Here is a 72,089-nt window from a genome sequence, read left to right as displayed (position 1 = left end):
AGGGAGGCCGGGATGGAGGCTGGTGCAGGGATGAGGCTGGTGACCCCCCCCCCCCCCCGACTCACCCAGCGTGTTGAAGATCCCCGGTGAACTCTCACCTCCGATGACAATGTGTGTGGCCAGTGTCTGTCTCTGAAAGCCCGGGTCGGGCGATTCACCCAGCGTGGCAAAGCAGAAAACGAGACAGACAACATCAATCACCCAGAGGAAAATTTCAGGACACTGGACAAGGGGATTAAGGAAAAGGATAATCCCGAACAAACCTGCCTGCTGGTTATCTCAGGCCATCAGGGATGCAAACGAGGTCGGCCTGGCAGGGAGGCAAGTGGCACAAGAAGACGTGTCTTCAGCCCTACCCCTCTGCTTTGGGGGAATGGTTCCCACTGCCTTGCGCCATGCCGAAGCACAAGGGCTTTTTGGTTTTGGGGTCCTTCTAAAATATTCCTTGGGCTGTGGGGACAGGAGCCGCCCTCCCTAACTGCCCTCTTGTCCCGTTTCTCCCCCGTCACCTGTGCTTACATGTATTCCCTGGGCACACGAAGGTGGATGCTGGGGAGGCGACATCTGCCCCTCCCCCCTGTGCTCCGTCGTCTTCCCCATCCCAGGCCTTTCCGGCCCCACATGGGAAGAGCACAGAAGACTTGTCTTACGACTGTCTTGAGTTTTGTGCAAGCGGAGGAGAAAGTGCTAATTGGATGGATAGGTCAGAACCCGACATTCTTCATGAGACAATGTTTTCCTATTGTCTGTTTCAACTGACTCCCTTAAAATGGGTCCTACTGCAATTAGGATAAAGACTCAGCTCCTTTAATGACCTTCAAGGCCTTGCAGAATTTGGTCCCCAACTCCCTGTCTGCCTTCAGCACCCACCACTCTCTCCTGTTCTCACTACGTTCCAGCCACCTGCCAGCTCTTGTTTCAGTCTTTCATACTCTTTCTGACCTCAGGGCCTTTGCACGTGATTCTCTTTCTTTCTGGCAGGCCCTTCTCCCTGCCGTTCACATGATTGGCTCTATTTCCCTTGAGTCTCAGCTCCATGCCCACACTTTGGATCTTTGGATGGCCTTCTCCTTGTCATCTGCCATCTCTGCTTTTTGTGGTTGTTTTCATAAACTTGACACGATCCGACAGCATTTCACTTGCCTGCTTCCTCATGTAAAGTGTTTTCCTTTCTGGAAGGCAAGCACCAGGAGGATGAGAGCGACTTCTGCCTTGTTCACTGCTGTGCCCTCAGCACCTGGAAACGGTGCCTGGGGTGTATTAGGAGCTCAGTGCACATTTGCGGAGGGAATATGTGATTCCTCAATTCATCGGGGAATGGGGGGGGGGTCTCTTTGCACTTGGCTCCGTCTCTAAGAGCCTCTGTGTTTGCAAATCTTTGATTACTGAGGCGGTGGTGACCTGTCCGGAACCGAGAAACGCGGGAGTGTAAATCTTTCCATTTGGATGGAGAGGCCTCCGCACCAGGCTGGGGACGCCGACCTGGAGCGCGGGGGGGCCGCACGCCTCCCTCCCGGGCGCGTTCCGGAAAGCGGGTGCCGCGCCCTCCCTGCCCGCACGCTCCTCCGCCCCAGACGCAACCCCAGACCGCACTGGCCCGCGCCAGCTGGAGCCTCAGGAACGGCCCTAAATCGCGCAGCCGCCCCGGGTGGGAGCATCACCCGGCCGAGTCATAGATGAGCCGGCACGCGGCGGCCGTCGTCTATCACCTAACTCCACGAAGCCTGCGCGCCGCGCCTGGGGAAGCCCGCTTGGAGCGCTTGGCTGAACAGCGGCTGGGGAGTGATTGTCCTCGTGTGTATGTTTCCCTGTGCGTAGGAGGGCTGCCTTTCTCCTTTTTCCTTCTCTCTCTCTTGCTCTTCCTCACTCTTGTTTTTCTCTCCCTCCCTTCTTCCTTCTCTTCTTTTGTTTTCTAGGAGGGAGTGGTGCTACTGTTGTCCTTGTCTAGAAAAATGCAGCGTGATCAAGGTAGGTAAACTGAGGCAAGGGGTGGAGGACTCACAGGGAGGGGGGGTCACAGAGCACAGGGATGGCAAGCCCAGGAGAAAGCCCCACAGGGAAGGGAACCTGCAGGGAAACTCTGCGAGGCTGCTGCTCTGCGCCAGGTCCTCCCGGAGAGGCGGTGGGGGAAGGCAGTGTGGTCTTGGGCCCTGGTTCAAATCCCGGCCCCTCCTTTACTGACCAGGTGTAGTCGGGAACTTCACCGCATCTAGAAGCGAGGCTGGGCTCTGGAGACAGTCAGATATGCGTCCAGACACCTGCCCCAGTTTCTCGTGACCCGAGCACCCCTCTCCACCTCCCCTTTCTCTCGTCTGAGCGTGAGATAAGAGTAGCAGGTCCCGCAGGATGCCGCGGTGACCAGTGGAGCAAGCAACAAGCAAGGAGGCACTGGACAAACTGTAAAGTGCCCCGCAGACAGCCTATAGCCACGGTCACAGTCGCAACCCTGAAAACCCTTTCTCATGCCTACCAGCCCCTCCTAAGCATCACTGCCTAGAGACGGGCGGAGGCAGGACGTGCGGAGCCCAGCGCCCAGCCCGGCCGGCCGCCTCCTAACGCGTGGGTGAGCGAGCAGGGGAAGGAGCTTCGCCTTCTCCGGAGCCCGTGCCAGCCGTCCTTCTGCAGGGCCCGGGTATGAGACGCAGGAACCTTGGGGCAGGCGGGGAGTGGGTGTGGAGGGGGCGGCGTGGAAGTGCATCTCACCTCCTAAAGCTCTCCCAGCTCCCTCCCTGCCACCCACACCCACTTTCTCTGCCCTTTCTCCAGCCGTCTTCATTCCCTGGGCTTTGCCACATCTTTCCAGGGTCCCCGCCTCTGGACTGACTTGTGCGATCCATCCTGCCTGCGCCGTCAGCCTGAAATTACTGAAGCTCAGCTCTGGCCATGGAATGCCCCATCACAACCCTTCTGTGTCCACCTTTGGAACAGCGCCTGGGACCTTGACCTGGTGCTGCCTGGCGCCACCCTCTCTTGCTCCTCCTTGAGCCACCCTCTGCTGAAGTCAAGGGTTGCTCCCACGTGTACATGGTGCCTCTCTTCGTCTGAACCTCTGCCAGCTCTGCTCCCTCTCTCTGGAATGTCTGGCCCACGTCTCTGTAGGACTAGAGACTCCCTTCTGAGATCAAATCCCAAGAGGCCTCCTCGGTCTCGTGGAGGGAACTTTGTTTCCAACAGTGTCGAGCAGGGACCCTTCATCTCTACAGCGTCACCTGCCCACTGGGCTTAGTCTTCACTGTCCCCCTCACACGTCCTACTGGGCAGCTCCTCTCCTGACCTGGCTCATGAATGCACGGAGCCCCATGAATCTCAGCGTTGGAAGGGACCTACGGGCCAGTTATTCTGACCTGCCTGTGCGTGGTTGAAGCCTCTGGAGTAACTTCCTTCTGGATGAATACCATGTGTAATCAGGGGAGGGGAAAGAAAGGTTATAGGCCCTCGGCCATTTGCTATTTGCATGAGGAAGTGGGAGCTTGGGAAAGGAGGTCCCATGTGGCTTTGTGAATGGGCAGAAAAAAGTCCTTTGTTTTCTTTGGCTGCTGTTTGGTTGACCCAGGCGATGGCACAAGGCGCAGAATGGTTATGTGGGACATCTGCCCCACATTTTTCAGGGCCACCGGAGCAGCTGGACTGGCGGCTGGCCCAGCACACGTGACGGTGAGTGTGGGCTCTGGGCTCCCTTGGATCCGGGTGTCTGTTCGACCAGGGCAAGTTGTTCAAACTTTCCAGTACTCAGTTCTTGCACCAGGGAAACAGCATCTCTAATGTAGGCCTTGGCGGAGTCTGAAGGCCCCTGAGGGCTTCTGAGAGCTTCCTGGGAGGGAGGGGGGGAGGTGTTTCTATCACAAGACTTTCAAATGGCTTCATGTCATCCTCATCCTTAAAGTGCTCTTTCGCTGCTCCCCGTCCACTGGTCTTTGCACCCCTGCAGCCCTCTCAGCCACACCCCGTCTCGCTGTGTTCTTACACTAGACTCCTAGGGCTGCTGTGGCAGGTGTCACAACTGGGTGGCTTAAAACAGCCAAAATTTATTTTCCTATGGTTCTGGATGCTGGAAGCACAAAATCAAGGCATTGGCAGGGCCATGCTCCCTCCTGGGCTTCTGGGGGAGGAATCCCTCCTCAATGCTTTTGGCTTCTGGCAGCTCCAGGCGTCCCTCGGCTTGTGGCAGCCCCGCTCCAATGTCTATCTCCCTCTGTCTCCGTCTCCACATGCTCATTCCCTCCGGGCCTGCACGTCTCTGCCTCCATATGGCATTCTCCTCCCTGCGTCTCTGCTCTCTCCTCTTAGAAGGACACCAGTCACATTGGATCAGGACTTAACTAATTCTAATGTCATCTTATCTTGATGACATCAGCAAAGAACTTATTTCCAAATAAGGTCACATTCACAGATAGCAGAGGTTAGGACTTCAGTCGACCTTTTCTTTGGCAGGGGAGGAACAACTCAACTCACAGCAGTCTTCTGTCCTCTTATTTCATCTCTCTGCCTCCTCACCTGTCTCCTCCTGGAATGCCCCCCAAAGGCTCCACGCCCTTCTCGATTGTGCAGAGCTCTTTGTCTTTCCTGGGGACCTGCAGCCAAGGTCTATCCTCATCTAAAATCATCAAGATGGGCCACACCTTTCAACGTAGCAGAGCCCGCTCTTGCTAGGAGCTAGACCACAGCTCTATTCTCTTTCCTTATCATTACACTTAGTATACAAATGGGATCATGTTACACATACTGTTACATAGTTGCTTTTTAAAATACTTTGTGACAAATCATGAATATCTTTCCATTTCAACACATACACTTCTACAACATGCTTTTTAAGGGCCCTGTAGAACTTCATGACGTGTGCCTCTTGCATAGGTGGATTAACCGGTCCCCAGTCGTCAGGCAAATAGGCTGCTTCCACTTTTGCACCGCTGATGGAGTTGCCTTGATAGGCGTCCTCATTCTCGCACACATGCTCACAAGCCTGAGTTCTGGAATTCGGTGGTCTACCGGGTGGAGACCACCCTGCCATCCCCGTGCACATGCTCTGGGCGAACAGCAGGCACGCACTTTGCCAAGCCAGCAAAATAATTGCAGCCAGAGCTAAAGACGGGGGCAAGTTCCTGACGCAGCACCTTGTGCTGTCCATTAATAGGGCCGAATGATGCTCTTCGATGCCTTAAATCTGCAGGCCTGTCTAATTCTAGAAGGAAACGGATGGCGCCCATCCCGGAGTCAGTGTTTGGAAACATACAACAAAAGGGAAGCTTTATTAACACTGGAAATGTACTCTCAGCTCAGGCTGCCTTTTCAACACCCGTCTTGTTCATCTCACAGCTCAATGAACTGTTAATGTCACATATATCTTTTGTTTTCCAGCTGCGAATCCAGATACTCCAGGCTTTTGCTAACTGCAGACAGATGAGGTTTAGTTTTCCCAGAGAGCAGGAGAAAGAGAAAGAGATTAAATCTGTATAGATGGTCCTGGCAGGGCTGAGGTGGGCTGGGGGTGGTGCATATTGGTCCTTTGACCCAAGTGGCATCAGACGCTTTCATCTTCTCGTGATGTGATTATAAACTTCAGTTCTGCTTTCCTATGTTGATGAAGGTCTCCATTCAGACCATTTTTTTTGTGGCAAAAAGTGCTGAGTTGACCACAGCTGCTGCTTGTGCACTGAAGAAGCTGAGAGATTCGGGGATTGAAGTAGGGGCACGTTTCCGTACAGGGCCTTCCCAGAGGAGGGTCTGTCATTTAACCCTGACTTCCCTTTTAGCTAAGTCCATCCCTGATGACAAAGTGAGGGTATGACAAATGGCAAATGTAGAGACAAAAGCCGGAACACTTTCTCCTACTTGCCTGAGTTGTGTCTGACGCCTCCTTGAGCTGACCTTGAAGGCTCACTAGCTGATGTCAGTTCTCGCCTCTAATCCTTGCTCTTAAACCTCTCTGATTCCCTGTCAGACCCTTTTCTTGCCTGCCCGAATGCAGGGGTGTAGCGCGTTTGGAAGGGGGAGAAGCATGTCAGGGCTTTCACTGTAAATTTCAAGTTCAGAACCAAGGGCTCTCAGCTTCGGATGCCTTCTCTGAATTCGACACTGTCCTGAGGCTACATCACGGACCCGTGGGAATGGGGCTGGAATCCCTGCAGCCAAGTTCAGGCCCTGAAAGCAACCAGGGAGTTGGAGTCAGACACATGGGCTCAAACTCCTCTTGTACGTTCACTAGTGCCGTCTTTTTCTGTGAGGCCAGGGCCTCCCTCACCTGCAAAATGGGACCAATGAGAAATCTAACTCCTGTTCACCTTTTGGACTTTCGCCACTTGCAAGGGAAATGTGAATGAAATAGCACTTTGAAAACTGTCAGGTGCCTGACAACTGGGACTCGTTGATTTCTGGGAGACAATATGGAGTTGGAGTTCGGTGAATGTGGGTTTGAGCCCTGTTTCCACCTCTCTGAGTTGAATTTCCTCCTCCGTAATATTGATAATACCTAACACTCCAGGAGAGTCTACTCCGGGCCATGCCCAGTCCTGAATGTTTTATGTGGGCTAGCGTACCACTTTGCAATATGGCCCTCCTGGGGTAAGAACCAGTAATATTGTCATTTCAGAGAAGAGAAGCCTGCGGCACAGAGGGATGACGTGGTGGAGGTCACCAGGGAGTAGTGGCCATAGTTGGGGTTTCATGAACCAGGCAGAGTTCTAGCTCTCTCACTGGGTTGCTATGAGGATCAAGTGGTGTCTTCCAGATTTCTCAGCCCCAAAGTCATCATTTCTCTCTTTGTGATTGACCTTAGTGGTGAGATGTTGCAAGATTATGTTACTATCCTATTACTTATAAAAACCTCCGCCCACCAGCCTTAGCATCCATTGACAATTCCTGCCTAACCTCTGCAGTGACGGCTGCCAAATGGTGATTTTCTACTTCCATCATTCCTGCCACATTTATTAGTTGGCATTCCACTGCAAGGAACAATTTTCCCTTCTCCTCCATTCACTAATTAATTAATATCAGTTAAAAATTCTTATCTTAAATAAAATTACTATCTTATTGAATGGGTTGTAATCCATTGCTGTTAGTATTTACTTTGATGCCCAAATTGTCCCAGATTTTCCTAGTGGGAGCCCTTTGAGCTGGCTCCCGTGTGCTCTTAGCACATCTTTACCTTCTGGCACAAGATGCTGCATCTTGTACTTTACTGCCCTGCCCCAGCCCTGGATCAGCCATTTCTTCAAAGGTCCCTAGTTCCTGTTGGTGGTGGCTGGTATTTAGAAACCAAGATTTGGGTGCTCAGTGTGCTCATTTCTACTGGAGTGTCATTATTTCTGAGCCTTCTCAATGGGAAGAGCTAGAAAATATATTTATATATATGTACACACACATCTCTGTGCTTCTATGTCTTTATGTCTCTGTCTAAATCCTCAGTTTATATTGATATTTCTTACTGTCTATTCAAACTCCTTCTCTGACAGTGAACAACCTGGTTCTTATTATCCTCAACATATATACTTATGTGTTAATATCCCAGTATGTAACCAGTCTCTCAGTCAGATCATGCTGGCTGTCTTTTGTACCAGCTGTGCCCACTGTCCCCAACTCCCACTGCCTCCTGGACACCAGGCGTGCTGCTGCCTCCACAGCACTCAGGGAGGGGATTTCAGGGAGGACCTCTTGACGTGAAAGGAAGGCCCTCCATTTGGGCCACTGCAGGTGATAAAGGGACATGGTGACATTCTTGTCTCTATAGTGCATTTATTGACCTTTAACTCAGGGCCACTTACAGTGCCAGATGTTAGACCACACATGGAAATAAACCCTGCTCTGAGCCTCAAAACCTCACTATTTCATAAGGGAAATAGACATGCGAACTGATAGTGCTAATCATAGTGTCAACGATGTCAGCTACGTGGCTGACTCTGCTGGGGAAAAAGGGAAGGCCTGGCAGAGAAGGGCACTCACTGGGTGACTGAGAGTGGCCAGATGACGAAGAAGGGGGGAGGGGGGCTGGGGAAGGGCATTCCATGCAGAAGGAACAGCACGCCAGTGGTGCAGAAGCATGGAATTGTGTTGGTGTTGGTAGGACGACAGCTCGCATCACCGCATGGCACTCAGGAAATTGGTTGACTCTTGAAGGTCAGATGATTACTTATGGTAAGGGCCATGTGGGTCCACCTGGCAGGCTAGTAATTTAACATCCCATCAAGCTTATATTTCAGTATTTAAATCTCAATTTAATATTCATCTGAGAGGGACAGGGAAATGTTAGTTTTTAACTCATAAAAAAGATGTACCCTTTTATTTAGCTCAAAAAGAAAAGATTTATTATAAGATTTTCCAGATCATATAGCTCTCTGGGCAATACCCTACATAATCAGATGGCTGGTGCAGGGTTGGCAGTGTGGTGTGCAGTTGCATCGTGCTGTCTGGACAGATTTCAGCAGGTGACTGAAGGCACTTTCTATGACAAGGGAGTGGGACCTGTTGACTGTTTTCCATTGTGTAAGGGACTGCAGGTGGAAACCTGAGCTATCTTTCCCAGATGGACACAGAATTCCTGGAAGATTTCAGCACAACTTTGTTTAGCATGTCTTATAGACTGGGATCCTGAGCAGCTGCCGCACTGCCCATTTCTAATCCTAGTTTTCCCATAGTTCCGGAGTGAATCAGGGGCATGGCGCATTATTGTAGTTTATGGCGACATTCTTTCACTCTTATGCTTCTTATTTTACCCAACCAAAACTCAACACTTCTACTCATATCCAAACATTGACTCTGTCGAATATCACCTGACCCTCTCAGCTTGGACCAAGTGAAGGGTAGAAGGAAAAATAAAAAAGAAATAAATATTTCTTTTAAGGTGGAGCTCCCTCTAAAAACTCCCGAGATCCCACCTGCCACTGCTGAGACTGGAGGTGGCAATTATGGCTTTGTCGGGATTCTACCAGACCTGGGCCAAGTGCTTCTCTGTGCAGGCCATGGAAGAGAAAGTTGGAGAAGAAAACTGGTGTTGTAAACAAGCTCTCCAGGGTAAAGTTTTCTTGAGACAAGCTTCATGAGAGCATCATTTACATAAAACAATCGCTACGCTCATTACCCAAGCATTCTCATTTATTCATTAAAACAGGTACCTGCAGGACTTGGCAAACCTTTGTTCACTGGGTTTGGTGGATTCCTGTTCCTCCAAAGGGACGGTATTCACTTTTCAATCTGGTGATAGTATAATAGATGCCATTTACCAAGAGCCTATCGGGTTGGGGCTAGCCAATTTTGATACATTTTATTGTTTGGCCTTCACAACAACCAGGTGAGGAAGGTAATATCACCCCATTTGATATATGGAGAAAATGAGGCTCTCAGGTGTGTGGTGGCTGGCCAAAGACTTCCCAGCAGGTGAGCAGCGGGGCTGGGTTGGCTGCTTCTCTGGGACCAATTAATTGTATGGGACGGAGATTTTACTACCCAGAAAGAAGGGACAGACTACAGCCCAGGCAGGAAGCGTGCACACTTGTTTGTCTTGTCTCTGTGCACAGTCCCAGCCTTAAAAGAGTGCTAAGGGGGTACAGAATGTTTGCAGACAGAGGGATTTTGCTGTTGGAAAAATAGCACCTAACTGAGACTCAATTTGACCGCAGCCCTGACCTGAGTGGAGCTATCTGGGTCCAGCCCTGCCATTTTGGTCAAATCCCATCCGCTCCTTGCGTCCATCTCTGTTTTGTTTCCTATGGAAGGGAGACAAAATAACTAGTTTAATGAGTTCATGGATCTTGGTGGGATCCATTGGTAGGGTTCTTGGATAGAGACTCCATGAATTTCTTGAAATTAAGCACAAAATAACGTGCCTTTGTGCGTATTTCAGATTCTCAGAATGGTTGTGATCATGATAACAGTGACAATAATGAAGACCATTTATTAAGTGGCTATTAAATAATGACTGTCATGTTCTTTATGCTATCTTATTTCTTTCTCACAACCCCCTATGAGCAAAGTATTGATATTAATAATTTTTTTTTGTCATTTTAAAAGCAGGTAAAACCGAGACTCAGGGAGGTTGAATAACTTAGTTAAGATCTCAAAGCTGGGGAGTGGCAGCAGCGAGGGTGAGACCCCAGGGAGCCCTTGATCCGAGCTGCAGCAGTGCGTGATACCCTCGCTACTACAGGCTGCTTCCTCAGGCCTCCGAGACATAAGGAACGGCTGACTAGAACGAGAGCTTCCGGCAAACTGTGGTTTGGAAGAGGAGATTAATAGGGATTGGTGATTAGTACACCCCTTAAGCCCCTATGTAGAAGGAAAGTTGCCATTTTGTTTGACCACTTGATATAAGAAAGTGGACCCCGAAACTGGGGTCTGGTCTGAAGGCCAAGTGGGTTCTTGGCTTTGTGCGGGAAAGAATTCAAGAGTGAGCTGACAGGGTAAGACAAAAGCAAGTTTATTCAAGTAAGAAAAGAACAGAAACAAGGCTGCCCCATAGACAGGGCAGCGGCTGTCTCTCAGAGCAACAGAGAGTAGCACTCTGTGAGTTTCTGGGGTCTTATTTTATACTAACTATTTAATTTTATGTTAAGAGGAGGGAGGATTATTCATGAGATTTCTGAGAAAGGGGCAGGGCGTTGCTGGAACCAAGGCTTCCTCCCCTTTTTAAATCGTGCTGGGTAACTTCGGGAAGTTGCCATGGCATTGGTAAACTGTCATGGCACTGGCGGGAGTTGCATTTGGTGGCTAATCCATTATAAGCAGGGTATGATGAGCAGTGGGGGTAACCTGGGGTCATTTTTGGTGGCCATCTTGGTTTGAGCTGGTTTTGGCCGGCTTCTCAGAGGTTTTGCCTCTGATAAAACAGAACCGCATCCTGTTTTTATCAGAGGCATTGGTTCAGGTCTTATGACTCCTTGTCAAGCAGGGCCTGCTGGTTTCGTGTCTCATACTCAGACATTCATTCAACAAGCAGCAACCCCCCAGGATGGGCTGGCCCTGGGCCAGGCACGCTGGGGGTGGAGCTCACAGCCCAGCTGGTGGGTCCTCAGTCACAGCCTGTGACCAAGGCCTGGGGCTCGGGGAGGGAGGCCTAACCCTGTCCCAGGGATCCGGGGAGGCTGGAAGGGCCACGCTGAAGAGGCAAACTAAACTGGGTTTTGAAGAGCCTTCAGCGAGTCAGGGACAGTCTCAGTGGTCCATGCCAACGGAGCTTTATGACACTGAGAATAATGACAACAAACAACTAATGTTTATTGAGCCTTTACTATCTTCCAGGACCTCCTGCAAGTCCTGATGTCATTCAGCCCTCACCCCAAGCCTCTGCGTGGGTGCTGTTGTCCCCATTTCACAGTTGAATAAACTGAGGATCCAAGAGGTGGAGTGACTTGACCAAGTTCATGCAACAGAAATGGCAAAGGCAGGATTTAGACTTGTGTCTGACCCCAAATCTAGGCAGGTCCCCACTGAACACACTGCCTCCATCACCCTGGCAGGAGAAGACTGAGTAGTGCCCAGGAGGGCGACAGGCTTTGGGGAGGGAGGGGTGCCTGGGTTGGGTGTGCCCCGCGCAATACAGCTGCTGTCTCCCCGTACAGGACGCGGAACCGAGGCCGGGGAGAGAGCGGGTCGTCAGGCGGCGGGTACTCAGCTCCAGAGCTGGGATTCTGGCCTGGCCTGCCCGATGCCAGAGCCTGCCCTTCCTGCTGAACCACAAAACAAGTCTTTTAAAACCACGTGCCCCAACTCCAGGCTGAGGAATTCTCACCGTCAGCTTCACCCCAGCCTAACGGGCTGTGAGAGTTAAGTGCCGTCACACAGTTCAGGCTGCGTCCGAATCTTGCTCTCATCCTTTCAGCTGTGTGATCTTAGACAGATTACTTAGCCTCTCTGAGCATCTCTTTTCTCAACTGTAAAATGGGATATAATAGGTCATACCAACGTCCGAGAGTGAGGATGGAGTGCGATAAGGCACGGTGCCGGGCCAAGAGTAGCTGACTGCTAACTGTTATTTTCATCACAAGTAGGAAGGCATTCGATAAATTGTAAAGTTGCTGTGCTGATGGAGGAGGGAGGAGGGGTGTCGGACTAAAGACCTTGCCACCTCTTCTGGGTCTGTGGTTCTCAGAATTGGCTCTTACGCTTGTACATGGCATTTCTTGCACACTTTCTCTGGGGAGCCAAACGCGGCACGTAATTAGCAAAGGCGGTTTAGCGCCTAGGGGCTGGGTTGTGCGGTTGCTAGGTGACGGCCTGGTGGGGGCTCGAGGGACACTGAGGGCCTGGCTGTGGGTCCCTCCCCATGCCCTGCCCGGGCGTCCCCCCACTCTCTCTCCGCCCAGCCCGCCCACCTGAGCTCCAGAGCTGCCGCTGTTGGCTCCCAGAAAGCAAAGAAACACAAGTTGCAGGCTTGTCCCATCACACACACCCCAATTAATCTAAGAAAATAAAGATGAGGCCACACACACACACACACACACACACACACGCGCACACGCACACGCACTTAGGATTAGTTGTGAGGAAACTGAGACATAGGCATTCGTGTGAGCCCCGCAGTTGCAAGACGCAGAGCTGGAATGCAAAGCCTGGCTTTTGTCCCCCAAGGGAGCTGTGTTTCTCCTGCACATGCTGCTGCTTCTTTCTGTCTCTTTCTCTTGAGAGACTTAAGATACAAACAGACAATGACCAGACCACCCATGACAATGGAACTCTAACTCACAGCTTCTGCTGCAGTTGGCCCCAGGTGGTCGGGACTTGGCCAGTGGCTACCAGCTTTCCTTTGTCCCCGCTTCCACCTCAGTGTCAGCCAGAGAAGCCACACGTGCTCCCCAGAACAATTGCATAAGGTGCCCCACTTCCAGTCAGCCCACCTCCGGCTTCCTCCTGCCAGCGACCTCCAGTCTGAGCACACCTGAAGCCTTCTCCTTCTCCCACCAGGAAGCTTTCCCCTCTCCTGCCTGCCAGCAGTCTCTGACAGACTCAGGTGACGGTGGCTGACTCCCTTGCTATGGTGAGCTCTGACAAATACCCTCTGCCTGTTCTCCTGTGCGTGCGTGGTCTTTACTTCTGCACTCCCCACGCCCGCTAACCCCTCTCCCGCCCGGGCGAGCCTCCCTGTGGATCTGGACGGGGGTGGGGGAGGGTTCCTGTTGCCCCAGTCTCTTCACCACTCATGACTTCAGGAGTCTTCCTCAAATCCTGTGACCCTGGCGCTAAATTAAATTAAATTAAAACCCACCAGTGGCCCCCACAGCTCAGGGAACAAAGTGTTACTCCCATCCCAGGGCTGGAGCAGGATGTCGTCAATGTGCTCGTTCTCTGGGTTCAAATCCTTCCTCTGTCACTTGCTAAAAGGACAACTGTAAGTGTGCCCCCTAATGGTTCTAGGTCTCAGTTTCCTCATCTGTAACATGGGCACAATGTCAATGCCTTCCTTGGAAGACTGCTGTGAGCTGTGGGAATTAATGAGTTTATTTTTCTTAAACCAACAGGTGTTTACCCAGTGCCTAGAAGTGCCAGGCATGAGTATATGGCTGAGCAAATGAAAGTCCCTACCTTCAGGGAGATTACAGTCTACTTAGGGGAGACAGAACACGCACACACAAAGTATCAGGTGATGGGTAGGAATGCAAAATGATACACTTTGGGAAACATTTTGGCTTTTTCTCAGAAAATTAATATCCCTTTACCACATGAGCATATACTCTCACCCGTAAGCATCTGCCCAAGAGAAATAAAAACATCCGTTCTCACAGAAACCTGAATTCAGATGTTTATTTATACCACCCCAAACTGGAAACAACCCAAATGTCCTTTACTGGGTGAACGAATAGACAAACCATGATACATCCATAGAATGAAATACTGTGACATGTACTAACATATTATGTTGGGAGAAAGGATCGAGGGTCAAAGGGCTGCATTCTGTGTGATTCCATTTACACGACAACCTCAACAAAGCAAACCTAAAGGAGGAGAAAACAGGTCAGTGGTTGCCAGGGGTTGGGGGTCACGGGAGGGGGTTTGCTGCAAAGGGAAGTTTTGGAGTTAAATGCAAACCCTTCTTGACTGTGGTGGTGGTTACACAACTCTGCATTTGTCGAAACTCATAGAACTTACACCAAAAAGGATGAATTGTACTTCATGCAAATTGTGTGTCAAAAATATATTAGGGCTAAGAATATAATATATAATCATTAGAAGGAAAACAAAGCAGGATAAAATAGGCTAGAAGGTGGCAGGAGGTGGGGAGTGCCGAAAGAGTTCAGGCGAGACATTTGTGCAGAGACCCAAGTGCTGTGCAGACGTGGGGGTGAGACCTCCAGGAAGCAGGAACAGAAGCCCAGAGGTCCTAAGCTTGGGGCATAGTGTCAAGTTCAAACGCGAGAGGCTGGAGTGGAGGCGGGTGGGGGACTTTGGAAGTGAGGCTGGAGAGAGGGGAGACGTGGCAGGTCCTGCAGCCCTTGTAGACCACGGAGAGGAGTGCGGGTTTTATTCTAAATGTCCATGAAGCCATTGGAGGGTTTTGAGCAGGAACAGGCAGGATCTGACTCCCATCGTGTGCGGATCTGTTGATACCTGATTGCTCTGAGCAAAACAGACCGGGTGACAGGATGGGAATGGGGTGTGCGTAGAAGGAGTCGAGAGACCAGACAGGAAACAAACAGCATTGGTCAGCTTGTGTCTTGTACTCTCTATGCGCTTAACAAACCTCGTATTATTCTTAATTCCTTCTGTCTGCCTACATGAAGTCTCCTTTCAGCCAGCCCGCTTGCTGTCTTCAAAATATGCCGTGTGAGCATGTTTTTTTCTCTGTCTTTGCCCACCTGTCCCCCTGCCTGGGACACCTCCCAGCCTGCCCTCCAGCTGAGCGATGACCTTGGAGAGAAGAGCCAAACCTCTCAGAGGCTGGGACCCGAGCAGCATGACTGGCTGCTTTGACGCGCTGAGCTTTTGTGAGGGGAAAGTGCGATGCCGGTGGTGGCTCCTGAGAAAGACTGAGTCATTCAGCCCTGATGGGTCTCTGTTCCTGACACGGCCCTGAGGCTGCCGAGGGCTTTCCTTGCACTCCAGGCAGAGGGGGTTTTGAATGGATTAAAGGAGCTGCCTTACTTGGAGTGCTTTGATCACTCTGCAGGGCTCTACATATAGACATGATGGCTAGTAGGTATGAGTACTCTCTTACTTGGCCTCAGTTTCCGTTTCTGTAAAGTGGCCTTGGAGGGTTGTGGTGAGACCTCTCCTGGCCACCGTATGTAACTTTGCACCCCAACTTTATCTTTCTCCTTAGCACTGACCACCATACATATCACTTATCATGCCTGCTGCCTGACCTAGAGGAGGAGGTGGGACAGGTTTGCGGCATGAATGAACACGCATGCGTGAAAGCAGGGACCCGAAAGAGGCAGAAACAGAAAACCAAACCCAGTTTTGGCTGATGGAGACTCCTCATTCTCTCCATGTCTGTGACTACACGGTTCTCGCTAAAACTTGCGTTAGGGAACAGAAAGGCACCTTTCGCTCTTTGTCCTCCATTGTCACTCGTTGGCACCTGTCCCCGTCCCTGCAGGAGGGGCGGGTTTGGGATTCCCTGCGAATCCCATGCATCTGCTTCCACGGGATCTGCATCCACTTCGCTGGAGAGCCCGGCCTCGCCCACTCACTCTGTGACAACCCTTTTGAGACAAGGGTGGGCCCCTCTCGGTCTCCGCGCGGTTACCAGGCGCGACTCCAGCCTGTTTCATATGGATTAGGCCGAGGCGCCGAGTGCTCGCATGCTTCCCGGTGCGTTTCAGAACCTCGAGAAATTACATTATGGATTCATCGTGTGAACAGGACACTGAGCGTAGCCGTTGTCGTCGGGCAGCCCCACAGTCAGACGGCCCCCTTCGGGAGCCTGGCTGACGCCCAGGCTGGCGGCAGGCAAACCTCGCAATAAACCGGTCACACGTTTGTTTATTTAATCTCCAGCTTCTAAACGCCAATTTGGTAGTGAAAATAACCCTTTTGCACACTTTCGTATGGAGATAATGGGAAGAGGGAGGTGGCCGGCAGATGCAATGCAGAAAGTGTCCCCTCTCAAGCCTGAACGGGACCCAGGGGCAGTGGCTGGGGGCAGAGCAGGGCCAGCTGCTCACCAGCTGTGTGGCCTTGAGCAAGGCATGAAACCCCTCTGGGCCTCAGTTTCCTCATGGTCAGAAAAGGGAAGATGATATCCATGCCACTGTGTTATAAGAATTAAATGATGTGCGTCATGGGTGAACACGAGGCCTGAACACGTGGTGGGTGCTGTATAAAGATTGCATTCTGTCCTCCTCGGGGGAGTCTGGTTTCCGTGGACTCTACTCCTTCACTCATTCATTGTGAGTCCGTGAATAATGACTGAGGACCTGAGACACACGTAGCTTCCCCCCACCAAGCGGTAGCTAGGGTACGCGAAAGAGCTTGACCTTCACAATTAGAGCCCTGGGTTTGAGCCCTGGGCTCCAACGCCTACTGGTTGGAACCTTTGTGAGCCTCAGCTTCTAAATCTGTCACATGAGGATTTCACATCCCATGTGATTGTTCTTGGGATCAGATGCAATAGACACTGTGAAGATGCCCTAGAAATGGCAAAGTGTGATGCTCAGGTTAATTGTTGCTATAATGATGATAGCACACACGTAAAAGGCACTCTTCTAAGCATTTAACGTGTAATTAACTCTTTTCCCCGTGTAACAACCTGAAAGCTAGGTATTATTATGCTCAGAACTGGGGCACAGACAGGCTGAGTAACTTACTCCAGGTCATGCAGTGGCGGATGCCAGAAGTGGCCCTGGCAGTCTGTCTCTAGGATCTTGGCTTGTGACCACCATTCTATTGTCATAATAATAATAATAATAATAATAATAATAGCTGTTACTTATTCAGTGCCTACTCTGGGCTGGATGTCATTCCAGAATATCTACCCTCATTTTCTTGAGCCTGCATAGATCTGCACGTGCTGACTTCTAGGTGGTTCTCTTTTTTAAAAATTAATTATTTTAGTTGACAAAATTATGCATAATTGTCATGTACATGATGTTTTGAAATATATATATATATATATATATATATACACTGTGGAATGGCTAACTCGAGCTAATCAACACATGCATGACCTCACCTACTTACTTTTTTGTGGTGATAACATTCAAACTCCACTCTTTTAACAATTTTCAAGGATATAACAAATTGTTATGAACTGTAGTCACCATGTATATCATGGATCTATTGAACTTAGTCCTCCTATTTAACTGCAACTTTGTATCCTTTCCTCAGCATCACCCTGAGCTCCGACCTCCCCAATCCCTGGTAACCACGATTCTACTTTCTACTTCCGTGAGGTCAACTTTTTTGGATTCCGCATAGGCGAGATCACGTGGTGTTTGCTTTTCTGTGCCTGGCTTATTTCACATAACCTAGTTGGTTCTTGATGGCAACAATAGAAATCCACTTTGATTAACTTACACAGAAAAAATTAATTACGGGGAAGCTATTAGGAAACTCACAAAATTGATATGAAGATTGGAGAACAGAGAAGCAGGAGCTAAGGGAAGCAAAATGCAGCCAAGCTCCGGCCACCTTAGAACCGAGTGGCCTCGACCCACGGTCTGCGACACCTCAGGCCTCTCCATTCTGCTGAATGTGTTGGTCGTGATCTTTAATTGACCCTGTGCCCAGCAGGGTCCCGGGTGGGAAGTCTGGTCCTGCTCCAGTCCTGCGCTGTGCCCTCAGCTCTGTGTGTCTTTGGGGTCTGGGAGAGAGGGTGCTGGCCCTCGTTGGCTTCCAGCATAGGAAAAAGACTTCGTCTCTTTCTTAACTTGGAAATCCCCCCAGTAGGAAGGGACTTGTGTATTCTGCAGCTCCAAATGACAGATGACAGACGGTATTACCCCATTTAACAGACACGGAGGTTAAATGCTTTGCCCTAAGCCCTGGAGCTGACAAAGGACCTTATCGCTGCCCAGCTGAGCACCTGTGCTCCTTGCAGAGCCCCGGCCACCTTCCTGAGGACACAGGTGGGGGCGGCTTACTCCCCCTGATGATTCTCAATTTCACTTTTCAAATCCAAGGATATCTAAAAAAAAATTTGTACCCTTTGATCCAGTTTTTTTACTTCAAATTTCTTATGCTATGGAAATAAAGATTATGATACAGATTTGTACAGAAGGAAGTTCACAACAACTTTGTTTATGATATGAGGACACTAGCCACAATTTAAACATTCAATATCAGGGAACCTTTAAGAGAGATGTCCCTATGATAAAATACTATTAATATGTATTTATTAAAGCTAGTTGTTTAAAAAATTTTCCAATGACTTGAGAAAATTAGTAAGTGAAAGTAAAACAAAATAAAACATTAATAGAACTGATTATAGAATCTGATCTAAGTTTTTGGGAAAAATTTTTTTCCTATGCAGGAAAAAAGATTGAAGAAATATGTTTAACTTTTGGTACTGTTTTTTGTTGGAGGGGTTATGATGATTTTTAGTTTATTTTTTTCAACCTGAATTTTCTATAATGAACATGTGTTTCTGTTATAAACAGAAAGAGTCAAGAAAAACAAAATTAGAACAGACAAGATGGTACAGCTTCATGGTTAAAATGGTACTGATATACTCCACTGGTGTAGCATAAATCGGTATAATTGTTTTGGGGAAAAAACCCAATAATAGATAAATGTTCTAATGAGGTTTATGCCCTTTGACTCCAAACACTGACTCCTGGGAATTTCTCTCTCTCTCTCTCTCTTTTTTTTTCCTGGGGATATAATTCATTAGACAGTAAGAGCTATGTGCAATGAAGATGCTCATTATACCAATATCTATAACAACGAACACTGTACAAAAGCTAAATGTCCAACAATTGGTGAACAGTTTTGTAAATTACGGAGCATCAACATGAAGGGGTATTATGGCACCATTAAAATGATAATTATGAAGACTATAGCAACACAGAGTACAGTTATGATTGGATGCAAGATGAAAAATGCAGAGCAACAAGTCTGCGACAATAGAACATGTGTCCGAGCCCAGAATAGATGCTCAGCACATGGAATGGAAAACAATTATCGAGGTGGGGTGACTGCGATTCAGGGAGATTATAATTATTGAGTTTTGTCAAAACTATACTTAACTTAAATATTGTTAATACTTTGTCTTGTTGCTGAAACTTGCATTTCCCTAAACAAAGTTCTTTTAGATATTGATTTAAGGCAGGCAGGTGGAGTGATGAGCGGGTTGTATGGGATTAACATAATCACGCAGGGGGCAGCAGCAGAACTCGAGTGTGGAGTGGGTGGGGCCCTGCCACCCTCTGCATGCCAGCGGCTTCGGGTTCGCTTCTGGAAGATGGAGGGAGGAGGGTGAGGCTTAGTCCTTGGGAATCTCCCAGCTCTGAGATTTGTCAAATCTATGATGTTGATTGCACTCTCTGTGCCAGACACATTTGGGGTTGGTCCTGCCCCTGGCATCATTTTGAGGACATAGAAAGTCAGACTCAGAGCCGTGAAATAGGCCCTGCAAGGCCAATAGCCAGCAAGGGGTGAAGCAAAGACCCAGTGTTTTCACCCCACCTCACATCTCATTTTCCTGGCCCAGCATCCCGTTAGCCTGTGAGGCCGGCTCTAGCCTGTCCACATTCTCTCCTGCCCCCTCTCCATCTCTCCGGAGTTTTGGGAGGAGGGAGGAGCGACTTATCACAATTGCCCTTTGACCTCACGGAGCTCACAGGTTCAACCAGTCAGGGGGAGAATACATACTCATTGTCCAGGGTTGGAGGTGGAGAAGGTATTGATTTGTAGTTAAATATGGGGTTTAACCCATTAAAAAGTGGGCAAAAGACATGAACAGACATTTTTCAAAAGAAGATAGACAAATGACCAAAAATTATGAAAAATGCACAGCATCACTACTCATCAGGGAGATGCAAATTAAAATGACAATGAGATGCCACCTTGCCCTTGTCAGAATGGCCATTATGGAAGAGTCAAAAAACAACAGATGCTGGTGCATATGCAGTGAAAAGGGAGCATTTACACACTGTCGGTGGGAATGTAAATGAGTACAGCCTCTACGGAAAACAGCATGGAGACTCCTCAAACAAGTAAAAGTAGATCCACCATTTGATCCAGACATTCTACTACTGGGGATCTACCCAAAGGAAAAGAAGTCATTTTATAAAAAAGATAACTGCACCTGTATGTCTATTACAGCACAATTATAATTGCCAAGATATGGAACCAACCTAAGTGCCCACCAAATGATGAGTGGATAAAGAAAATGGGGTATTATATACACACACACACACACACACACACACACATGCACCATATATATTACATATATTATGTATACACCTATATATATATAAATTTATTTTTTTTGAGACAGAGTCTTGCTTTATTGCTGAGGCTAGAATGAGTGCCATGGTGTCAGCCTAGCTCACAGCAACCTCAAACTTCTGGGCTCAAGCAATCCTACTGCCTCAGCTCTCCGGGTGGCTGGGACTACAGGCATGTGCCACCATGCCTGGCTAATTTTTTCTATATATTTTTAGTTGGCCAATTAATTTCTTTCTATTTTTAGTAGAGACGGGGTCTCGCTCTTGCTCAGGCTGGTTTTGAACTCCTGACCTCTAGCACTCCGCCCGCCTCGGCCTCCCAGAGTCCTAGGATTATAGGCGTGAGCCACCTACACCATGTATATTATATGTAATATAATACACACACACACACACACACACACACACACACACACACACACACCATGGAGTACTGCTCAGCCATAAAAAGGAATGAAATAATGTCTTTTGAAGCACCTTGAATGGAACTGGAGGCCATTATTCAAAGTGAAGTAACCCATGAACAAAATCCCAAATACCACTTGTTCTCACAATGGGTATGCATGGTCATACAGAGTGACTTAATGGGCATTGGAGACTCAGAAAAGGGAAAGTGGGGGGTTGTGGGATGAAAAATTACCTGTTGGGTACAATTTACACTACTCAGGTGATGGGTATATTAACAGCCTAGACGTCTCCATTATGCAATTCATCCATGTAATAGAAAAACACTTATACTCCCTAAATCTATTTAAATTAAAAACTTGGTTAAAATGGTGACTTTTATCTTAATAAAAAAGAAGAAATCTGCATGTACACATTTTGTGCTGTGCTATTATTTTCTACGTCTACTGGGTAACTCCCCCACAGATAATTAAATACATTCAAAAAGTGAATAAATGTTTAACTCTCGGATCTGAAAATAAATAACTAAATAACTAATTAAATAAATAAAGTATGGCATTAAAAGACATGGATTAGGCCGGGCAAGGCAGCTCATGTCTGTAATCCTAGCACTCCGAGAGACCGAGGTGGAAGGATTGCTTGAGCTCAGGAGTTCGAGACCAGCCTGAGCAAGAGCAAGGCCCAGTCTCTACTAAAAATAGAAAGAAATTAGCTGGACATAGTGGCGTGCACCTGTAGTCCCAGCTACTTGGGAGGCTGAGGCAGGAGGATCCCTTGAGCCCAGGAGTTTGAGGTTGCTGTGAGCCATGATGACACCACTGCACTCTAACAGGGGTCACAGAGTGACACTTTGTCTGGAAAATAATATTAAATAAAAATAGAAATAAAAATATGTCTTAGGAAATCATTGTTACCACCTTATTTCTTTATGATATGTATTTTTTCTTTATAAGTGGGAAAGTCTGAGAAATGAACTCTGATTTAAAAGGATACAGTCAGCTTATGGCTAATCAAAATTTTCCACTTTTTGTTAAAACAGGTAGTAGAAACCACTAATGCTATTTGTCCTGATTGATTAATGAACCATATATTTCCTGACGACATAGTCTGTGCTGGAAACTAGAGAGATGAGGTCTCTGCCTTTAGGGAGCTCACCAAAAAGTGCCCTAGAGCGTATTCAGACTGCATGGGAGGCAAGGAAGGTTTGATGCAGAGAAATCAAATACCATGTTAAATATTTCCCAGCATGACTAAAATAGTCCATGGGGTTCACAAAGTGCAATAATGATTTTTAAATATTAAAAAAAGACAGCAAGGTAGAATGGAAGTTTAAGGAGTCCATGGTTTGGTGCGGAAGTGCATTCCCCATGGCAGTCAGACTGCTGTGGCCGATTCTCCTGTAGGTTACGAGCTTTCGTGAGTTATCACCTGCACTGAGAAGACATGCGTGGTGGGAGGAACCCTGGTTTAGGGCATAGACAAGACCTGGTCTAGTCCCAGTGCTGTTACCTCCTGTGTGACCTTGGGCAGGTCATAGAAACAGGTCATCCCTTGGTGGGATGAGGTCGTAAAGGGGTAATCAGTTCAACCCCAACCCAATTCAGAGCCTGGAAATCCCTTTACCCGCTTTTTGATTGTCTGTCCCTCCCCTGTGCAGTGCAAACCCCGTGAGGGCAGGTCTCTGTCAGCTGTGCTGGCTGCTCTGTCCCCAGGATCTAGCACGGAGCTGGGCTCGCCGTGGGGCCCAGCGATCCACCGTGTGGAATAAGGGTTTGTTCAGGGCGGTGGGCACAGGCTGCTCAGAATGTTCCAAGGAGGGCAGGCTAAAAGGACCCAGAGATTAGCTCTTCTGATTCTCAACTCTGAAAGAACTTTACCCACTGTCAAGATGAGGTCAACTAGTGTGAGATTTCATGTGACATTCTTTCAGATTTTTTTTTTTTTTTTCTCTCTCTGTATGTGTGCTTAAAATGTGAGGGGAAAAGGCAAAAGCTATTTGGGATGTTTAGCCTGGGTTCGAATATCAGGTTTGTCCCCACTTGGCTGCGTGGCCTCAGATAACGTCTTCCCTTCTCTGGGCTGGGATTTTCCACTTCTAAAGCAAGGCCACTGGGCTGGTGATTGCCAAAGCTCACAGCCAGCTGTGTCTCAGGGACCAAGTCTTCCTTTCAGACAGGCTGTCTGATTTTCCTGGCCATCAATATTTCTCTAATCATCACCTCCCTTTTATTTTCTCTGGGGACTGAAATTAAAGCTAACTGGTTTTTGCAGATATATCTTCAACACTGTCACAGTCGATGCATTTGGATCAAACCCGGACGGAGAAGAGGGCGGGGGGTCTCCCCGCACTGGTTCGGCTGCGTGTGAGTCCAGTGAGGAGTCCTGCTAATGTGCCATTACCCACCGTGGCTCCTCAGGCTCCGTCCCCTCCCCGGCAAGTGCCCGAGCCTGGCGCCCGTCTGCACCCTGCCTCCTGCTCCCAGCACGTGCTAATGAACGCATTGATTTTCCTGTTCTGCACCACAACAGTTATTTAAGAGAGAAATGCCTCCTGTCTGTGGTTATTAAATCTGCTCCACGTTGGACAGCTGGGGGTGAGTGGGTGGGGAGATGGGTCTAGGTAGAGCTGAGTTGGGGGCAATCTGGGACAAAGCCCAATGCAATTTCTGAAAGGCTGCAGGACCTTGGACCAGCTGCTACTCCCCGTTTCTCCATCTGTACATGAAAGTGTTGTGGTGGGTCTGAAGTTTAAAACAAAATTTTTAAAGCAGCAGAATGCTTTGATTACAGGAAGTCTTAGGTATAAGACAAGGCATAAAACATAAGGAGGAGCGGCTCTCTTTGGAGTGGGCGGAGGGTGGGAAGCCCTGCAGTCAGCCTCCTCCCTGCTCCCGGCGGAGACCTCTGCAGGGACCTCCAGAACACTACGGCTCCGAGCAGCATAGTTTGAAAACTGCCAGGCTCGATGGGCTCCATAGTATTTTAGGATTCTCAGTAACTGATGGGGATGGGGAGCAAAAGGCAGGGAGAGATTGACCTGGCCTGACAGGTAACTCAGCTGTGGCAGAGGAAGTGGAGGATCTGATCACTCTTTACTGAGCATTAATTTCCTACGTTTCATGAGTTTTGCTGCCTTGTGTCCAGAACTTTCCTCTCTAGCCAAATCTCGAGATAGAGGGAACCTGGTCCCTGTGGGCTGTTAAGCGCACAAACTCCTGGGTTTGAATCCCAGCTCAGATACATTCTGGATCTGTGATCTTTAGCAAGCCTCTTCATTTCTCTGAGCCTCGGTTTCCTCATCTGTAAAATGGGCAAAATAACGCTCAACTGATCATAGTTTCCCATATGCAGCACGTGGTTCTCTGATTCAATGCAATCACATGCATTTTAACCCTTAGGAACAATCATGACATAATGTTAATCATTTATTGATCACTTACTACACATCAGTTCTTTTAATCTTTATGTCTCATCCTCACACCCACCTGGCAAGAGCGGGGCCAGGATAATCACTTTCCAGGTGAGGTTCAGAGAGGAGGAGCTAAAAACAGCTGCAGGGTTTGAACTCAGGTTTGCTTGACTTCAAGGACTATGCTCTTGATTCCATACCAAGCGTCTGAGACTCTTTTAATCACCCTTTTCTGGCATCACAGGAAAGCACTGAATTACATTTTGTTCTTTGTGAAAAGCAGAGGTCCAGATCCGTGGCCTAGAAAAGAACCTGGCGGGTCATTATATCTGTTTCTTCCTCTCAACATGCTGCACCTTCACATGGCTTCGAAATCCCTGCAAGACAGAAGCTCGATCTCGGCCTTGTCCTGGCAGCCTGACGCTGCTTCCAGCGGTCCACTAATGACTTGCGATCATTGGACGTCCGGACCTCTTACCTGTAGCAGTTCCTCTATTGCTTGCTGAGGACAAGAGAACCAACAAGACACAATCTTTGTCCTCAGGGAGCTCACAGTTTAATGGAAGAAACACAGGAGCATTAGGAAATGGGCTTGCAGAGGGGAAATTGTCCTGATAGAGGGCCCCGGAGAGCACAGAAAAGCCCGGAAGGTTTCTGTTGGAGGTGGGCCTTCGCCTCCCACTAGAGGATGAATGAGTGACAGCCAAAGCCAACAGAGAAAAGGAGCTGGTAACGGGGACCTGGACAAGCAGAGGCACAATATGTGCAAAGGTATCTAGGTGAGGAAGGGTGTGGGGCATTTAGGGGACTAGTGACAGCTCAGATGACGGGAGGAGGAAGCAAGGGGGCAGGTTGATGAGATGCCAGTGGAAGGGCAGTCGTGTTCTGATACCGGGAAGCCAGGAACCTGGAACTTGGAGCCACTGGAGGGTCTACAACAGAATTCTGGAAAGATTGTTCAGAGAGCTCTACAGAGGCTGTGCTGACGCAAGAGCCCGGGAAGGAGGCTGGGGAGGGGACCCTGGGGAGAGATGATGGGGTCCAGACCAGGGTGGTGGCAGTGGAGCTGGAATAAAGGACATGCATTTTGGGGTTGAGTCTCCAGGACGTGGTGGTTGTTGGCTGTGGGGTCCAGTATGATTTCAGGGTTTTTCTGACCTGTGCAATGGGGTAGGTAGTGATGCCTCTCACCAAGATTCGAGTCCTGGAGGGGCAGGGCTGCGGGCGGAGACCGAGCTCTTTGTGGGACATGCTAAGTTTTTAAAGGGCAAGGGGTCGTGGTGGGAGGTGGGGGAGGGGGAGGGATGTAGAGGTGGTGACATCAGGAAGTTCTTGGATACAGGGGCCTCGGGCTCTGGAGAGTGAGTCCAGAAGGGAAGATTTGGAATCACTACCTCATATACTGAGAAAGGTCGAGATTGTCTGGAGACATATGCAGAGAGAGAAAAGGAGATAGACACAAAACCCCTACCCACCAGGTTGAACAAAGCCATAAGAAGGTAAGAAGTCTCTTTGGGAGACAGAAGATTTTCCTGGGCCTTGTAAGGCCCATCCGCACCCCGCAGCCTTTTCACGGAGCAGCGTTCGGAGACGTCTCCGTGTCGGGGTGCAAGCGTGAGGCTCTCCAATGTTATCTGAGGGCCGTTGCTACATTCATACCATATCCAATTTCTTCATTTTACAGAGGATAAATAAAAATAAAGGAAATAACTGTTGAGTTTGGTTACTATTTCTTTCTAACTATATTCCCTTAATGAGGCATTTGCCTGCAACGTGGTCTGTTATGTATTCCGTGTTTTAGAAAAGATCTCTTGGGGAAAATAACCCAGGAAACACAATTTTTCGGCACCATCTCCTTTTATTAAGAATAATGAAAAGGAAACAAGAATCATTCTCCCAGTCAAACACACGTCCGCCGCCTCTTATTGGTGTTTTTATGACAACTGCCAGGTAGCACAGGCGTCGGCATAGTCGCTTCCACACGGACGCGTACCTGGTTTATGGCCCTGCTAACGGCCCAGCTGCATGTATGTTGAGGCAGGAGGGCGTGCGGACGTAAATCTACCGGATACCTACGTTTATATCTTGCCCATATCTGGGTAAGCGTTTGGGGTGGTGCAAGACCTTAAAATTACGCACACACACACACAAAATGGGCTCTTCGCCCAGAAAAGCAATCATCCTTCAAAATGGGCAGAAGAGCAAACGGGGAAATTAACCCAGGAGGGGAAATGCAAAACAAAAGTGATGCTGCTAATTGGAAACTCTGCACGGGTTTTTGGGCATAACTGGGGGTTCTCCACACCCTCTCTCCGGGTGAGTTTGGCCACGCTTGCAGCTGGACCGGCGCCCGCACGCATAAGGCTCCGCACACGGCTCCGCTCCAGCCGGGCCGCCCGCCAGCACCTCGGATGCGCAGGTCCTGCTGCCAACCGGACACCGTCCCCTGGACGGTCCACAGGCACCTAAACCACCGGTATGAACTGGAGCCATATTGTCTCTGCCTCCTCTTCCTCAGTTTCCTCCTCAGCGGTTACCTTGGTTAGTAGATAACAAGAAGTCATCCCATGGCCCCAGGCCAGGGCCACTCCCAACTCCCCCTTCTCCTTTAACCAAGTCAGCGGATGTTCACTGAGCTGCAACTAGGTCTGAGCGCTCTTCTAGGCACGGCGTGTGTCGGGGTGACTAGGAAGTGTCCCCCGCTTGTAAGCAGCTCACCGTTCCATGAGGAGGCTGAATCACTCAGTGGCTAAGAGCGCACGGATCCAAATTCAGAAACATCCAAGGTCAGATCCCAGCTCTGCCATGGATTTGCTGCCTAACCCTGGGCTCTCAAGCTTCAGTTTCTCCATTTAGAAAATGGTTACACTAGCAGCTCCTATCTCATGGGAGAGTCGCCGTGAGGTTTGCATGCAGCAGTTCGTGTAAACTCCTTATCACAAAGCCTGAGCACAGAGTAGAAGCTGGACAAACGTCGGTCCTATTTAAATATTGGCTGGACTTTAGGACAGGGATTGCCTATTGCCTCTCATATCTATTCTCCCCTTCTTCCGGAGTGGTTTTGGTGCGACACATGGCTGCCCAGAGTGAAGACACATTTTCCAGCCTCCTTTGTGGTTTGGCGTGGCCAACGTAGCCCAGCCATGGCCAATGAGACGTCAAGAAAGGCTGCTTAAGAAGGTAAAGCCTTCTTCACTCATGTCTCCGGCGTGCTGTCAGGAATGTGGGTGGGATGGCTGGAGTCATAGCAGCTCTTTTGGATCCTACCTTAGCCAAGGTAGGTGTCACAGGTTGGGTTCCCCGGGAGGCAGGCACTGAGCTGGAGTTTAGTGTGCAGGAGGTTTACTGGGGGTGCTGCTGAGATCCATCCCTGAGGAAGGGAGAGGGATGAAGCAGGACTGGGCAAAGGGAGGGGCCAGTTGTGACACAGTTTGATGCAGGTGGGCCTGTATGCTTCTCTATTCTTTGGCTTCAATACTGGGATGGGGGCAGCTCCAGGAGGGGCATGACCTTGGGTGAGGTCACTCTTTGCAGCTGAAACAGTCCTTGATGGGGACACTTGGAGGCTGTGTGCTGACGGCACTCCCAGAAATTGAGGCTATGATCCTTTTTTTTTGAGGGGGATCTGGTAGGTGCCACTCCATGTCCATCTTAGTAAGTCACTACTATAAACAGTACAGCACAACAAAATTCGTTCTTAGCTGTGTAATAGTCCGTCACAGGTGTTCTTGGTCTGGTGGTGACCCAGGGACACAGGCCCCTTCCATCTTATGACTCTGCCTCTTCTAGGTCCTCAGAATCCTCTTGGTTCAACAGGCAGAGAGAGAAAGACAGGGGAAGACTGGGCCGGGCCTGGCAGGGACATTCTGTCTATATTCCACTGGCCAGAACCCATTCCTCTGGCTGCACCCAACCGCAAGGGAGTCGAGCTGGGAAATGTCAGCGGTGTGTTCAGGAAGACGATGGTGGGGTTTGGATGAGCAGTTTTTGTCCAAGACGTGAAGATGAAGGCCACGCTTTGGGAAAGGCAGAGTGGGGGCCTGGCAGGACCTTGGGTCCAGGGGATTGGAGCAACAACAAACCCACCTTGACCACCTGCCTTTGAGCTTAGTGTATGTAGGAGGGACATATACTTACGCACACACCTTTTCTAAGGCTCTGTCATGCTGTTCACAATCTAATCCCAACTGATCAGAGAGAGAGAAAAGTGAATAATACTGTGTGACGGGTATGGAGATTGGGTAAACACAAAGGAGGGGCAGTTAGTCCAGCCCCAAGGGGCCAGGAGGGCTTGTTGGAGCTGCTGATACCTGAACTGAGCTTTGAAGAGTGAGCGAAAGTTGACCACTTGCCAGAGGCTATGGTGGGAGGGTGCAGCTCTAGTCACTGACCCGAGCCAGGGCACAGATGGTGTTTTGTATGTGTCTAAAGACTAAAAAATAGGTGCTTTCTTGATAAACCCCTATGACACGGGGAGATTGCCCATTTTGTCCAGAATGTGGCACAGGGGAGAAGTAAATAAACAAATGTATAAAAATGTTTTCAACCAACCCCCAATTGGACGATCCATCTTTCCCTCCTGGGCTCCCACAATCTTCCCTTGTGTACTCGTGTTATAGCACATGTGCTGCTGCGCCCTGATTATTATTTGATGTATGCGACACAACACCTGACTTCAAGGTCAAGGCCTCTGTCTTATTCGTCCCTATGCCCCATCGCCTAGCTCAGCCTGGCACGTGGGGTCCTAAACAGATGTTTGCCAAGTGAATGAACAACACATTTTGTTACGAAGAGCTAGAAAGTCATTCTGTGGTTGAACTGAAATCCATCTCTTTTTACCTCCCACGAGTCGCACTTGGTCTCGCAGACGTGTGCTGGGTGCCTGTGATATTCCAGGCTCCGTGTTAAATGCAGACGGTAGGCTGTAAAGACAGAGGCTCCGCTGCCCTCTGGAGCTTCCTAGACCCTTTCACAATAGCCCACCAGGGAAGAAAGAAGAATTCTCGTCCAGTGGCTTCCCACTGGCTCTATGTGTGAGTCTCTGAACTGCTTGGCCCAGCGGACACAGGATGCTACGCTGGGGGTGGTTCCAGCCCAGGAGGAGGAAACACGCTCTCATGTGCCGCCCGGGCAGCCTGCTGCTCCTAAGCTTTTGAAGTAGAAGTTTCAGAATTTGCTTTTCACCAAAGTACAACAGCTCTGACCCAGCGTACCACTTCTCATTCATTCATTCATTCATTCCATCATGAAGCGAGCACTGGGCCAGGCACTGACAGGGTCTCAGGGGTTTAGAGACAAGTAAGGTGTGGTGCATGCTCCACTCACAGTGGCTCTCACTGCTCCTGTACGCGACAGCTTTCTATGGCAAGCACCTGTGAAATTCTACCTGAGGGGTTTCGCCGGCTGCTGGAGAACTTGCCCACGTGCGGCGTGGGCTGGCAATGCTGGGAGTCAGCAACGACAGGTGGGCGCTGCCGTGTAAGTACTCTAGCTTCCTCTCCCATCGTGCGGGCCACTCTGCAGCATGTCCAACACTGTCTTGCTGAGGCCCCCAGGGGTTGAGCCCCGGTGGCCCCCAGTGGACACCTGTTTGTCAGAACACCCATCCTGTCTTTCTATCCCTGTGACATTGCTCCATCCCACTGTGGGTGCTTGCTGGGATTGCTTCCTAAATCAACTATTTGCACTCAAATCCGAGTCTTAAGGTTTGCATCTGGGGAAACCTGACCAACCTAAGATACAAGATATCCGTCCTCACAAAGCTGACCTTCTAACGAGAATGTGTGGTGCTTAGCAATGGGCTTTTTGCAGGAAGAGACTTCAAGCCAAATGCAAAAATTTGCTCAACACTTACTTTGGATCGTCCCTGTCTGCTGCATCCAGTTGTGAACAATAGATGTGAATGGCACCCAGGAGTTGTGCGCACGATCCGCTGGGACGCCTTCTGAATTCCCTTGGGAGGAAAAGGAGGTTAGAGAGAACCAGGTGCAGGCACTGGCCGGGAAGGTGATTTACATTGACCATCTCATCTAATTCTCAGCTGAGTTCTTGGAGGCTGGTGTCGTGGTTCACGTTTTAGAGATGAGGAGTCAGACTCAGGCAGGACCTTCGAGCCCCAGAGCACACAGCCGGGCAGAGCTGAGCCAGGATCCTGCCCAGGCTCACTGCAGAGCTCGCCCCATTGCCAGCCTCTGCCACCTGTGCCGCTCCTGTGCCGCTCTTGGCATTGTGCTTTGCAGATGACCTTGAGGGACAGGTGTGATCACTCTGATGTTACTGATGACGTCGGTACCACGGCTTAGCCAGCAGGAATGAGGACCCCAAAGGTACCCGTAGTGGAGCTGGACCAGAACCCACTGCTGTCTCTCCGCTCTCTCCCCTCTCGTGGGCCACCTGTGAGTCAGATGGGATGCCCCCGAAGACCACCATGGTGGGTGCCCAGCCAACACAGCCCTCCACAGGGCTGGGGGGCTCAGGGCAAGAGCAGTGTTACAGTGTAGTTTCATGGCTAAGAAACAGCCCTGGACTTGACCTACCTGTGTTCAACTCTTGGCTCTGTCAACTACAGCAATGTGATTTGGGCAAGGCGTTCACCTCTGAGCCTCAGTTTCCTCATCCATGAAATGGGGACAATAATAGTAACTACCCTATGGGGTTGCTGTGAGGATTGACTAAGATAAATCCAGGGAAAGTGCCCAGGGTAGTGCAGAAACAACATGCAATCAATAAAGCACTATAGCTCCAACTTGCTTAATATTTAGTCGGGAAAGAAGCTGAGCTGAGATATTTACAAATGTGACTGCATCTCACCCTCAAGAGTTAGTGAGGTTGGCATTATTACCCTCTATTTTGCAAAGGAGAAGAATGGAGCACAGGAAGGTTAAGCAACTTGCTTAGAGTCACACAGCTGGTGGCAGGGCTGAGCAGTCTGCCTCTTAAGCCGGGCTCATTTCCCCTTGGTCCGTGGCTGTCACTCGGAGCCTATTCAGTGACTGCCAGGCCGATCTTTCACCCTGTATGTCAGTGTCGAGGCCTCTGAGGGCAGTGAGGACATTTCCCTATGTAGCATCTGTGGTCCCATAGTACTAGCTGCTCTTGCCGCCAACACGGGCTGCTGGCAAGACCGGCCAGCGCTGGAATCGTGCTGTCTCCATCCCAAGTCCCAGATTGCACAATCTGCTCCTCATCTTCCTTCTGTAGGGACCCCAGATGCTCTCCAAAGAGTGCCCGTCAGAGAACTCACCCCACCCATACCCCAGACCATCCTCCCGTCTCACCAGCGCTTAGCAACGTACCCATCTTTAAACTTTGGGCCCTGCTGTAATATTAAGGCGGTAATTTATACACTTGGCTCCCAAGCTTCTGGCTGTTTAAGAGGCATTGATCACCCCGGAGCACTCATACATGATTCAGGCTTACTCCTCCAACTCCTCTGCCAGCTATTGATTCCAATGACATTATTTATCAATTACGAAAGGTTTATTCCTCACTCGCTCCCGCACAAAAGAATCCACGCATTTATTTTACAGCATGATTTATTGACACGTCACCACGCATTACATGGAAAATTGAATTTTTGGAGGTTGGAGAACCTTAGGAAATTTCACAGGTTCAATTAGACAGGAGAACATCAAAGAGTTTAATGATACAATTTTTCATCCATTTGCTGCAGTGCTGGGAGGGGAGGGACACGGGGGCCAGGTCAGCTTGGGGCCCTAGGCTGTCCTTTAGTTCAGGTATGAGCCCGAGGATGGAGACCTCGCTGTCTGAGACCCCCGCGGAGGCTTGGCTCAGGGCTTTTATTTATGACTCCTGAGGTCAGGATGTTTCTTTACGCTGGGTTCACCCTTGGTCCCCAGAGCAGTAAACCTTTCCTGGGCTGCTGGGGAGTCGTGGGCAGATCTTTCCGTGAACCATGGTAGCAGAAAGAAGGCCCATCTGTGTAGGTGGACTAGCGTTGACACAAGGTAATTTAGAGCCCGTTTACATCATCTCTCTGCCCGTCGGACCCCTCCCAGTTTCAAGTTCCCAGGGGACCACTTCCCAGGTTCCCCAGGCGGGGTCAGGCCCCCATTATGTACAGTCCCAACACGTCCCGCAGTTCGTATGTGCACTGATGTGATTATTTGACTCATGCCACCTTTCCCTTAGACTGGGACTCCCCGAGGGAGGGTGAGGGACGTCTGCTATCAGCTCAGCCCCGTTGCCATTCCCACCCACTGCTGGGAACTGTGTCCCAGAATCCCTTTCTCTGCGGGGTTCCAGGTGAGAATTTGCAGATGAGTAGAACTTTCCGGAGTTCTTCTCCTGGGGTTCCCACTTTGGCTCCTGGAGGTGGTGGCTCCTTAGTTCCCTGTGAACTCTGGCTCCTCTTCCTGTTCCAGCGTTTGGGGCTGGAACCTTTAGGGTGTGCTTCTCTGATCCTCCAGCTCCTTTCCTTCAATTCCTCCACGCCCTCAGCCGTTCCCACACATGTGCAAACCCTAATTCCTGTATTAAGCCCTTTGTCTCTACCATGCCTTGGTGGGTCCATTTTCTTGACGGGATCTCAGACTGACACAGTAGCAGAGATACCTGTTTGGCTTTCCTTGCATTCCTCAGGGCCTAGCGCATAATAGATGGCGTGTATAATCGAATATGTTGCATTCAATTGATGCCCTCTCCTGGCATTCGGGCTGGGTAACTCCTATACAGCCTTTAAGACTCACCTCCTCCGAGAAGCCCTCCTTCATTCCAAGTGCGGGTCAAGGACGCCTTCTCTGGGCTCCCACAATCAGAGCACATGTGCCGAGTGATTAGCGACTGTTCACTTGCCCGTCTGCTGTCCTAGAGGATGAGCTCCTTAAGGCTAGGGAAGAATCTTAGAGGTCCCCATTTCTGTACTTCTAGAGTGCTTGGCACAGAAATGGTCCTCAATGGAGATTTAGGGATGGAGCTAACCATTGACTTGCCTGGCTTTCACTGTTGCGTGTAAGAACAGACTGTTTGGATACTGCCACATCCATCCTCTCAGTTGATCCACCCAAACATGCCATAGGCTGGGCAGGCGGTGGCTTCCCTGGGAGGAAGATGCCACAGCGCCAAGAGCGGTGCCTTCTGCAACGTGGAACGCTCAGGGCTGGGCGTGCGGCACCCTTGCCCCGCCCACGGCGCGCTCCACAGACCAAAGCCCGGCAGACTGGAGCAAGCGTCAGAAAAATCAAAAGAGGAACGATAATAAATTATATATTTGGAACTAATACAGTGATAATCACGCAAATTGGATACTAAGGAAGCAAATGGCATCTACGATTGTAAAAAGCTAAAATTTAGCATTAAAATCAGTGTCTGAGATGTTTAAAAATGACAGATCATTTGGATCACTAGAGCTACCGCTCATTTAATCAGCTCTCTATCTTCTGAAATGGGCTGGAGATTAATTTATATCCCTTTGTAACTGTGATATAGACACACGTCACTTGCCATGGATACACTTTAAGGAACAGATTCATTCCCATAAGGCTAGCCTTGAAGCAAATTTCGCTAAAGTGAATTAGATTTTCCCATTGATTTACATGATTAAATTAAAGATGTGTTCTCATGGGAAAAGTTGACCAATAAATGGAATTAAATTTTTTTTTTTTAGACACGAGAATGGGGTAGGGGAGCACTCGCAGAACATCGTGGGTGCCGTGGTCCACCGCCGGCACTGTGCCTGCCGGGAGCTATTGTTCTCTCCCCACCATTTTGTTCTTTGTGGCATCGTTCTTTGCAATGGATATGGTACTTTCTTTCCCAAACTTTATAAACAGGGGGTAGTCAGCCCGGGGGGTGGCCAATGTTTATCGAGTTTTTCATTCTGAGCTGGTTGCTAGAAAGGGCACTTTTAAATTCTCACAGCCACCTTCTGAAGGAAGTATTATCGTTCTTATTTTAAGGACAGAGAACTTGAGGCTCAGAGACACGAAGCCGCTTGCCAAGGTCCCGGAGCTGAGTCTGTCTGACTCCAAAGCCTGTGCTTGATGAGCTTCATTATAGGGAGAGATGCAAAGGTAAAAATAATGCAAAGCCAGAGATAAAGAAAAGATTGACTTTCTGTTTCTCCCTTGGATGGGAGCATGTTCCTATACTCAGTTATGGGAATGTCAATTGCCTATGAATTTTCCCAAGATAAAACAAAGATGTTGCTTCGTGGGTGCCTGGACCCACCATCACGGGGGCTGCCTGCTTGGAACCTTCCGGTTTCCTCCTCTAAGTTGGGGATAAGTGCTTCTGTCTTTCTGTCACACACCAGACGCCGGCTCACGTCCCTGGGGGAGCAAGCGGACATCGCAGACGGGCACGTGGAGCAGGTGAGCCGGGAGTCCTGGTTTTCATCCGGGATCTTCCTTTCTCACCAGCTGTGTGGTCTGGAGTAACTCCTTTCCCTCACTGAGCCTCAGTTTCCCACCTGCTAAATGAGGGGGCTGCCCTGAAGATAGTCTTTAAGCCCCCCCCCCCAGCCCATCTGCTTCTCTTTTGCTCCTTTGTTTCTCTCTGATGGCTCTCGGCATTCACACAAAACCACGGATTGACCGTGTGCACAAAAAAAATTGATTGGCCATTTTGTGTATTTAACGACCGGCATTTAAACTGAGAGATATTTCAGGTTAAAGAATGCTGTTTGCAAACATAAAAAAATACCATAAAAATCAAATATATGCAGCCATACACACACCAGCACCAAATCAAGTACACAAACAGAAGTCGGGTTGCATCGTTACGAACTCCTGATTGAGAACAAAGCTGCGGCAGTTTCGAAAGCAATTTTCATATAAAAATTGATTCTCTTCATGCTTCTCCCATGATTCAAATTAGAGAGGAGGATTTTTTTTTAAGTGAAGTAAGTTTTGATGTTTAAGCTCAGATTGAAATTTCTGAATCTAATGCATGGATGACAAATGTGAATTGGTCTAGAAAATCCCAGAGATGGAGGCACAGCCTTCAGTCTCACATTATATAAAATTAGTTTATAAAATGCTTTTCACATACTGTGTCTCAATCAAGCCTCATCATGGCCTTATCAAGTAGCTAACATAATCCCCATTTGACAGATGAGGAAACTGAGGCTTCAAGATTAAAGAGCTAGTCATTGGCAAATCTGAGACTTTGTGCAGAGACTTCTGACTCCAAATTCAGTATTCTTTCAAGTGAAACAATTATTTCTTTAATAACATTTTATTGAGTGCCTACTATGTGCTGGGTGTTATAGAGGTTCCAGGTGACAGAGAGAGGGGCTGCTCTCTGTAAGGTCCCACATGAGTATTTTCAGCAAATAATTCCATCCTTGCCGTCTGTCCCCAAACATGCTCCCCTGTCTTCAAATCTCTTATAAGCCACCATCGGGAGTGGGGGCTCACCTTAGACAATGAGTAGCCACGTCCACAGCTCTGCCTCGGAAGGTGGCTCTGGGCAGTGTGGAGGGGGAGCTTGGGAAGGAGAGGGACCAGCTGGGATAACCCAGGTGAGCGATGGGAAGTCCAGACCAGGCATCCATGATTGAGGTGGAGAGGAAGGGGAGGACTCAGACTATTCCCAAGTTCAACTCAATGGGACTGATGCATTTGATAGGAGGTGAGGGAGGTTTGGGGTAACTGCCTGCTTTGGGGGGTTTGAATAGCCTCAGTAACTAGCACCTTCCTCAAGCCCCAGTTTTGAACCCATTGGGAAACAGAGCAAGGGGTAAACAACATAGAACCAAAAATACCACTTTATTACTGCTAAAGCAGAGGCAGGAGAATGTGGCTCGTGTCTCAGGTAAGTGTGCTTCCTGATATGGAACTTTAGAATCAGGAAACCCTCTCTACCTTGCTGTGAAGGATGCAGCACTTTGTCCCTGGAGGCATCTTGCTTCCAAGAGAAAGGAGAGAGGAGTCTGGGCCACTCATACCCCTTGTCCCCCAAGGCAGGAGTGAGTGGTGGGTGGAGAGAGGCTGGACAGTTATACTACTGGGCCTCCTTCTCATGGTAGCCAACATCAGGAGTGGCAAGAGCTTGGGTTTCTGATCTGCGCCATTTCTTTAAGTGGCAAACACAGGATGGGGGAGATTTGGGGAGAAGTTGATGAGCTTGGTTCTGGGTTTGTGTGGATCTTGTGTGTCACCCAGTGGAGATGGCTGGTGGGTGGCTGGATGCGTTGAGCCAAACCTCAGGAGAGATTGATGTAGAAGCTGTCAACAGACAGTAGTGGTTGGAATCATGGTAATGGATGAAGGTGGCCAGGGTGAGAAATGGAAGTGACATTATTGAAAAAGAACAGAAGGCGGCAGAAGGCAGAATAAGAAGGAATAAGAATGAGAAGAGGAAAAATGTTCTGCAAAGGAGACAGAGAAAACGTAGACAGTAGATGAAAGAAAAGCAGGAGGTCGTGGGATCAGGAAAGGCAGAGGAAAAGACAAGTTTAGAAAGGGGGAGGAGTAGAGTAGGAGCCTTAGATCCTGAGTGATTTGAATTTGAAGTCTGTTTCTGTCATTTTATGCCTAGGAGACGTTGAGTTAGGTGCTTAACAAACAGTAGCCATGAAGAAATGATAATGAAGATCAAAGGAAGTGGTTGCAAGAAGCAGGAAGATCAAGCCAGAAAAGTACAGTCAGTTTTGAGGGAACACGACTGACACTCAAGGAGCAATTAGATTCCTTCCCATGACTTCACCTTCTACTTTCCTAACACACTTGTTCTAATAAGAAGGTTAAAAAAAAAACCCCAAAACTAATATTACAGACAAGGAGGCGGATGCATATGCAAGGAAGTTATTAAAACCGCCTTGATTTTAATAAATTTACCACCAGGTAGCAATCTTTCAATGTCGCCTCTTTCCAATTTGCATGTGTAACTGGCATCTCGTTAAAACATCATTAAGAAATTGAAAACCAGGAAGACATAAACAGACGCAGGGAAGAAACCGAGGGGCTGGGGGAAGAGGCCGTGGGTAGCAGAACAGAGGGCTCCTCGCAGAAAACGCGAGAAGGAACCTAACTTGGTTATCCAAACCCAACCTGATTAACAAGGGATGGGAATCAGAGTTTATGCAGACACTGTTTACAAATTGGCAATTACAAGGCTTGCATGAGATCTTCATTTTCCTGGAATGACTGGAAATTGCGATACAAGCTGCTGTCACTTTCCCTCAGCCGGACGATCATTTATATGTTCAGGAGAGCTTTTTCTTTCAAGGATTAAGCTGAAAGGACAAGCCCCGTGGTAACCGGGCTCTCGAATTCTGCTTCCTCTTCTGTGGCCAGATTAAGTTTTATTTATATTGCTTTGGTGTGTTTTTAAGTGTGCATTTTGCTATTGTAAAAGTAATATATAGCCACTGCTGAAAAAATTAAAAATAAAACTATATGAAAATACATTGGGCCAAACTAATCTTAATAGGTGATGTGGTTTAATAAAAATAGCTGGAGCTTCAGAGACAGGCAGAGGTGGGTCTGACGCTGGTTCTCCTGCTGCACTGTTGAGTGCCAGGGGGACTAGCTTCCTCATCTGTAAAATGGGAAATGTGATTTTTGGGCAGATGAAATGAGACAGTGTTGATGAAGTGCCGGGATATAGTAACTGGTACACTGGAGCGTTCAATGTATAGTTATTACCATTTTAAACCATTTCCTTCCTTCTAAAAAAATCACTCCTCCTCCTGGAAATTCTTTACTGGCTCTACAAACGCTGACAAACACTGGCAAATGAAGCCTTCTATTAACTGGCCCTCACATATCTGTCTGGTTCCTCTCTATGTAAGCATCAGACAGACAAAGACTGTGTGTGTGTACATTTTACTGGTCTGGGTAAGCTCACTATTGAAAAAACCCTGGCATTTCAGTAGCTCGGTGCTACTGAATCAAAGCTTATTTCTTGTTCATGCCACCATTCGATATGGGACGGGGGTGGCTCTGTTCCACACAGCCATCCGGGAACCCAGGGGGCTTCCGTCTTGTGGCTGTTCTTCTCCAGGTCCGTGGACTTCTCTCCATCTACCTGCAGAAATAGATAAAGGTGAAGACACAGCCACTCTCTCCTGCCTGGGCCAGATGGTGACACCCACACTGCTTCTGTTCACATTCTATTAGTGAGGAATAGACCTTTGGCCCCTCGAGGTGCAAGGGGGCGCTGGGGAATAGCTTGTCAGCGAGTCCTAAGAAAGGATGATGTGGAGAGACGTGAGTTCTCCCAGGTTCAGCTCAGCATGCAAAGGTTCCAATCAAACAATCTGGAAAAAGAGTCTAATTGGCTTGTCTTGAGCCATTGTCTGTATCTTCCCGGGCATGAGCTTCCGGGTACTCGGAATGACATCGCCCAACCCCAGCCATTTGCCCCACGTGAGAGAGGATCAGCCCCTTGGAAGGAGGAGGAAACAGTGCTGAGCAGACCGACCCAGCTGCTGCCTGCAACTGGCACGTCCAGCACCGAGCTGGTGGCCTGGGGGAGGGACGCGTGCGGGAGAGGCCACGGTCCTCACTCTCGACATGCCCACGCCCGCCAAATCGTTGGGGAACAATCCTGGCTGAGGTTGAATCAAGTGCTGGGTGATAGGAATTATATTGCAAATGCAAACTGAATTCAAAGGAGAAAGAAATGGTAGCACAAATGGGACAGCCACAATGTGGCAGAAAAGGCAGGAGACCATCCCCTTGTGAGACGAGCAGCTGAGAAACTTTGGTTTTTGTTGTTAAAATGGGGGTGATTCAATCCCCATGGGAGCATTACTGCAGGGCACAGGAGAGAGAATACACAGTCATGTGCTGCTAACAGCATTTTGGTCAACAATGGACCCCATATACAGTGGTCCCATAGGATTATAATACCACGTTTCTACTGTACCTTCTCTATGTTTAGATATGCTTAACTACACCAACACTTACTGTTGCATTACAGTCGCCTGCAGCATTCAGTACAGCAACCTGCTGTGCAGGCTTGTAGCCCACGAGCAGTAGGCTGCACCACAGTCTAGGTGCGCACTAGGCTACCATCTAGGCTCCTGTACGCGCACTTTGCGATGTTCGCACAAAGACAGAATTGCCTATGGACGCATTCCCAGACCGTATCCCCATCGTTAAGCAATGCTTGACTTTATGTGATAAGTTCAAAAGAGAATACATGTGATAATTGCTAGTGTTCAATAAAGACTTCCCGGAAGAAGTAGAATTTCTGGAGGTTGGGTGGCCCCAGGGTACAGGGTGGGTATGCAGAGAAGGGGAGGGTGTCCCCAGCCGGGGACCAGTGGGGGCAGTGGGTGTGGGGCTGAGCGTGGCCTGTTGCGCTGGGCAGGGGAGAGGACCTTCTCACGGGTCTCAGTGCCCATGCTGAACCCTCCTACCTCTTTTGGCTCCCTGTGTGGCTCTCCAGGTAAGAATCTGGAGCCCAGGCCGGGTGATCTTGCCTTGTGCATCTGCACGATGCTCCATCTTTTCATGGGCAGCTGGTGAGGCCAGTGTCTGAGGGCGATTTATGAACCCCGGGGCAGAGCTGCTGCCCGCCTGGAGAGCCTGTGTAAATTTGACTTAATGAGCCTCTGTCTCTGTTTCTCTCTTTACACACACACACACACACACACACACACACACACACACACACACACACACAAGCACGCGTGTGCGCATCCCCCCCCCCCAACACACTGCAGACCACACGGACCCTGTGGGTGCCCAGGTTAACGACCTTCATATACAAGCTTCATAACTCTCCTCCCAGGCTTGGGTCAGCGTCTCCTGAACTCAGGCCCTGGACGTGTGAAAGCTAATTGGGGCCGGGTGGCTCTCCCATATGTATCCGGCTGACGGGAGAGGCGGCTGCCCGCGGAGACTTGTGCCAGAGCTTCACATGAAGTCTGTCTCCACCCGCACTGTCGCCCTGGAAGGACGTGCAACATCCATGTTTTACCAAGGAGCACAGTGAGGCCCAGAGCCCTGAAATCATGCAGGCGTGTTCACGGATTTTTATACGGTGCGTTCTATGTGCCAGGCACGCACCGCCCCTCACACGAGTGCTGCAAGGTAGGAGTTTTCACTCCCATTTGGCTGATGAGGAAACCGAGGCTCAGAGAGGAAGGGATTTGCCCAAGGTCACACAGTAAGTAAAAAAGACACAGCTGGGGTTTGAGGTCAGAGCTTTCTGTTATGACCAGCAAACACCAGGGGTAGCAGCTACTCTGATTATTAATAAGACGAGCAGCAAACGTTTATTGCACACTTGTTCCGAGCCAGGCTTTGTGCAGAGTGCTTTTATACATAAGGCCTCATTTAATCCTCACTACTCTCCCCGGGGACAGGAATAGGAATGAATGTTATTGTGCCCATTCCACAGAAGTGGAAACTGAAGCTTAGTCACTTGAATTAAGTCACTTATCTGAGATTCCCCACAGGGAAGCTGGGGGGACGGGCTTTGAATCCAGGCTTTCTGACTCTGACTTCCTCTCCCATAATCCCTGCACTAAACTGCCCTGTTAATGGTAACCCTCACATTTCTGTAATTTTACATACGCTTTCATCCGTCCTATGGACAGGTGTAGCGACATAGACTCTTCTCAGTAATCTACATCTGTTAGTTATCTCAGCTGACCCTCATGATGATTTTGTGAGCTGTGAACGCCCGCTGTACCCATTCCACAGATGAGAACACTAAGGCTCAGAAAAGCAGGGGGACTTGGCCAAAGTCACAGTGCCTGATTGGTTAATTTTTATGTCAACTTGGCTGGGTTGAGGGAGACCCGGGTAACTGGTAAACATTATTGCTGTGTGTGTCTGTCGAAGGTGTTCCCAGAGGAGATAAGCCTTTGAATCGGTAGATCGAGTAAAGAAAATCTGCCCTCCCCAGTGTGGGCAGGCATCCTCTCATCCACCCAGCGCCAGGATGGAACAAAAAGACAGAGGAAGGGCAAAGGCACTGTCTCATCTGGATCTGGGGCATCCTTCTCCTTCTGCCCTGGGGCATGGGAACTCCAGGTTCCAGGGCCTCTGTGCTTGGACAGACGCACAGCACTGGTCCTCCAGCTTGCAGATAGTGCATAGTGGGACTTCCCTGCCTCCGTGACGGCGTGGGCAAATTCCCAGGACAACCCCCTCTCGATTATCTGTGTGTACCCTATTGGCTCGGTTTCTCTCGAGAACCCTGACTAGCACCCAGGGCAAGAGTTCAAATTCAGACACACCTGCCGTCCCGGGGGGTTCTCTCCGTGTACATTGCTGCCCTGTGTTTTTCATCCGCCTTCCTAGTTTATTTCTGCATTGGAGTGTTTAGGATCTGACCACGCATCACCTAAACCAACAAATGGGAAACGTTCCCACCCCACCGTCTCAAGGAGATCGCAGGCTTCTTGGTCACAGGGACTAAATAGCCTTTTGCTTGTATTCACCTAGACTAAGAGCCCCACGAAATCAGCTGGGAAAAGATTTTTGTTTCAACCTTGCCATTCATTGATCACATATCATGTGTCAGATACTGGCTTAAGCACTGCCAGGACTTTAATCTTCCCATAACTTCAAGGCAGGTGTCATTATTCCCCGGGCTCAGAGAGGCTGGGTGGCTTGCTCAGGGTCACCCAGCTACTGACAGGCAGGGCTGTGATCAGAACCGAGGCCTCCCGCCACTAGGTCTCGGCCAGTTTCCGCTGCATCACTGCCTTTGGGCTGGTGGAGGTTTATAAAAAGAAAGAAATCCTACCAGGGTGAAAGCATGTCAGCTGCCCTGCAAGAGAGAGAAAAGAAAAGTTACAGGTAACTTTATTCGACTCTGAATCCTTCACCTTCTTTCCTTTTTTTTTTCCCCTCTTTAATGTATTTGGAATTAGAGATAAGCTTGAAAGATGCCAGCAGGGCCTGCTAAAAGCCTGCAAATATGACAGGGAAGATTACACAGCTGGAAAAAACTGTTTCAACATTTCTTGCGACATGAAAAGCAAAGCCTGGGACAACAAAAAACCCACACGTAAGAGATGAGAGCATCTGCGGAAAACCAGTGGGTGGGAAATCACAGGGATCCGAGCTTCACACTCAGAGAAAGAAGATCTCGCAGCAGCCAGAGTCATCTGACAGCAAGAGGCTGCTGGACAGGTAGTGAGCTCCCAGTGACTGACGGTATACAAGGGTTGCTCTCCAGGTGCTGAAGGGGCATCAGACAGGGTAGCTCAACCATCTAAGGGTTTGACTAGATCACCCCTTAAAGTTGATCCCGATTTCATGCTATTGTTTAGACTGGGGCATTGCAATGGCCACTTGCACTCATGGGCGTATTTACGTGCCAGGCGCTGTGCCGAGCGATTTTCTCATTCAGCTCGAGTATCAGCTGCACTTACTCTGGTCCTCAAGAGCTAGATATTAAATAGTATAAACTTGGGTCCTCGTTTCATGGTTTGTGGAAAGTCCAAAGCCCTCCCCATGGTTCCTGTATTCCTGGGTCGGGGTGTGTGTGTGTGTGTGTGTGTGTGTGTGTTGTGGGGAGGGGTTCACACTCTCAAGGGCACCCTTGCGTCTGAGTTTCTGTGTCTGCTGAGTCAGCTCACTTTCTGGGTGGTCTTTCTGTCTGCCTATCTTCTTATTCTCAGGAGTGGGACTCAGGCTCATCCCTTGATTTCCACAAAGATTCAATCTTGGGCCCAGAGTGGACTCTACGGAAAGTTTGCAGCCACAGAGACGGTTGAGCTGTGCTAACGCCAGCAGCAGCACCAGCAGCCGTCCCTGTCCGTGAAAGGGCTTCCACTGCCCCACTATTGGGCATTCCCATGGCCGTTCTACCTTACGTAGGTACAAGACCATAGTCAGGTCTTTTTCCCAGCCCTCTGGCTCCTTTTCTCCCTTCTCTTTTTCCTCCCTTCCCTGTCAAACAGCCAGACCATGGACCACCCAATGCACAACTAACCAGTCACCCAGCCAGACAATCGTGAGCCTATCGTTATTTTTAAAAATATCACCTCACCACATGACATGCCATGGCAAACTCCAAAATAAACAGAAGGAAGGAAGGAAGGAAGGAAGGAAGGAAGGAAGGAAGGAAGGAAGGAAGGAAAGAAGAGGAAAAGCAGGCTCTCCTTTACTAATGTAGAACAATTCTGCTCTCCCATGACCCTGAACTCCAGACCTGCTTCCTGGTCTCCTTCCATCAAGGTGTTCTCCAAAATTCACACCCATGTTTGCTGCGAACTCTGCCTCCACCCCAGGCACTGCTGGGCACACTAGCTTTCCAATCTGCACCATCCCCTTTAATCCTTACAATGACCCCGGGAGGCAAGGAAGACTATTACCCTCATTTTCCATATGAGGAAATCGAAGCCAGGAGAGGGGAAGCCAACCTCGCACAGCGGGCGCAGGGCAGAGCCCGGTGTGGGACTGGGGCAGGCTGTCCCACACCAATGGACCTGAAAGACCATAGACCTTAAAGTCTGGTGCCAACTTTTAACATAATTTTCTTAAAATTCCACTAACCAAACATTGTCTCTTTTTCTCCTTAGAGCACCCCTGGAAGTGGGTCTTTTCAGCCCCATTTCCTAGTTCCGGAAAAGCAGGGCTCAGCGAGGTGGCTTGCCTGGGGTCCCAATCCCTTCGATGTGTGTAACCTGGGATTTGAATCCACGGCTCCCTGATGCTAAAATTCTGCTCTTAACCTCCTTGCGCTACGCACGCCTCCTGGATACAGGGATTGATGAGCTACAGAGAGGCAGAGCGTGCGCACCCAGCCGGGCGTCAGGTGCAGAAATGGATGTTCACAGTGATCGATTCTCCGGCAAGACGTCTTGGCGCGTGAGCCACAGAGGAGACGTGGTCAGCTCTGCCGCCCAGGGGAAGCCTCACGGAGGAAGTGACCCCCGAGCAAGGTGTGGAGGGGTGACTAGGAGTTCACCGCACAGGCACACCTGTGAGGAGGGGCAGGACATTCGAGGCAGGGTGGACCTCCCGGGGAGTGGCACGGCCCCGCAAAGTAGCCGTGTCCGTGCGGGAGCCGCGGCAGGGGGGAAAGGCCGCCTGCCCGTAGGAAAGGGGACGGTACAAACTGGGGCGGAAGAGGTCGGCAGGGACCAGCTTGTGAAAGGCCCTGAGTGCCAGGCCACAGGTCACCTGTGGATGATGGGGAGCCGTGGGGGGCTTCTAAGCAGGGGAGGGAGGTGGCTGCTTTACGCAGGGTGCCAGCGATGCTGTGGGCACCGCACACGCGAGCAGGCACGCGCCTTGCCTTTCTCGGCCACATTCATCTTCTTTCAGGAGCGAGTACTGGAGGTTTTAATGAACTCATTACTCATTCCACTGTCAGGTGAGTCCAATTGCGGCGGGAGGGCGGGCGGAGGGCTCTTCCCGCTGAGGCTACGCTGCTGAGATCTCTCCCCCGCAGCTGCCCCAGCCATGTCCCTGGCAGAAGCTCACCCAACCTGTTCCACCGTGACCCTTCCCTCCCACCTCCTCCCAATCCCACGCTTTGCTGCCTCCTGAACTTGCCAACATCCATTTCAGTGGGCTTGATTGGAATCGTGTCTCCCTGGAACTTACCGCCATCTGTCTCCCTGCACCATGGTCTCGGCTGTGCCTCTGCGTCTCTATCTCACGGCTGGGGGCAGGAAGCCTCTGTTCCCTGGATGGGCCATCTGTCTATCTGTCTGTCCGTCCGTCCTCTTTGCACCCCTCCCTCCAGCCGGGGCCTGCCCATCCGGCTTCTCTTCCTTCCCTCTTCCCTTCTCCTCGCCACCTTGGACTTTCTGCTGCACTTGCTCTTTCTTTTCTGACCTTGAATGCCTTGTCTGAAGGTCTGTCTGTCCATCTCTCTCTTCTCACCTTAATTCCTCGGATGGCTCGTCTTTCTCTCTCTTCCTCTCCGCCGTTTCCAGGCGTTCTCTGCAAACAGACTGCTCCAGAGTCCATTCAGTAGAAGGGCACAATGTTTTGCAAATTCCCAGCCATTCTGATTAGCCACGAGGGATTTGTGGAAGGGATGCCAGGGAACCTATCATCCCCTTTATCACTGCAGGGGTGGTGATGAGGCCACCAGAGGCCCCAGTGCAGGGCGCTGCACTGTTCATGGTACCAGGCACCTCCCTGTCCTCCTCTAATCCTAAACCATGTGGCCTGTCCACAGGCAGGAGTCACAAAGCCAACCCAATGTCCCAATTCAGACCCTGAGCAGCCGGAGGGAAGGAACACCCCCTGTGTCACAGAATCATGGGCTTTCACAGGTGACAAGACTCCCTGAGATTCAACTCTTGCTCTTTATTTTTCCAGACGAGGAGGCTGAGGCTCAGGAAAGGCAAGGGATTGATGACTGGCTTAAGGTCATTGAGGGGAGTCAGACTAGATCCCAGGCCTGGTCACCTGCACATGTGGGCTCTTTCCTAAACCCAAAGAAGCACATGGGAAGTTCCTGTCTGCTGCCTTACGGCACAGGGTGGGTAGTGGTCTTCTGTCCTCATGTGGCCAACTTCACACCTCATAGCAACCCTAATGCACCAGGGAAAACCCTCTTCCTTTGGTATTTGTGGCATAATGTTTACTAGAATTTGTGCTTTTCTTCCTGGTGGAGGGTTTTTCCTGGGAAATGGCTGCCCAGTCTTGGACTGCATTTCCCAGCATGCCTTGCACAGAGGTGGGAAGATGTAACTAATTCTTGCCTTTGGATGGTGAGTGGTTGCAAAGTGTGTGTCGTGTCTAGATGAAGGATTTAAGAAGAGGATATACCTTCTCTATAGCTGAATGTAGAGGACTCTGAGACCCTAGGGGATGGCAGAGCCATGAGATGGAAGGGGCCTGGGTCAGTGAATCATACAGAGAGCCACCTCCCAACCAGGAGCACCTTCACTTTAACAAGAAGGGATTTGATTGTCACAGCAACTATTAATAGCATCACCCTAAAACATACAGTGCTGGCTGTAGGTTACTTATAGGGATTCACCAAATCTGCTTGTTAGGGTCCTGGCATTCTTATCTGAATTTCACTGGTGAAGAAGCCCAGGATTTGAACACAGGTCTGACGGATTCTGCAAACTATATGTTTTCTCATAATACCACACTGTTCTCCAGACAAAGCAGTAATTGGTGGGACACACTTATTCTACCAGGGCATCACTTTAATCACGGATCCCAAGGCAGGGTGGTATAAGGGGAAAAGCATGGATTCTTGTTTCGGTGAGCCTAGATTCCTATCCCGGCAATGACATTTTCCAATATTAAACATTTCTGAATGTCTTTCTCTCAAAACAGAATTAACAAACTTACCTGGAAGCGTTAATGTGAGGACCTAAGGAGGTAACGTACAAAGCAGATAACCCAACGCTGGTGCACAGTGGGGCTCAGCTCCCACTTTGTTTCATTTATAACAAAGACATCATATTTGTCCTGAGAGTTCCACCTTCATCAGTTGAAAGAGAAAGATGCAAATTTGGGTAAAAACACGAAAGATTCTAAAAATTGCCTGATTCATCACCAACTTCTTTCCCAAGCTTTGTTGGGAAGCTAAGTTTAAATCCAAGTGAGACTCCCAGGCCTCATCCCAGTTACTGTGCTAAATGCAAACAGACTTCAGGATTTAAAAATTTCCCTCGTTTCCACCCCCTACAAAGCACAAATGTCATGGACAAGGGGCAAACTCATTACAGCTAGGTTTCTATCTGCCTTGTCCAGATGCATGCGCTAAAATGTGAGGCCAGTTCCAATGGCCAACATCCAGGGCCATGGACACTGTGACTAATGTATGCAAAACGCACACAGGGATCCTCTCTCCCGGCATCTGGACCAAAAGCAGAAGTTAGCTACAGAGAAATTCTAGGCAAATTCTCCAAAGTCTTCATTGCTTTTCAAGTTTGGAGGCAGGGTGTCTGGCTTAAAGCAAAGAAGCCCTTAGCTGGGATGGGATTTTTTTTTTTTTTTAAATATGGACATTACTATACTGCTGTTCATTGATCCTTGACCACAAAGTTTACTTTTCTGTATTAAACAGGACAGTCTAGGTTGTACTCTGATAATAAACAGCTCCAAGTTCTCAGAGGCTTAAAAAACAGAATTTAAATTTCTTGTTTGTGCTGCATGTCGATTGCAGGTTGCCAGGGGGGGCTTTGCTTCCTGTCACCACTTAGGGTGGTTCCAACGGAAGAGCCACTGTTGCACACTTTGCTGGTTGCTGGGCTGGAAGGAGAAGGATCTCACACTGATGATTAGCTGCTTGGCCCAGAGGTGACACATGGCACTTACACTCCCAGCACATCAGCCAGAGCTACTCACACGTGTCATCAACCACAGGAGGGGAGGGACATGCGATCCAACTATGTGCCCAGAAGTGGGGTGGGAGGGGAGAAACAAAAAGTATTTGACCCTCTTATTTCTGGTCCTCAAGCTTCCTGGATGGGTCACCAAGTCCAGATGATTCAAATCTTTCCATGAACAAGAAACATCCCATTCCCTTTGCTCCATGGCCATGATCCCTGTCTCAGCTCGGGCCTCACAATGTCTCCCCTAACTTTTGCATGCATCCAACCTTGCTCTTTGCCATTCTTCCTCCTTCTACTTCATCTTTGGCTTCTCAGTCCCAGTGACCACTCAGAAGCCCCAATCTACCAGGTCATTCCCTTCCAGAACTTGGGGGCCTCTAGCACCATCTATCCTGAAACCCAGCCTGCATTTGTAGAGAGAGGAAGATAAAAGATATCTTTTCTGTTTCTAGGAAAATAGGTCTTTTGGGACGCTTCTGAAGCTGAGAGTCTGGGATTCTATTATCATTCTCATCCACGAAGCTGCAGACACACACCTCCTATAGGTGTCCAACCCAGGTACTTAATTAGCCAAGAAAATTAAACTCTAAGCAAACAGGACCCACAGTTTCTGGGTGGCTTCCTGTGTGACCCACTGCTCCACCAGCAGGAGGGACACTGATGTGTCTGGGCCTTAGTACCTGAGCATGCTGGCTCCTTTTACAACCCCTGGCTGTCCTGTCCCTGGGCACATCGTCCAAGCCTTCCTGCACATCCCACCCACTTTCCCCCTGGGACTATTATTATTCTCTCTCAACAGATAAACACCAAAAGGCAAAATCACCAATTCAGTCCATCTAAAAAAATCATTAACATAACCCACCCCGCCCATGAGCACGGCCTGTCCAGTTGACAAAGTGTGTTCATCAACAGCGGCTCATTGCACTTCTCAGAGACACTGTGAGGTAGATCTCATCATTATCAGCCGTATTGGCAGGTGGGGAAAGCGAGGCTCGGGGAGGCGAGAGCGCTGGCCAGTAAGCTGCACCCTTCGGGCTGGAATCTGGGGCCCTGATCGCCCCGGCCAGAGTGCTTTCTGCTCCACAGCATGGAGAAGGGAGGCTTTGTCTTGCTCCTCCTACAGAGCAGGATGTTTGCAAGGCCACACCCAGACTCAGTTTCCCCATCTTCCTGGCTTGGCCAGGAGCTCATAGGCCAGGAGATAATCAGGCCTGTTCCCTGCCTGCTTTCATCAGCAACAATGGGCCAATTAAGGCAATTACTGCTGGTTTGTATAACAGGAAATAGGGATCACAGCGCTCAACTCTTTGAAAATCTCCTATAAGAGCGCTAATAATGCGTTAATGCATTAATCCCCTTAATCCTGTCAAATTACCTGGACTCTCCGCAGCGCCGGCAGTGGCTCTCGGTTGTCTCTGCGGCGGTGGCCACTGCTGCCTGGGAGGCTGTGGGGGCTTCTCCACCCGCCCCTCTCCCCTCACGCTCCTCGGGAAGCTCCCAGGGGCTGGAAGGACAGGGTGGTGGAGGGCGACTTTTGGCAGGAGAGAAATACTGATTCTTTTAAAGAAGAGGATGACATGTGAGGCAAAGATTCTTCCTTGAGTCTTTCTCAGCGAGGAAGGACAGCCCAGTGTGGCCAGCTCTGCTCTGGGCAGTCAGCCCTGTCACTCGCTGTGTGGGCCTGGGCTACTTCTCTGCGTCTCTGTTTCTGTATTTGTGATACTTGGGTAATAATACTCCTTGCGGAGTTGTGAGGAAGATCCCGAAGGTGCAGGCCAATGCCTGGCACACGGAGGCACTGCACACATCTCCAGTCCCTGTCCCGTCTGTAAATGGCAGTCAGAGCTCCCACTGTGAGGGCTGAATGCGACTGCAGGTGTCAATTTCCTGGCACACAGTAGGGCTTAAGGAATTAGTTCCTTCCCTTCTCATCCTTGCATTGCTTTTGTTTGTTTAATTAAAATGCCGTCTGACTTTCAAGAGAGCTTAGGAACAAAGACTGTGTTGCCGAATGAGCCCTTCGGATACTTCATTCCGAAGCAGAGCGCGTCTTTCCTCTGAGCGCCACTCTCCAGGGTGGAGAGAATTTCAACCCCAGGCCGGTCTACCTGGGGCACCCCTGTCCTTCCTTACGGGCGTCTTAGAATGGGTGGAGGTGGGGGGCCGGCGTGGGTCCTGGGTGCCTAGAAATGGGGAAGGGCTTCAGTCTCTGCCTGCCTGCAAGGTGCGAGGGCAGCTTGGTGTGAAGATGCTGGGTCCAGGCCTGGCCTTGCCCTCAGACTCCTGGGGGGTCCTTTAGGGCTGCAGGGGCCTCTCAGTGGATGGTGGGCAGTGCCATGGAGCCCCCTGCTGCTACCTGAGAGGCCTCAGTCCTCAGCAGCCACATCCTGGGCACCCCACAGTTCCCCCTGTCGGAGGCCATGTGTGCAGGATTGGGCGGGGCTCTGCCACCCTTCCGAGTTGGAATCTGGGAGGGAGGAATCCACACCCCCAGCCCTGCCCCCTGTCAGTCCTGGGAGCTCCCTTCTCTCCCAGCATCAGCTGCTTCTGTTTCTTCCATCCCCAGCAGGAGTCGGGGTTGGCGAGGGAAGGACTGGGGGCTATTACCTCCCAAGTTATTTTGGTTTCCTGCTCTGAAATAGAGACACTGTTAAAAATACTCTCTGGCAAGGGCGTTCAGACACAGACAGCTAAGGTTTGATGGCTTATGGGGACGGGGATAAGGGAAAAGGCCTTTCTTTCTTTCTGGTATCCTTCCTGGAGCAGTGTGAGAGCTTCAAAAATATGTCCAAAAATTTGTTGACACTCCTCCCTCCAACAGGTGGAGGGATGAGTCCCCTCCCCTCGGATGTGGGGTGGAATTAAGGACTCAATTCTAATGGAAAGAATGTGTTGGGAAGCAGTGGTATGTGAAGGCACAGGTCAGAAAAAGTATTTGAGTTACTCCGTGCTCTCTCTGGAACGGTCATTCTGGGCGAAATCAGCAGCCATGTCACGAGGCCACTCAAGCAGCTGAGCGTGCAGAGGTGCTGAGGCCTCCCGCCAGTGGCCATGCGCGTGCGCCATCTTGCAGGTGGACCCTCCAGCCCCCGCCCAACCTTCAGACGCCGGCAGCCCGGGCAGCCTCCTGACCGCAACCGCATGGGAGACCCCCAGCCACAACCACTCAGCTAAGCCTTTCCTGTTCCCGATCCTCAAAAACTGTAGGAGATAATTAAAATGTTTATTGCCGTTTTAAGCCACTAAGTTTTGGGGATAATCTGCTACACAACAATAGGTAGCTGACATAATTAACGGTGACAACAAAACACAAATTGATACCTCAACAAGTAACCCTCAGTGTGTGTGTGTGTGTGTGAGATGCAAAAACGGTAGACGGTGTTCACTCGGCCAGCACCTGTTTATTACAGCCCCATAGCCAGGCAGAGATAGACGAGGACGGGAAAATCACAGACTCAGTGTCTACAAGGTTCTGTCTAGAGGGAGGGGGGCAATTGCAATGCAGGACATGGACAAACAGGAGAATCTGGGGTGGTGGCAGCCAAGAGAAAGGGCCCATGACCTGACGGACTCAGCTTTGAGGCCGGGAAAGGTTTCCTGGAGGTGGTGACAGCTATCGTGAGACTCCAGGGATGAGAAGGAGTCAGCCGAGGGAAGAGGAAGCGTGGGGAACAGTGCGCCAGGACGAGAGAAAGGGTCGTACAAAGGCCCGGTTTGGCCCAGTGAAAGCGTGTGTGTGTGTGTGTGCGTGTGTGTGTGTGTGTGTGTGTGTGTGTGTGTGTGTGAGTGTGAGTGTGTATGTAGTGAGTGTGTACGGGGTTGCCTGTATGCGTGGAGGGGAGAAGGTGGGCGGGGAGGACTGACAAGAGACAAACACAGCCTAAGGAGGAAGAGAAAAACAAGTCCAACTCTTAGCCTGCCACATCCCAGGTGTGTGATTTGGGCAGGTCATGTCACCTCTCTGAGCTTTAGGCTGCCTGTTTCTAAAGCGGTAATTTACTCAATAGTATATTCAACGAAGATCTTACTATCCCCGGGCTCTGGGACAAGCCTGGGAAGGCATCGGTGGTGACCAGAGCAGCAGACCTCGCTCTCCAGGAGCCGGGAGCCGAGCGTGGTCCAGATGCGTGCTGCTCTGCGCCAGCCCCTTGGCCGGCACTTTGCTGGGGCTGCGTGTCCTTCCTCTTCTTGTCTCCGGCGCCTGCGCAGGCCTCCTGAGGGTACTGTCAACACGGCTGAGTGTCCCCTAACAGCGGCGCTCTGAGTTCAGAGGGACCCTGTGCTTGGAGTCTGGGTGCGAGCCTGGAATCTGGCATCCGACTGCCTGGCTTTACATCTCGCCTCCACAGCTGCCAGTCATGTGACTTCAGGCCAGTGGTTTCTTTCTCTGGCCTCAGTTTCTTTATATAAAAATGGGAATATTCTAATAACATCCACGTCAATGGGTTTCTGCAGGAATTAAGTACCATGGCACAAGCTCTTAGACACTTAGTAGCTAACTGCTCAGAAGGTGGCAGCAATCTCTGAGAACATTCGTTAGCAGGTAACCCGATGCACACAGCCTCCTGGTTACACGTCGGGACTCTGCTTGCTGGGTTCAAGTCCCAATTCTGTCACTGAACAGCTGTGTGACCTTGGGAAAGAATTTAATCTCTTGTTGCCTCTCCATTTTCTCATCTGCAAAATGGGAATAATAGGAGAACCTACCTGAAAAGTTTGTTGTAGTTCTTAAACGAACTAGCATATATGAAGTGCTTAAAATAATGTGTGGCACTCGGCAAGTGCTACATAAGTGTAAGCTATTATTATTATTATTTTTTTCTTATAACACTACCTTGTTCTTTGCAGTCTGCAAGGCAGGAAGCAGGCACCAACAGGAGAAATCAGCTGTGTTATCAGGGGAACAGAATGGAGGTCTCGTTACAACACTCAGAGGGAGGCAACACAAAGAAAGAGCCCCCTTGCGTGTGTTCCCCTGGGGTGATCTGAGCTATGCCCCACCCCACCCTCCCCAGGGTCACCATGCTATTGTCCGGGAAACCCTGGCTGTACTGTGGCACGGAGCCTCCCACTCCCCTTCCCTGTAGCCCTGTCCCTTCTGCCAGCCACAGGGGCTCAGGGATTGTTTGTGCTGGGTTAGCAGGAATCGGGGCAAGGCAGGGAGGTGGGGAGACAGACACTCCCCGCCCCCATCAGTGGGCCTGCGGACTCAGAGGAGCCCTCGGCCTAATTGGCAAATGGATTCTCCGGGGCGATTTCGCTGTTGAGCACCGTGGGAGGGTCTGCAGGCCCTAATGACCGGCGCGGCCTGCTCAACTTGTTTACAAAAAAACAAGGTTATTGATTCCACGGATATTTTTTCCCCTTGCCATCGGCCTATTAATGCGAGCTTTATGTAACAGGACAAATAGATCACAGTGTAAAGTCTTTCGAAAATCCCCTGTGAATGCTGTAATAATGCTTTAATGTATTAATCCCCTTAATCCTGCCAGACTTCCAAAAGAATTTCAGGACATGCTGACAGAAGAGCCCGCTCCCAGCCCCGCGGCCGCAGCTGCAGGTGGCGGCCGCTGTTTTACCCTTCTGTGGACGGGCCCGGGCTAGGCGGCGTGTTGGTGACAGCCACAGGGCTATGAGCTGGCGTGTGAGAGTGCGGCACAGACGGGAGGCAGGTGGACTCCGGCTCGGGGAAGGGAAGACACAGCCTAAACAGAGTGGCAGCTCGGGCCTTGGGGCACGGAGCTGCCATGACAGACGGCACCAGGCATCTCACTGGTCTCTCCACCCCCTGCGAGGTTCCGTTTCACCTCCACCACGGCCCTGCGAGGTATGCACTGCTTTCTCTCCACGTTCCGCGTGTGCTCGGCTCGTCCAAACTGCTGGCGGGTGGCAGAGGTAGGACCTGACGCTCAAGCTGCCTTCTTTCTCACAGGCTGGGGTCGTGGTGGGAGGTTGGTAAACTTTTTCTGTAAAGGGCCAGGGAGTAAATATTTTTGGCTTCTGTGGCACACAGTGATGTCTGTTGTGAGTATTCAACTCCGTCCTTCGGTGTGAACACATGGGCATGGCTGTGTTCCAATAAAACTTTATTTACAGAAACAGGGGTGGGCTGGGTTTGGCCTGCCGGTGTAGCTGGCCCACTCTTGAAATAAGAGCCAGTGGAGGCCAGTGGGATTCCAGTAACAGTTTTGTTTGACGGCCAGGCTGAGAGTTGGGGTATCAACTTCCTGGGTGGCATCTGCTTCCCTTGGGCTGGACACCCACCTCCCTGCAGGGGCCTTCATCTCGTGATGCCAGCGAGGGGACCAGCTGAAACCCAAATGGTGGCTGGAATGAAGCCCTGCAGGGACCTGGTTTGGGGCTGGTGCATGGACCAGAGTGGCTGGGTGGAGCCCTGCGGGGACCTGGTTTGGGGCTGGTGCATGGACCAGAGTGGCTGGGTGGAGCCCTGCAGGGACCTGGTTTGGGGCTGGTGCATGGACCAGAGTGGCTGGGTGGAGCCCACTTTGCTGTCTGGTCCTGGCAAAGTCCCTTACCATCTCTAGGCCTCAGTTCCCTAATCAGTGACATGGGACAGTTGGCTTGCCAGTCTTCACAGTTCCTCCAGGTCTGAGATCCTACATCTGAACCCCTGGCCCCCAACCTCCAGTAATCCCAATACGAGGGGGCGCCATTCGACTCTGACCCCTGAGAAGTCCCTGAAGGCTGGACCTGCCTTTGCTTCTCTGCAATGCTTTATATTAATATGACTACAATAAGGACCACTAACAGCCAGCGAACACTCCCCAATTCTGAGGAGAGAGTCCCCAGCTGACCAAGTTGGGAACCTGTGGTCTGTGCTAGATACGTCCCCCCGACTCACTCACATCCAGCCACCAGTCCACAGAACGCATCTTGTCGCTTAGTTTCTCCTGAATCTTTCCCCACTACCCCAGGGTCAGGACGGAGGGAGGTGGGTGCTCAGCACGTACTCAGAGATGCAGAAAGCTCCTGAGTTCAGACCCCGTCACCACTCACCTGGGTCACTCCACACAGGGGCAGCCTGCTCCCTTGTGCCGCATCCTGTCACTCTCCTTTTTTTAAAATTAATAATGTATTTATTTATTTTCTTTTTCTTTTTTTTTCCCCCCACACATAAGGTCTGCATCCTTATAGAGTTACTATCCTTTTAAATCACTTCAGGAGCTCTGGATGGTCCTTAGGATGAAGCCCACATTTCTGACAATGGTCCTCCAGGATTCTCTTGTCTTCCAGCCCTTGAGACGCCCGTCTTTCACCATGGGTGGACATTCCGTTCACCCACACTGGGCCTCCAGAGTTCCTTTACGATATCCAAGGAGATATCCTGTCCTTGTGGCAGGCACCTCCTTCCCCTCTTTGTCTCTTTAGCTCCTGACCATCCTACACGTCCTTCCTCTAAGAAGCCTTTCTCACCCTGCTCCTGGGCAGTGTTGCTGCTCTCGGACCTCTGCTCCCACTGTGGGGAGGGGGAAGCCTTCTCAAACTGGCTTTGTAATCATCTCGCTGAGCTTGTGGGTCTCCCCAGCCACCTGTGAGCTCCTCCAGGTGAGGGGCAGATCCCACCGTATCCCTCAGCCACCAGTAACACGCACAGGATGTAGTCAGTACTCAACGAATGTTGGCAGAATGATGAATACAGGCATGCCGGGTACTGCACATGCAGCATCTCCTATACTTGGTCTAGAATGTGAGGCAGGTGCACTTTGGCTGGGAGGTGCGGTAGACTTTCATACTGTATCATCAGCTCACGGTCACACAGCCTGAGATGGAGACAGAGACAGAATTTGAGTCTGGGTGTGTCTGCCCCCGTGCCATGTTCTTCTTGCCTTTTCCTGCAGGAGGGAGACTGGCCTGTGTACATGTGGTGGTCACGGAGGCCAGACTGGGTGCAAACGTTCCACAGAGTCACAGCAGTGGTCCAGGTCTAGGGCACTGCCGAAGGGGGTGGGAGTGGAGACACAGTCCCCAGATGCTGGTGAAAAATAAAGTGACAGATGTCAATGGAAACAGAGGAGGATTCAGGTGGCCTGAAGGGTTTTAGTCTGAGCTTGGTAGACTGGGTGCACCATTAACTGAGAAAAGGACAGAGACACCCCAGTGGCGGTTCCATGACAGAATGTCAAGCTCAGTGTTTCATGCCCCACCTGCGTTACCTTAGTCAGTTTTACCATTACCCAGGGTGGCAGTTCCCACTAAGCCCAGCTTGCAAATGGATAACTGAGGCCGGGGAGGTTAAGAGATGCGCCTGTGTGCATGCAGTTAGTGGATGGTGGATCCCGGATGGAATTCCAGCCCCCAACTCAAAGTCCTTTCCGAAGAGCTGGGCCACCTGGAGCCCTCCTGAAGCGTGGTGTGGAGGACACATCATACTATTCAGGTCCGGGTTTCAAATGGGAACCAAGGGTTAGAGTCAAGAGAGGAGAGATCGGTGGAAAGAAGGGGGACCTCTTGTCGGAGTCTCACCCAGAGCCTCCCCTGGGCCAGGGGAGAGCAGAAAACGGGCTTCACTGCAGCTGCACTGAGGCCACGCGTGGCTGTACAGGAGGGTACAGGCAGCCCCGGCAGCCTGCAGTGAAGGGCTCCTCTGTCACAGCACAGGTGCCTGGCTCCAGGCCCACCTTCCGGCCCTGCCCCCTGCTCCCCGCTTGGGCCCCAGCGCAGCCTGCACGCCGTCCCAGGCTCCCCCGTCCCCTCTGGCCATCCTCCCCTGCGCACGGCTCCCCCGAGAGCACGCACACACGAGCGCGCACACATACGCGCATTTATTTCCTTTAATCTTTCTGCCTAGATCAATTTCTCCATTCCCCTAATCATTTTTTCTTGTTCGCTTTTGAACTCCCTCCAATTTGTCTGCTTTGGCCTGGTAATGAGGTGGCCCTGAACAAAACGCGATATTCTGCATGTGACTTCCCAGGGTCGCATAGATTTTCTTGCTAACTATCTTCTCAGACTCGGGGTGACATGCTTTCTTAGCACAGCGACTCTATTAGGGATTGGGCTTTTATAAAGATGCTATTACAAGTCACAGAATCGTGGGATCTACAGCCAAAGGGGGTTAGAAGCCTTTCTGGCCTGGACCAGCCACTTCTCTCTTGCGTTTCCCACCTCAGTTGTTCAGGGCTTTTCTTCCCCATGCCTTTGCCTGCGCCGTCCCCCTGGCCGGGTTGCCCTTCTCTCACCTTCCTTTCCCACCATGCTCGTGAGTAACACTTGTGCCGTCTTTAAGACCAGAACCCCATGTTGTCCCTTCCTCTGTGACACCTGCCCTGGCTGCTCAGGCCGAAGTCATGGGCTCGTTCCCTGTGCTCTTCTTGCTGGTTGGCACGTGACTCTGGGTCAGGACGAACACTCTGAGCTGTCCTCATGTGGTTGCCCGCCTCTCCTGGGAGGCTGCTGGCGCCCAGGAGAGCGGGGCCCACGTGGTTTTCTTCGCGAACACGGAAAGGTAAAGCAGTTGTTGGAATTGGGAATTTTCCTATGGAATGTGGCCCTTCACTCATGCGTGCACACAACCAGCTGTGTGCCAGCCCCCAAAGACTTTTTAAGTGCGGTCCATATACCAGGCACTGTGCTTGGAGCTGGGGACCCAATGGCTAGCAAACCAGACCTGGTCTCTGTCCTGGGGCTAGAGGCTAATGGACAGGCAGATATTAATCAAATAAACATACAGATATGCAATTGCAAACTGCAGAAAGGCAACGTACAATAATCTATAAGAAGGGATTCTGATCTGGCCTGGGTGGTTCAATATGGCTTCCTTGAGAAAGTCCCCTTGGAGTTGAACTCTGAAGGGTGAGTAGATGTTAAGTGGTTGAAGGCACAGGGAGCCCGGGAAAGAACATTTTGGTGCCTGGGAACAACTTGAGCAAAAGCTCTGCATGGAAGTGATAAGCGGGTTTGAAGCCCTCTCTGGAGCTCAGTGGTGAGAACCAGACTGAGGAGGTGTGCAGAGAGGGGTCCTGCAGAGCGCAGAGGCTGGAGGCTGTTCTTTCTTTTAGCCCAGTGGGTTAGCAATGGTAAGCACAGATAGGGAAGCAGGTGTCAATCCTGGAAGGTCAGTTTGGGGGCTTTGGCAGATGAAAGATAATGGCAACTTAGACTGGGGTGGTGAAGATGTTGACAAATGGATGGCTTAGAGGAGGTAAAATTGCCAGGTGCTGTGATGGATGCATGTGGAGAGTGAGGGGGAAGTTGCAATATGCTGCATAGATTTCTGGCTTACAGCATTGGCAGAAGGTGGTAGTATGGCATATAGTCATGTGCACGGGCTCTGGAGACAGGTCTGTCACTTACTACCCGGGGATCTTGGGCAAGGCACTTATTCCCTTTATGAAAAAATTGAACCACTTCTAGTACCCACCCCACAGGCATGTAATATGGATTAAATGCATTGGCACAGGTTGACACTTGGGATGGTGGCTGGCATACAGTCAACAGTCAGTATTATTTTTATAGTGATGTCCCTCAATGAATAAGAAACACCAAAATGGACCAATATTTTTAGATGAAGACCATGCACTGGACCTTGAACATGTGGCTTAGTGGCTATGCTGTGCCACTAAGATATCCCAGTGGAAACCTGGAGTAAGCAGCTGGAGACATGGGTTTATTTCTCAGAGGAGAAGGCTGAGCTGGAGATTTACACTTAAGAGTCATCATTTTCTTCCCTTGGAGTACGTGAAGAAACAGTTATACTACCTGTGTTTACGGCTCGGGACTGAGTATGTTTGCAGCTTAGAATGTCTGTTGAATGAGGCAACCTTGTGCTGGTCAGCACATTGTGGGCAGAGTGATGTTTGGATTTCTACCCATAACCAAACTCTCTTTCCTCAAGCAAGAGGAACAAGCCGATGAGAGATGGTCCTTGACTTCTATTGTAAGAGCCTTGGAACCTTGTCTGGAAGAAGCTCGTCATCTTCTGATGGGCGGAGCTGCGGGGAAGGTGGTGGTGGGGAGTATTGTAGGGGGACAAGCCTCAGAGTGTAGGGTTTCCGTGATGCGCAGATTTCTTGTCGAATAGAGACTCAGATCAATGCTACGTCTTCCCACAGGAGAACAAGCCAAACAACCCAAACGGGCTCAGCAGAGTCAAGTAATGGTCTGAGAGGGCAAATTAGCATTATACAAAGAGCTCCCTATCTCACAAGTTTCCCCAATCCAATTTCAAAGCACTTTGGCTATTAGAAAGGTCTTCCCATTCTCACTGGGGTTAAGTGATATCTCATTGTGGTTTTGATTTGCATTTCCCTGATGATTAGAGATGTTGAGCATTTCTTCATATGTTTGTTGGCCATTCTTCTGTCTTCTTTAGAAAAATTTCTGTTCAAGTCCTTTGCCCACTTTTTAATGGGGTTATTTGATTTTTTCTTCCTAATTTTCGTGAGTTCTAAGTATATTCTAGTTATCAGTCCCTTATCGGATGCATAGGATGCAAAAATTTTCTCCCATTCTGTAGGTTGTCTGTTTACTTTCATGACTATTTCTTTGGCTGTGCAGAAGCTTTGTAGTTTGATCATGTCCCATTTATTTATTTTTTGGCCTTTATCAAAAAATCTCCAAACAATAAATGCTGGCGTGGTTGCGGAGAGAGAGGAACACTCCTACACTGCTGGTGGGACTGCAAACTAGTTCAACCTCTGTGGAAAGCAATATGGAGATACCTTAAAGCGATACAAGTGAATCTACCATTTGATCCAGCAATCCCATTGCTGGGCATCTACCCAAATGATCCAGTGACACTCTACAAAAAAGACACCTGCACTCGAATGTTTATAGCAGCACAATTCATAATTGCAAGGCTGTGGAAACAGCCCAAGTGCCCATCAATCAAAGAATGGATTAATAAAATGTGGTATATGTACACCATGGAGTACTATTCAGCTCTAAGAAACAATGGTGATATAGCACACCTTATATTTTCCTGGTTAGAGCTGGAACCCATACTACTAAGTGAAGTATCCCAAGAATGGAAAAACAAGCACCAGATATATTCTCCAGCAAACTGGTATTAACTGAGTAGCACCTAAGTGGACACATAGGTGCTACAGTAATAGGGTATTGGGCAGGTGGGAGGGGGGAGGGGGCGGGTATATACATACATAGTGAGTGAGATGTGCACCATCTGGGGGATGGTCATGATGGAGACTCAGACTTTTGGGGGGAGGGGGGGAAATGGGCATTTATTGAAACCTTAAAATCTGTACCCCCATAATATGCCAAAATAAAAAAAAATAATTAAAAAAAAAAAAAACAAAAAAAAAAAAAAAAAAAAAAAAAAAAAAAAAAAAAAAAAAAAAAAAGAAAGGTCTTCCCTACATTGAATAGAATGTGTCATCCTATAACGTTGACCCCGTGGTTAAACCCTCTAAAGCCACACAGTCTTGGTCTGCTCTTCCTGCCCCAAGAAAGCTCTTCAGAGATTTGAGGTCAGTGGCCAGGTTTTTTGTGCCATTTGTGCTTCAGTTTTTATAGGATATGAATATGGGGTCTTGAGCCCTCTTGGGCAGTTGTGAGCAGAGGGAGTTAGAAAGAAGGAAATAGATTGAGAATAAAGATAATGAACAAAAATATGGACAAGGGGATCAATAGATAGATGTTGGAGTTAGTTGCTAGTGATACTCAGAGTGTGATTGATACATCTCAAAATGGACTCCAGGCAAGGGTGTTCACAAAGAAACAGATTCTTTAAATTTTGTTTCTATTGTGATTTTTACTGGGAGGTTGGGCTGGTAGAAAGTCACAGTCATCTTCATACAAATGATCTGTTCTGCTACATGCCATTCAGAGACAGCAATTGTATGTCCTGTTTATGTTCCTCTGTATTTCTCTGCTCCAGGTAGATACCATTAATCCATTATGATACTTTTCTCTACTTACTCTGGATGTAGACTCTGAATCTTCCTTAACCTAAGACTTCAGACAGTCATGCCAATGGATCTATATTAGAGTGTGTCTCCGTCCTTATTGCTACAATGATGCTACAGAATAGGCAAGTACAAAACCTTGGTGGCACATAAGACTGTGTTGCTTATTTGCTGGGAAGGTTGGAGAAGGCTTGGCCTTGGTCGGATTTGGCTGACGCCGCCTGGACTCTTTCACGCATCTGTGGTTGACCGGGGGCTCTGCTCTAGCTGGGCCGGGCCGGGTCAGCTCGGCTGGGGCAATCCTGCCTGCAGGATCTCTCATCCACCTGTGGGACCAGTGAGCTTGTCTGAGTGCGTTCTCACAGGAATGGCAGAAGCCCGAGAGTGATAGAAAACATGCAAGGCTCCTTAAGGCCTAGCCTGGGACCTGGCCCAGTGTCACATAGGCCTCTTTCTGAGACATTTCTATGGCCGGGCTCAGATTGGGGAGGTGAAAAACAGACTTTGTCTCTTTGATGAAATGAGCTGCAAAGACATGTCAAAGTGTGTGGATATAGGGAGGGGTGAAAAATTAAGGCTCTTAATGCAGTTTGCTGTGATGTGTGAGATGAATCTCAATCTCTGTGTGCTACGTGCTAATTGCATGGTTTATTTATCGGTATTAATATGTGCACTGTAGCATGGTGGTCTGCATGCAGTGATTTCAAGGTGGGCAAGCATCAATCCCAAAACACAAATTCCCTCCATAGCTCCTGACACCTCAGCTCGGTTCAACAGGGGTCAGCAAGCCTTCATTCCATAAAGACAGCCGAGGCCAAACACACGCGTGTCCTCAGGGGCTCCACGGAGGGGCATGAGCACCACAGGGCCAGCCATTCTCAGGTATAGTCCATGACTCACTGCTACCTTCATCATCATAGTCGCCATTCTTGCTGTAACTACTGGAGTGCTCACTATCTACCAGGTACTTCACATCGATGTATCTCATTCTACATGATGATCCAGCGGAATGGGTTTATGTGCATGATTTTGTAAATGAGGACACCAGGTTCAAGGAAGTGCCGTGATATACCCGGGACATACATTCAGTGAAGTGAGTTACCTGAATCACAGTTCACCGGGTGCATGGAGAAAGCTCCTCTGGTGACCACCCCCCCCCCATCGCCCGCAGGTGCTTCTGTGGCTCCATGCCTGGCCACCTGCCTGCTCAGGTACGAGGCTGCCTCGCCCCTCCTTCCCTTCCTCCATGCCTGCCCTGGGGGCTCTACTTCCTTCTCTTCCTGCGCTTCTCTGTCTTCACTACTGTCTCTACCCCAAAGCTTGGCTATCCTCCCAAATCCCCACTCTCTAATTCTCTTTCACTTCTGATCAGTGGAGAGGAACTAAAATGATATCCATTAGAAAATGACAAATGGAATTTCACTGAGTTATTATGGTCAGGAAACCTGGTTAGTAGTTCTTCACTCCTTTTGAAAGGTTTCCTTAAAGGAACATGGGCCAAACAACCTTAGAAGAGGAGCTCACTTCCTGGGGGTGAACCGCGGTGAGGTGGGGGAGGAGGGACGCTGCTCCTCACTGGGGTCACGCCCCGAGGTGGGGAGGAGGGCAAAGCAGTGCAGTTTGGGTCCCAGTGCACCATGGAGCATAGTGACCAGCTCTTAGAGCTTTTATTTATTTTTTCATTTAAAATTTTTTTTTTAACCAAAGTCCTTCTCTCTCCTTAGAATTTAAACATGCACCTGGAGGGCTGGTCTGGACAGATCACAGCCATCAGGGCATACACTGAATCTTTCTTCCTCATGGAAATCTGAGGCTTAGCTTAGCTGACAATCCTGATCCTTCTTTCTCTAGGATGAGTCTTCCCCTAGGAGTCTCCCCAGTTTCCGGCTATACACGTTAGTTGACCTCTCTTCAGTCCTCAAATTCACTCAGTTAAGTATAAACACCACCAGGGTCTGTGAGACGGCAAACACTAGAGTCAGAGGGGTGCTGAGGAGTCATCTCTACCTTCAGATGGGGAAACTGAGGCTCAAATATGAACAGGGGATTGTTTCCCCCCTCTCCTCTGATGTGGAAGTGGGGGACGCATCATTAACTACAGATTGGAGCTGGTGGGTTCACAACCTGGGAGTCAAGCAAAGAGGCTGGGATAGTTTGAACCCAAGTGTGGTCCAGTCTACCCAGGAAGGAGAAGGAGGTATTAGTTAGAGTTGGCTGCTATGACAAATAATCCTCAGATCTCATAGGCTTAATGTACAAACTTTATTTCTTATTTCCATAAAGCCCAATGTGGCTTGTATTGGTCAGGCGTTGTATTGCTTTCCTGGGATCTCCCCTTCATGCAAAAATGCAGGGATAGAAGCTTCTTCTATCTAGTGTGTCCTCTAGGGCCTTGGAGTTCCCAGCAGATCATCTGCCTCCCGACAGCTGACACTTTACAGAAACAAAGGAGAGGGTGGCCTGGCAGATTTCAGGGCCGGGCCTGGAAGAGGCAAGAATAATCTCTGCCAGCATCCCATAGACCAGAGAAAGTCACACGGTCCCAACTAGAAACAAGGAAGCATGAAAATTGTGGTTTAGCAGTGTTCCCAGGAGAAGGAACAACTGAGTGAGCATCTTGCCAGTCTCTGCCATAGCGGTCTGAAGCAGAAGTCAGGAGTGAAGGTGTCAGCAGGTGTGATGGATTGGATGACTTAAACAAATTGTACATGCTTGTCTTTTGCCACGTGACCTTGCAGTACCATCCACTAGAATTTGCAGAGTATATTTATTTAGCCCAGTAGTTTTGGTTTTGCTTATGTGACTTGGATTGGCCAATGGAATGCTGGGAGAGAGGATACAAATAGACTTTAAATGGGCTTGCATAATTTAAGGTGGCCTCTCACGCTCTTGCAGTCCACCATGGGAAAGGGCATGGCCTGAGTAGGCTCTGGCCCCAAAGGAAGATATATGGAGTATACTTGAATTGAACCCGCAGCCTGCAGTCAAGCCCAGCTGAGGCCACTGAGCCCATCTGAACCCCTGAGAACCCACAAGGATTGTAAGCCACCAGCACTTCAAGGCTGTTTGTTATGCGGTGTTATTGCCACAATAGCTGACGAATACAGGGGGGCTGAGAGTTTGAATGTGAAGACCAAGGAGAGTGGGAGGATGATCTGAGTGGTCTGGGAGGTAGTGGCTCATAGCAGCCAAGACAATGAGGCTTTGAAGTCCGACATTCCTGGGTTCAATTCTCAGTTTCCCACATCTGCCACTGAAGCACCGTGTGACTTGGGACAGATTGGTCAAGCCATCTTTGACCCAACCCTTCTCTTATAAAGTAAGGATAATCATAAAACCAACTTCAAAGGATGGTTGCCAGAATGAAATATGCTTGTGTAAGCTCAGCACAGCCCTCGACTTAGGTTCCCTTTATTTGAAAATCCTCATCTCATTTTCTCTTTGTGCATTCTCTTATTACCTCTTCATATTTTGTATGAGATATTATTTCCTCCTGGAAGCCTTCCCTGACTCCCACTCTCCCACCCCAGTGTAGAACCATTTCTCCTTCATAACATTTATAGCAATTTGACATGAAATAAGTGTATATTTCTGAGATATAATTAAATGTTTACTCCAAGTTTCCTCCACCAGTTTCTACATGCCGAGAGGGCTGGGGCCATGTCTGCACCCAGCACAGTGCCTGGCGTATAGTAGGAGCTTAATGAATGGGCAGAAGCAAGCACTAATAAACAGCAGGGACTGTGGCCGTTTTTACCTACACACCTTTCTTTGCTCTTTGCACGATGTGTTGAAGAATCAGTTTGCTTTAAAGGACATGTGTGAGCCACTGGCAGATCTGGGGCTGGAATTCAGGTCTCTCTGCTTCCAGTCTGGAGGGCTGCCCTGTGCACGGTGCCCTCCCCCACTGAGCCACAGTTTGCACGGCAGGCCTGGAACCCTGCCTGTCTGCCTGGGGGGATTAACCAGCCTCCCTTTGCCCACCAACAGGTGGAAACACGCTCCCTTTGTGTACAGCAGTTTAGCTAGCATTTCACCTTAGCTTTTCTGCGCACACGGTCTGGCATCCCCAAGTTGGTCTTTGTGGGGAAATTGATGACAACTCATGCATGCAAGGCACGCATCCCTGCCACAGGACATTAGGCCAGCTATTGAAGTTAACGTTGGTTGGAAAGGAAAGTTCTATCTGCAACTGAGGCAACTGCAGAAGAAATGACGCTTTCATAGGTGTACTGGGTAGATAACACTAATTCTCCCCCTCCCCATGTCTCAGCTGTTGGAAGCCCTTCTCTCTCTTAAGAGCTGTCTGTACCAATAGGTTTCTTTCAGGAATTCTTATTCGCTCATATACTGGGAGTGAGGACAGAGGGGGTTACTCTCCTTTTGGGCTACTGTGGTCTAATTCAAAAGTCCCTGGTCTAAAGTTAGAGAACTTGCACCCCCCTCCCCCCTCCATATAGTCTAAGTTTGTCCAGGCCTCATTGAGCAAATCAGCACAAGTCAGTCCCCCTTTACAGGTGGTGGTTTCCCCACTGGAAAACAAAAGGGTTAAATGTTATGAATATCTATCTATTAATATCGGTGTATCTCTCATTATATGGGGTGTCCTGTGTTAACACCATCCTTAAAGGAGTAATGGAGCAAGAAGAATGGACATCAAGGAAGTGCCCTTCCTGTGCCAAACACTTAACATTCATTATCTCATCGAATACTCACGACAGCCTTATGATCCATTTTCCATATGAAGAAATAGGCTCAGAGAGGGAAGGGGACTCACTCGAAGATATCAGTGTCACTGATGATAATGACAATGTTGATGGTGATGGCGAATCTCACCTGGATCCAACTGTGGAGCTGGCCCAATGCACTGTGGAAAAGAAGCATCTTTCAGGCAGCTTTCTAAATGGTCAGCGGTCCAGCCTCAACTTACCTTTCTGGAGTTACCTCTACTCATCTCTCCTCACCTCTGCTCTGGAGGAGTTTGCTTGCTCTCCTCAAAACTATCTCCAGTGCACCCTCTGGCCTTTGCTCTTCCCAAATCCCTACAGATGATGTGTTTTGTGGCACATCCATCAACAGACACACTCTGTGATGGGAAAAGAACCACAAGGCCCACACATGGGGGGGGATGCTGCACCTTCTGCCCTTCCCTGGGCCAGGCACAGTGCGTGTTAGCAAAGGAAAGGCCCTGAGACATCTTGCCGTATGCACCTACTTAATTTTGTCTAACAAGTATTTCCAATACCTTTTCTGACTGAGGACCCCCTTTCTTGTGTAATTTGTATCTATTGATACCTCACAGAATGAGTGTTCTTTATAAATCCCCTGGGGAAATAAATCCTGAGCTGTTTTAACCGCCCTAGGTAAGCGCTCAAGACCACCCCAAACCCATATCATGCAGCAAGTCCTCGGAGACCCTGTCCCCCCACTGGGCTGCTTCCTCCACTGGACCCCATTAATGTGCCTGGAGTCCCTCATCAGACATGTCTAGGCAGGAGTCTGGGAGGGGACAGAGCCAGTGAGGATGTTGTAAGGGGGTGTCTTCAACCCTGTCCTAAAGGGGCTGGAAGGTGAACAGCAGGGAGCAAGGAGGTGCGGACTGACCGGGAGGCCAAAGCTAAAGGTCACCTTCCACAGAGAAGACACCAGGGGAATGAGGTCGGGCTGACAGCATGAAACATTTGATCATAGACAGTAGCCTGTTTGGGTCAAACCTCGTGTTCCTTTACATGCTCCTTTTGCTCAGGGCCTGGTGGCTCCCCCTGGACCAGGACTTGCCTTGAAGCCTCAGAGCTGACCCAGCTGCCACCAGGCAGAGATGGCATTGGATAACGGTTTCTCATTTCTTGAGTTTATGACTTTGTATCTATCAGTCTGGCTCATAGCCGGATCCACGGGAAATGGTTAGTACAAGTCTTGATTCATTGTTGATAATAGTAATAGTAATAATAATAGTGGATTGCAGGCTGAGAATAGATCACGTGACGGGCACTGCACTCTGTACCTTCCACCTGTGTTGGAGTTAATCCTTCCAACAGTCCTGTATTATAGTTGTTATTATGGCCATTTACAGATGAGGAAACTGAGGCTCGGCAATGTGAAGCAACCTGCTCAAGGACACCAGCTTGAAGTGCAGCAGCTGAGACTTGAACCAAGGTTGCATCATAAAAGCCCCTCAGGTTACCTTGCTAATAATAGCAAAAGCATGCTCTCTGATTTTCTTCCCCAGGCCTCTCAGTGGCTCTGTCTGTCACAGAGCACAGGAAAAGTCAGCATTTAAGGTGGTTGCATGAGAGGGGGCTTTCCTTCCACCACACTGAGACCGGAGCGTCTGCCCCACCACTGCTCAGAGAGGTCCTGACTGGGGCAGGAAGAGGCCCCCTCGGAGAGACTCTGAGCCCTCCTCGCCCCCTAGGTAGAACTGGGGCTGCCATCACTGGGACAGACAGCAGAACCCAGGGATAGTGCTGAAGTGACAGGTAAGCCAAGGTGCTCCACAGGTGGGGACCACTAGGGTCTAATGAAAGTGAGCAGTGAGAGCGGTGACCCCTGGGAGATCTTTCTAGACGCAGAGCTGCCTGTGCCATTCATTACCTTAAAACCCTGCAGGGGTTCCCACTCCCCCCAGGATGAAATCTTAAAGCCTGGTCATGACCTCTGAGATCTGCCATGACACAGCCCCTACTTATCTTCCCAGAAGGATGAGGCTCCATCTTTTGCTCCTGCTATGGGCTGAATTATGTCCCCTCAAATCCATAGGTTGAAGCCCTAATGTGCCTGCATCCGGGGAGACAGGGATTTTAGGAGGTTAATAAGGTTAAATGAGTTCATAAGGGTGGGGCCTCATCCAATAGGACTATGGCCTTATAAGAAGAGGAAAATCTCTCTCTCTCTCTCACTTTTTCCCTCTCTCTCTGAAAGTGAGGCATGGCAAGAAGGTGGCTGTATGCAAGGTAGGAAAAGAGCCCTCACCTGAACTGACCATGCTGGCTCCCTGATCTTGGACTTCCAGCCTCTAGGATTGTGAAAAAATAGATTTTATATTAGATGATCAAGGAGATTAACAACAAAATAGTTAAAGGCCTTATTTTGAGTTGATTATAGATTCCCATGATGTTATAAGCAATACTACAGAGAGATCCTTTGTGTCCTTTGCCCAGTTTCCCCCAGTGGCACCATTTTGCAATACGTTAGTAAAAGATCACAAGTGGAATATTGACATTGGTACAGTCTGGTGTAGAACATTCCAGCATCCCTCCTGAGGCCCCTTTTTGATTTGTTTTAATTGACAAAATAAAAACTGTATATATTTATGGTGTGTAACATGATGTTTCGATACATGTAGACGTTGTGGAATGGCTAAATCAAGCTAATGGAAATATGCACTGCCTCACATATTTATTTTTTTGTGGTAAGAACACTTAAAATCTATTCTCTTAGCAATTTTCTAGTATACAATACATTGTTACTAACTATAGTCACCATGTTGGACAGTAGATCTCTTGAACTTATTCCTCCTGTCTAAGTGAAACTTTGCATCCTTTGACTAATACTTTCCCGACGCCTCCAACCCCTGGCTTCTGTGACCACACTTCTACTTTCTGCTCCTATGAGTTTGACTTTCTCAGAGTCCACAAATAATTGAGGTCATGTGGTGTTTGTCTTTCTGTGCCTGGCTTGTTTCATTAGCACAATGTCCTCTGGGTCCATCCAGGTTGTCATTAATGGCAGGATTTCCTTCTTTTTTTTAAGGCTGAATAGTATGCCATTGTGGATATGGAATACTAACTAAGAAGAACGTTCTGGGTCCTATAATTAATCTCTCACAGAACAAAGCATGAGAAGTGAGGAGATGGGAGAATTATTTCCTGAGATATGTGGACTAATATCCTTCTTTACTGCCCAGAAAAAAGCCATGAACAGAGAAGGGTATTCCGCCTAGAAAAGAGATTTATGTTGTGGCTTCACAGGGTCCTTGTTCTCTTGGAAGTTTGTTGGTTAGTAATTCCCTGTAGCTAAAAATTCTTGTTAATGTGATGAATTGATGACTTCATACTTGGAGAAGTTTTTGACCAGTTGGGCAGGAAGGGAAGTCATCGGGACTGCTAACGTCTTTCCCATCCTTGGGGGTGTCCTGGGTGGGAGGGTTGGACGAGGGGCTCCTCTCCCCTTCTGCCACTGGAAGTTTTCTTTCTATGATCTCACCTTCCAGAGGGAACAAAAAGCAGAGAAATGGGCTGTAAATCCCATTTATATTCATTAAGGCCCTAAGGATGAAAAATACCTTTCCATTATCCCTGGGATAATTCAAGCCCATTGCATAGGAAAATGTTATATATCTTTGTCACTACAATCTCAGGGGCGAGAGATTAGGATGTACGGTACAGAGCAAACCAGTGTGGTCCTGCCAGAAACTTTCCCTGCATGCTGATGAGCTGAAGTTCAGAACCAACATCAAGGCACCTAAAACACAACTTTCCCAAAAGGGGTCCTGGAGAGGCATCAGGTTCCTGAGATTAGCTGGGAGAAACAGAGACACCAAAAAAAGGCAAGAGAGGAGTTTCCTCTCTTTGAAGCACATAAGCTCCTGATAGCCTTTGGATAACAATCAAATATTACCTAACATGTATTGAATCCTTACTCCATGTTAAGAACTGTGCCATCCTAATCCCACATCTTTCCTACTTCCATTTCACCTTAGTTTTATCTATTTTAAAACATTTTGTAATTGAGGTACAGCATGTACATGATAAAGTGCACTTGTTGGAGCACATGAGTGTTCACATATGTGCTGTCCACATGACCAGCACCCAGGTCAAGACATTGGCTATTTCCAGCACCCCAAAAGTTTCCTTTGGCCCTTCCCAGTTAGTATCCCACTTAGGCAATTACTTTTCTGCCTTTAATCACCGTCTCTGAGTTTTTGCTGTTCTTGAACTTCATATAAATTGAAGCTTCTAGCATGGACTCTTCTGTGCCTGGCTTCTTTTGCTCAACACAGCATCTGTGAGCTACATCCACATCATACGTACCAGGAATTCATTGTTTTCGCTGCTGTGTGTTGTTCCATAGCATGAACGTACCACAATTTATTTATTCATTGCTCTGCTGATGGGTGGCTTCCAATTTGGGGTTATTTGAATAATTTTCTGCTTTTTTTCTTTATTGTATTTATCATTCCTTAGCATACTAAATATCTTCCTTTTTTTTGTTTGTGCTATTCTCCTCTACCTAGAATATAAGTTGCACGAAGGCCGGTAATTTTTCTTTTTCCTTTTTCCTACATTTCTAGCACCAAGAAAGGTGCCTAGCTTACAACAGACACTCAGTAAATATTTGTTGAATGAATGAATAATTGAATAAATTGTCTTATTGACCATCATCTCTGGTGACAATTGTCCTTGTTTGCCTGGGACTTGGCCATTTAGGGATGAAATTCCTGCATCCTAGAAAACCCCTTTGTCCTGGGCAAACTTATGAAGCAGTTTTTATTATGATTCCTGGTTTTTAGATGAAGATACTGGTTCAGGAAGCTCCAGTGACTTGTCCAGTTATCTCACTGGGGAGTGGTAGAGGCAAGACTCAAGGCTGGGTCTTCAATGCCAAGAATAGGATCTTTGCTCACCAGGATCCAAGAATGAGAAGACTCTCCTGTAACAAGGATTACTCATATCTACTAAGATGAGGAAATTTGAGAGTTCAAACATGTTGGAGTTGACAGTCCTGGGCTTGAACACTAGTGTGGCCACTTGCTGTCATTGGGAGCCTGGAGAAGTCACTACCCCTCTCTGAGCCTTGGGTTGGTGATAAGGGATCTAAATGCCTCCCTCACAGGCCACTGTGAGGATTCTATAATTTGATGAATGGAAACACTCAGCTCTAACCTGACACATAGGGGGAGCTTACTAACTGCTTTCATCATTATTGCTCAAAACAGTTCTATGAAATGTATTTATTTCTCAGTCAACTGTCAAAATCTTTATTGGCTCACAACTCGCATCATGTTCATTGCTGAGATGAATCAAAGACCTGAACTAAAGATAAGAACTAAAACTATAAAATTCTGAGGAGAAATTCTGAGAAAACAGCAGAAAAGCTTCATGACATTGAATTTGGCAATGGTTTCTTGGTTATGACCCCAAAAGCACATGTGACAAGAGAAAAAATAGATAAATTGGACTTCGTCAAAGTTAAAAATGTGTGTGGATTAAAACAGCGTTATCAACAGATTAAAAAACTAATCCACAGAATGGAGAAAATATTTGCAAATGATATATCCGATGAGTGACTAATATTCAGAATATATAAAGGACTCCTACAACTCAACAACAAAAACCAAACAATCCAGTTTGAAAAAATGGACAAAAGTCTTTTATAGACATTTCTCCAAAGAAGGTATACAAGTGGCCAATAAATACTTGAAAAGAGTCTCAATATCACTAGTCATGAAGGAAATGCAAATCAAAATCACAATAAGATACCACTTCACACCTATTAGCATGGCTATTATTAAAAAGAAAACCAAATGGAAAGTAATTGTTGGTGAGAGTGTGGAGAAATGGGAGCCATTGTGCATTGTTGGTGGGAAAATGAAATGGTGCAACTGCTATGGAAAACAGCACGGGGATTCCTCATAAAATTAGACACAGCATTACCATATGACCTGGCAATTCCAGGTATGGGTATTTACCCAAAAGAACTGAAATCACAGACTTAAGATAGCTATTGTACACTTATGTTTGTAGCTGCATTATTCACAATAGGTAAGAGATGAAAACAACCCAAATATACATCAGTGTATGAATAGATAAACAAAATGGGGTATATACATACAGTGGAATATTACTCAGTCATAAAAGGAACACAATTCTAATATATGCTACGCTGTGGATGAACCTTGAACACATTATGGCAAGTGAAATAAGCCAGAAATAAAAGGATAAATATTCTATGATTCCACTTATATGAAATACCCAATGGAGGTTACCAGGGGAGAGGGGGGAAGGGGAGTGGAAAGTTACTGTTTAGTGGGGACAGCGTTTCAGTCTGGGATGATACAAAGATTCCAGAGATGGATGGTGTTGGTGGTTGCTCAACAGTGTGAATGTACTTAGTGCCACTGAACCGTATGCTTAAAAATGGTTAAAACGATGCATTTTATGTCATTGTATTTTATTTACCACAATAAAAAAGTACCTGGTGACTTCAACCAAACATTTACTTAAAAAAAGTATTCCCTAGGGATGACTGTGGGTCTAGTAGAGTGCTAGGTAATTAGGGCTGGGGGGGGGGGGGATGAAAACTCCACCCTGGTCAGGGTCACACCCAGTATTCAGGGAAGGACGAAGTTTATCAACATGGACACACGACAGCTCCATTTTTCAGATTTCCGATTGGGAGCATTTAGTGGCCATGAAATCAGTGTAGGGCGTCTCTGACCAGCATAGACTCGAATAGGAAATGCCAGGTGTCGTAGCACAGGGGGTAGATTGGACTGACTGGGTGTGTCTGAGTCCTGGCTCTGCCATTCTCGGGCTGTGAGACCACAGGCAAGTTACTCAAGGGAATTTGAGCCTCGCTTTCCTCATCTGTAAATGGGGATAATAACAGGAACCGCTTCAAAGGGACAGGTTAATAATGGGTTAATAAGAGGATGGGTTAATCCTATAGAACATAAGATGTACCATATGTGTTTGCAATGATTGACATTTGTAATACTAAATGTTTTTATTTTATCTATTTATGTATACAGACACATGCGTACGGCACCATGATGTAGCTCTTGCCGCGAGTTGCGTATTTCTTGCTCTGATCACCCAGTCTATGCCTCTCGGGGGGCAGAGCCTGGGACCTCACTTGCTCTCCCCCACCACCCTCCCTGAGCT

This window comes from Microcebus murinus, chromosome 12 (genome assembly GCF_040939455.1).
Source record: "Microcebus murinus isolate Inina chromosome 12, M.murinus_Inina_mat1.0, whole genome shotgun sequence".
Classification (NCBI taxonomy): Eukaryota; Metazoa; Chordata; class Mammalia; order Primates; family Cheirogaleidae; genus Microcebus; species Microcebus murinus.
Note: the sequence above shows the minus strand (reverse complement) of the source record.